Here is a 50,496-nt window from a genome sequence, read left to right on the forward strand (position 1 = left end):
ACAATTCAATAATAAAAAGACTTTTTTTTTTTTTTTTTTTTTTTAGATAGAGTCTCATTCCGTCACCCAGGCTGGAGTGCAGTGGCACAATCTCAGCTCACTGCAACCTCCGCCTCCCGGGTTCAAGCGATTCTCCTGCCTCAGCCTCCTGAGTAGCTGGGACTACAGGCACATGCCACCACCCCTGGCTAATATTTCTATTATTAGTAGAGACGGAGTTTCACCACGTTGGCCAGGCTGGTCTTGAATTCCTAACCTTGTGATCCATCCGCCTCGGCCTTCCCAAGTGCTGGGATTACAGGCGCAAGCCACCGAGTCCGGCCAAGACAACCACTTTTTAAAAAATGGACAAAGGCTCTGAATAGACATTTCCATAAAGAAAATATATACATGGTCAATAAGTACATGAAAAGATGCTCAACATTATTGATCATCAGAAAAATTCAAATCAAAACCACAAGCGACCATTTTGCACCCCCCAGGATGGGTATAATTAAAAAGACAGACAGTAACAAATGTTGGCAAGGATGTGGAGAAATTGGAACCTTCATCCACCGCCTGTGGGAATATAAAATGGTGCAGCTACTTTGGAAAACAGTCTGGCAGTTCCTCAGAGTTTTAACATCAAGTTATCATAGGACCAACAGTTTTACTCCTAGGTATATATCCAGGAGAAATGAGAACACGTGCCCACACAAAAACTTGTACATAAATATTTAGAGCAGCATTATTCATAATAGCCCAAAGGTGAACACGACCCAAATGTCCATGAGCTTATGAATGAAATAAGATGAATAAATGAGATGTAATATATTCACATAATGGGACATTATTTAGTAATAAAAAGTAATGAGGTACTGATACATACCACAACACAGATGAACCTTTAAGTTTTTTTAATGTTTACTTAATCCCAGGTGTGATAGTATACAGATAAACCTTGAAAACATGCTTAGTGAAATAAGCCAGTCTCAAAAGACCACATATTGTATTATTCCGTTTATGTCAAGCATCCAGAATAGGCATATCTGTAGAGAAAGAAAGATTAATGGTTGCCTGGGACTGGAGGGTGATGTTGAAAGAAAATTCAGGGATAGTTAATGGGCACAGAATTTCTTTCTGGGTTGATGAAAATATAAAATTTAGAGCGGTGATGGTTACACAGTCCTGTGACTATACTTACAGCCACTGAACAGTACACTTTAAATGGATGAATTGTATGGCATGTGAATTGTATCTCAATAAAGCAGTTATCAAAAAATGGCTTTTGGCTGGTGGCAGAGGTTCATTCCTATAGTCCCATTACTTTGGGAGGCCAAGAAGGAAGAATCTCTTGAGCCCAGGAGTTCAAGACCAGCCTGGGCAACATAGTGAGACCCATCTCATCTGTTTCCTCTTCTGTGGGATAAGAGAATTGAATTCACTGATAAAAGAAAGCAGCACTTAAACAGAATTTTTTTTTTTTTTTTTTTTGGCAGAGTCTTGCTCTGCTGCCAAGGCTGGAGTTCAGTGGTGTGATCCTGGCTCCCAGCAACCTCCACCTCCCAGGTTCAAGTGATTCTCCTGCCTCAGCCTCCTGAGTAGCTGGGATTACTGGTGTGTGCCACCATACTCAGCTAATTTTTTTGTATTTTTAGTAGAGATGGGATTTCTCTGTGTTGGCCAGGCTGGTCTCAAACTCCTGACCTCAGGTGATCTGCCCTCCCCAGCCTCCCAAAGTGTTGGGATTACAGGCGTGAGCCAACGCACGTGGCCTTAAATAGGGTTTTATGGTTGATAAAGTATGTTCTTTCTCTATTTCTTATTATCTCATTCATCTTAATTACACTCCTGTTACAACCCTGTCATTGTTATTCTCGTGTTACAAATAAGAAAGTTTTCACTGTCACATTGTTTCTATGTGGTGGAGATGCCCCAGAGGGCTTTGCTTTGCAACACTGTAACACTGCTGTCCCATCTGCTCCCTGTCATTCCATGAATATCATGGCAGATCTACTTTGAGCACCAGGCCACCTGCACATTGAGTCACACCTGAACACACAAAACTTCCTGCTTTCCTGTGATGATTTGTTCAGCAACCTGTTGCGACCTGCACCCTGATCGGCTGCCCCTCAGCACACCCTAGTTCCACCTAATAGGGATAATTGCTGGCTGGGTGCGGTGACTCACGCTTGTAATCCCAGCACTTTAGGGGGCCAAGGCAGGTGGATTGCTTGAGCTCAGGCATTTGAGACCAGCCTGGCCAGCATGGTGAAACCCTGTCTCTATTAAAAGCACAAAAAATCAGCCAGGTACGGTGGCACATACCTTGTAATCCAACTACCCCTTGGGACACTGACGCAGGAGAATTGCTTGAACGTGAGAGGCAGATGTTGTAGTGAGCCGAGATCGTGCCACTGCACCCGAGCCTGGGCGACAAAGCAAGACCCTGTCTCAAAAAAAAGAAAGAAAGAAAGAAAGAATAGAAGAAAAATTGTCGATTACTGACCTAGGGTCAGTAGCCAAAACAAGGAAAGTATGATTCCCAAAATGCACTCTTCTTCCTTGTGATTTCCAGAGACCACACAATGACTCAATTTGGATGACAAATCCTAAAAGACCGTGACCACGCTCACGCCTCTAACACTGTCCTCTTCATCCTCCAGAAGAAGAAAGAAAAAAGGGGAAGAAGAAGCAGGGAGGAGGAGAGGAGGACAAGGGGGAGGAGGAGAAGTGGGGGGAGGAGGAGAGGGAGTGGGAGGGAGAGGAAGAGGAGGGAAAGGGAGGGGTAGGGGGAGGGAGAGGAACAGGAGGGACAGGAAGGGGGAGGGGAGGGGAGGAGGAGGGACAGGGAGGTGGAGGAGAGGGGAGGAGGAGGAAGAAGATAAGGAGAGGAGGACAACAAGGAGGGCAAGGAGGAGGGGAGGGGAACACAACACGCTTTACTTCTAATAATTTCTTGATAGCAACAAATGAAACCTGAAATGACGTTTGTGTTTCTGGGGTGATGCTGGCCCTCAGCTTTATGTGACCTCTCAGCTTTGTCTTTGGTTCCTTGCTCAGGTCCTGCTCCTGAACTCACAGAAGGCCACCCCAAAATGGGCCAGTGGCAGACGGAGCCACAGAAAGCCAGAGCTACAGAAGTTGATGCCAAAGCCCAGAGACGTCAGATGTCATCTGATCTCACAACTAGTTAATGTCATGGCTAGACTAGGACCTCAGGATTAGGTCTGTTTATTCCTGATTTGGTCCTCCCTCAACCACCTTGTGACTTGACCGTTTCTCTCTTCAGCCCCTCCCAGCAACAGCAGAGAGCGCTGTGTACCAAAGCTATCATGCTCCAATCCTGCCTTGCTGCAGAGAATGTTATCCTGTCCCATACACGAAATTGTAGGGGTGAGCTCAGCAGAACTGAATTGTGTACCGCAGCAGCCGTGGGGTGTCAAAACCTGTAGAGAATCGGCCACACATCCGGGGAAGGTGTGTGGAAGGGCTGCACTGCCCTTTCTTCAAATAAGCCTCAGAGGACTGACTCCTACAAGCATTACAGAGCTACCTCCAGGAACAGGGAGCTATGTCACTAGTAAATTTATTTTAAGGCTGGGCACCAAAGCAAAGCCCTGCTCTACAAAAAATAATAATAATTTACAAAACAAAGAAATAAACTGGGTGCGATGGCATGCGCCTGTAGTCCCAGCTAGTCTCAGAAGGCTGAGGTGGGAGATGGTTTGAGCCCAGGAGGTGGAGGCTGTAGTGAGCCATGACTGCACCATTACACCCCAGTCTGGGTGACAGATCGAGACCCTGTCTCTAAAACTTTTTTTAAAAAATGATTTTAGGTAGCTTAGGCTTTATCTTGGAAAAATCAATTCCATATGTAAGACAACACAGTGGGGGGAAATATTTCCTAATATTCACCCTAGAGTTAGCCCTCTAGTGATTTCAGAGTTCCTCCGGTGGTGTTCTGAGACTGTGGCCATCACAATAGGCCTTCTTAAAGGTGTAAGCTACTTTAATAATATCCCCTTGAATTTGGTTCCCTCCCTATAAGAACTTTCCTGTCACTTGCCACACTGCTGTTTCTGCCACCCATTCATCATCCCATGCGCTCTCTGCATTTCTTCAGCCTCCGTAGTTACTGCTTAATTTAAGGTGCTATAGCTGCCACTTTAGTGTGGAACTGCCATACTTCTCCTGCTTTTGCACTTGGGAAAGGATGTGTCTTCTGATTTGTTTCTAATGCTCTGATAAACTCCAACATTTTCCTAGCTTATTGAGCACCATGGCTCATTAGTTGCACTGTCTTCTTTGCTACATGGTAATTGGTGGTAGAAAGCCCATCTTTCTATAAAGACTTTTATAGTCTCTGCACCTCCTCCCTCTCACGAGGGAAAAATGCATCTCTTCAACTGTCCCACAGCGGAATGGAGTGCTATTCTATGACACTTTCATAGAAAACTTCTTGTGGCTCATCCTTGCTGGGTGGCATTTTCATTGTTAGAAGAAATTCATCTGACCTGTGAATATGGGAAATTGACCATGCATTCTCTTCTTTATATTAGTGGCCTTCTTTATAAGGCCACTAATAAAGGCTAATTCCATTTCCTATTTTTGTGGAATTCTCCTTTTCATACTCTTCCATATATAGGCTACGTTTATGATCTTTAACCTACCTCTGGTCTATAATTGTAAAAAGTGTCCTGACTTACTTTATGGTGTTAGGTGGTGACTGCCTTTTTTTTTTTTTTTTTTTTTTTTTTTTTTTTTTTTTTTTTTTTTTTTTTTGAGACAGGATCCCGCTCTGTTGCCCAGGCTGGCATGCAGTCACATGATCATGGCCCAGTGCAGCCTCCACCTCCCAGGCTCAAGTGATTCTCCTGCCTCAGCCCTTTGAGAAGCTAGACTACAGGAACTCACCCCTATGCCTGGCTAATTTTTCAATTTTTGGTAGAGAAGGAGTTTCACCATGCTGCCCAGGCTGGTCTCGAATTCCTGGGCTCAAGTGATCCTCTTGCCTCGGCCTCCCAAAGTGCTGGGATTACAGGCATGAGCCACTGTGCCCGGCCTGGTGTTTACCCTTGTCAAGAATTGTTGTAAAAGTCTCAAATTTTATCCATTGGCTTCCCTTTATCCACATCTTTGCATATTGTTCAAACAACGTTAGCTGGCAAGCCAGGAATCAGTTTCTCCGAAAAAAAAAATTGTTCCCATTGTTTAAATGCATTCATTTCTGTAACAAGCCCAGTCTTTATTATAAACCCTGCCCCAAGTGAATGTCAGAGTCAGCAGGCTGTCATTGCCAGAGCTCCGCATCCCGCCCCACCCCACTCCCACCTGTGTAATGCATCCCAATGGTCCTTCACTCACTCTGCATGTGTACTTACAGTTTATATATTTTGACAAACAATTTTTTAATTTCACCTTTGGGTTCCTTCAAAATCTGAGAAAGATGTCATCCTGACCGAAGATGATTATAATGCATCTGGTTTTGGAAGTCAGGTGAGTCTAGTTAATGCTAGCCCCCTAAAAACATGTCTGTAAGTCAGGTATCTATCGTGTTCATGATAAAGATTCATTGAAAGGTTCAGCTTGAATGTGCTCTGGTGATTCAGGGTTTGTGCTGGAGCCAGCAGACTCCTACACAGCAGTGCAAAAATCAGAGCCAGGTGTCATTCCAGATAAAGTCTGAAAACCCCAATCTGATATCCAGGCATCCCAAAGCCTGTCTCTGTGGGTCTCTCCATCCTGCTTCTACCTCAATCTCTGCCATTATTTCCCACCCAGCCTGTGAACATCCCACCTCGTTGTACTTGAACACAAAATGTATACTAACTTGCAGCATTAATCATTTTTTATACTGTCATACCCTGTTTGTCCAAATAGATGGGGAACTACTTAGGTGGGTGCCATGTCCCCCACCTCTCTGAAATCCCATCACCCAATCAGTGTTTCAAAAAGGTAGCAAAGTGTGATAATATTTATAGAATTTGCTCTATTTGCCCACATACTCTTGTGCTATAAAATGACATCTAGTTTATCAGGTCTGAATTAGGCAATAATGTATTTGTTAGCAAGTATGAACAATGTCTCATTACACTCCTCCTATTAGGAAATCTACAATTGGGAGGGATTTCAAGGCAGTTTCTTTTCACTTCTTCCCATGAAATCATGGGTCTAATCAATTATTTTTTCTGTCTGTCTTCTACTTTTGTTTCTAAGAGTCTAAGAAGTTCAGAAAAGGTAGGAACACACAGGGAGGTCAGGAGAATGTCGATAACTCCAACAGAAGAGAAATGAGCTCTTCCTCTTTCCCAATGATAATGAAAATAGAAGATGCTTTTCACTGAGGGTAAAGCTCTTTTAGCAGCTGTAGGTTTAGCCACAGAAAAATCACTCACTTTATTAAAGAAAAATGCAAAAAAACAAACAAACAAACAAAAAAAAACCTCTTCAAGCTGGCACTTGGCAGCAGGACAACGCTGAGAACATTTTCTCAACTCAGCTGGGATACCCCGGGAAGGAACATGTTGAGGAACAGAGGGTAACACTCTTCCAATCCGTTGGGACTATGCCAGAGAAAATCAGGCAACAGATAAACGAGGCTTGTCAGTCGCCCCACTGGTTTCAGGGGCACATTGCTCACTACCGCCTCCACGCAATGAGTCACCCCTTGCAGAACTCGTCACAGCTCAAGTTTTATCACCCTCACAGGAGCGGGAAGGTGCATCACTCTGTCTTCCCATAAAAGTTGGGCCACTGCAGCACCAAGGCGTAGAGGGAGAGCTACGGGTTACACAGGTGAGAAGAGTATCAGGGACAGTGTCCATGGGAGGGGAGGAAAGAAGATTCCCAGGAAAAGGTATGTGAAGCCCACTGAGCCGTGTGCTCAGCCATAGTGATCTGGTCCCAGGGAAAGAGGTGGTAACTGAGGCGTCATGAATTCGGGGATCCCTTTCTGCAGCTACTCCTCATGGTCAGGCTCGTCATCACTGTCCTCCCCCAGGGGAAATTCCTTCGTGGGCTTCTGGGTTGCGTACGTTCGGGTCTCCATGGGGCAGTCCTGACTCAGAATAGCCTGCAGAGAGAGGCAAGAAGAGAAGACACTGCACATCTTTTTTTTTTTTTTTCCCCACCAGTCTCCCCATTCTGCTGTCCCACTAGTTCATACAAGTCTGGCATTGCTAAGTACTCAAGAAACATGCACAGGACCCCCTGCCTGTATATGCACCAGCCTCCCGAGATACCCAGTATATCAACCCTTGTCAGGACAAATATCTCATATGCTTTTAACTGAATATAACGATGGTAGTGGAAGTTACAGCAGGAAGACAAACGGAATCAGCACCATTCCCTATCACACCTTCCTGTCTTCTTTTGTTCCCTTGAGCAGCCTCTGTCGCCATCCCAAACCCATCAGGCCCTCATGATGTCTGTGCTGCAGTAAGAGGAAAGTGCTTTATTAAAGAAAATCCTATGGTATGGATCTCTTCCCTGGGATTTTTGTACTTTTAAAAAGGTGACCTGCTGACCAACATGGAGAAACTCCATCTCTACTAAAAATACAAAAAATTAGCCAGACATGGTGGTGCATGCCTGTAATCCCAGCTACTTGGGAGGCCGAGGCAGGAGAATTGCTTGAACCTGGGAGGCGGCCGTTGTGGTGAGCCGAGATCACGCCATTACACTCCAGCCTGGGCAACAAGCGTGAAACACCGTCCCAAAAAAAAAAAAAAAAAAAAAACCTGATAAGGATAATGGTGCACTAGAGTGAGTGAGTGGATGAATGGATGTGCCAATGGAATTCTGCCCACTTATGAGAGCGATAACTTGGTAATTCACATCTTGCTAGTAACTAGCGAGTTTGGAACAGTAGCTACAGGATGTCTTTGATGGTCTTCTGCCCCCATTTCCCTTCTCTACTGAAGACCCTTCCTGATAGCCCCAGAAAGAGAGGAAGTAGTTACTTAGAGAAGGGAAATTAAGGAAGTGCACAAAAGAAATATGAAGATGAAAGGGGGTTGGGAAACATGGCAAAGCAGAGAGAATATCAATAAAGCAATAGAGGGAGGAAATAACAGCCCAGGATGAAAGGGAATGAGAGAGATGATGGAAAGAAACAGAAGTGAATTTTTTTCTTTCTTTCTTTCTTTTTTTTTTTAGCAGTCGGCGCTCCTTACAAGCTTCTCCTCCTTGGCTGGGGGGCTCCGCAGGTAGTAGCAGAGTGGAGCATAGACGATGTTGACGACCCCAATGATGACCATGAGCCAGGGGAAACCGATGGCCTGTACAATGGCACCCCCGGTGGATGGACCTGGGAGGGATACATCAAAGTCACAAGTGTCTATGGAGCCTCCATATGGAGCGTCCTCCACGTAAGACGCTATGCTAGGGGCAGTGGGTGACCCAGAGGATGTCTCAGGGTCAAAGATCTCCAGAACCCTAGGAGAATAGCTTCCTGGCTGCACTTCCAGCTGGAAAACAGTAGATAGGGGAAAGTGAGACACCAGGTCCTGCCAACATACCTATAGCAAAGCCCATGCAAAAAGCCACATCAGCGATGGCGTAGACACTCCCATACACCGAGGTGTGGCGTAGATCCACCAGGTGCCCCATGATGGGCATCATAGAGGAATCCACCATACCTGCGGCCAGAGCAAACAGGACACAGTCAGCACCACCCACAGTCAGTACCATCCCTCCTCTGTTCCTCCATTTAGTCCACTCGCTTTGCCTGTTGTTTTCTCCCTCGGACCAACACCTGTTCCAGGTGGGAATTACGAGCTCATCTCTCCACACCCCTGCCAGCTGCACTCCTCCTCCTTCTGCCTCTCCACCTACCTCCTCTGATGAGAAAAGGGGGAAGAAAGGCAACAGACCCAAAGCCAACATTCAGGGGCTTCTCGTTTTCTTCGAGGGTACTTCTTACCTATAGCAAGGCCAAGCCCTGCATTGGGGCCAATGAGACCAAAAATATTGTGAGCCAGAGGAACCTGCAAGAGGAAGGAGGAAGAGTCATCAGGACTCCAGATGGGTCAGGTGGGAGCAAGGTTCAAAGAGTTTTCACATGAAATGCGTTTATTCAGAGTGCACTATTGGCCACATACATCATCCTCCTGCACTCTCATACTTCCTCACTGAGAAGAATCCATACCTCCATTTTAAGGATGTGAAAATTTGACCAGCGCCATTGTGTTTATTGCTCTATCCAAAGTTACAGATGTAATGAACGGCAAGATCAAGTTTAGACCTCAGACTTGACTCCATTATGCTCTAATGAGGGTCTTCCTCTGTGGCATGGATACTTTCTCCCCTTCCTCTACCCCCTCCACCTAAACATACACTCCTGGCCTCATTCTTCATAGAATAAAGTTGCCTCTGTTTTCCGTTATGGACATCACTGAAACGTTTTATTTAGACTTCTAACTTGGTAACTGTTGGAGAAAGAAGACAGAGAAGAGACCCCAAAAACCAGTTAGCTGTAAGCGAGAGAGGGCAGGTGGTGTGGCTTGAGTGCCGTGTCAGAAAGCTTGTGAGAATCATTCCTGTTGCCCTCCCAATCCCCCAACAAAAACCCTTTCTTCCCTCTTTTGCAGGTTCCTCCCCTCCCTTTCTGGGCACCTGTCATTCAAGCCTGCTACCCCTGGACACTCACCCCTCAAGGGTTTAGCATACTATTTAGATGCTACTGGCTGATAACAATTTTTCGGGTTCATGCCTCAAGAAATGTTTAAAATTTATTGATAGTATTGGCTGAGATTCACTATGGGCTCACCACGTGCCAGACACTGTGGTTTATGTGGATTACCTCGACAACCCTGTGGACATTATCAGAACCCTCTCTACACAGATGAGGATGCTGAGCACACAGAGATGAGGCAACCTGCTCAAAGTCACATGCATAGAAAGTGGCAAACCTGCCATGGAACCCGGATCTCATGCTCCTGCTCAGGACCTCCAGCTGGTCTTGAGCACAGTGTACAGTGCCTTGTAGCCCTGTTCTTCTCTCCCTCAAGCCTAGGAGATTTGTGCGTTTCTCATCTCCACTGCAGAGAGGAGGAAATGAAGGCTTAAAGAGCTTGAGGGGGACTCTTGGAAATGGAAAAGTCCTTCTTTCTTTCTTCTTCTATCAAGCCTCTGGTGCCAGAGACTGGAGCATAGCTGATGGTTCCCTGGGGACTTATGAGGATCTCTGAGGGTGGGATGAGTAAATGAAGTCACAAAATGCACCATTTTGTCCAGAAATGGACAGCAACATATATCACTTCATATGCCCACACATACAGCCCCAGACCTCTGGCTCCAGCTGCCCTGCAGCACTGTCCCTCTCCTTTCCCACTTCCTCTCAAAGGAAAGCCACTGCAGCTGGTGGCATCTCCCCCAGTGCTAAATTCCTGCCTACTCAGAAACACTCTTTCTGACACTCCTTGCCAAGTCAACTCTGCTCATTTTAAAGGAAAGTAGTCTTTAAATGTCTGGGTCGGTCTCTCTCTCTCTCTCTCTCTCTCTCTCTCTCTCTCTCTCTCTCTTTCCTTCCCCTCTCCCAGGTCTTCTTATACTTACACAGAGCAAGCTGGTACCTACTGCCAGCATCCCGATTAGGGAACATAGCCACCTGGAAGAAAAGGGCCATCATCAAACACCAATAGGGGAGAGCTCCCCTCCAGCTGTACCCCATCACCACCAAGCTGACCTGTTCCACCAGCCCTAATCCCAGCAACCCCTTAGGACATGAGGACGGCACCCCACATGACCAGTTTGTACCCAAATGAGCTCTCTCCCTGCCCTTTCCTTGTCCCCCCTGGCTCCACACCTTTTTCTATAGGCAGACGAGGTGCCATGGGACACACTCTTCCTTCCCTTACAGGACGAATCAGCTGACTCAGAAGGCACTCGCTCCTTAGAAAGAGCCCTCAAACTTCACTCTTGCTGTTGCCCAGCTCAGACCACCTCCTACCTGTCCATATTTTATTTGGTCCTGAGGTCCGTCTCAAAAACCACAGAAAGTACCAAACTTCTTTCCTTCTCTGATGTCCTATGGCAGTGCTTCTAAAATCTTGGTGCTGAACTCCAAAGATAAAATTAAAGCTATCCTTATTGTGGTGGAGGGACAGAATCTAGACTCATACCTCTTGGCCCCCAACCCTTCCTCCTCAGTGGCCTCTGGGGTGCCTCTGTAGAACTCCATAGGGTTCCCTGGAACATAATTTGAAAACCACTTTCCCAAAGTACTGCATTTTTAATAGCTGTTCTCTGATGTGGTTATTTTATCTCTTCAACTGGACAGCAAATGGATGGAAAGTAAGGGGTGCCCCTCATGTATCCACTGCCTCTTCTATACCAATCAGCTCAGAGCTCAGCACTATCCATTCTCCATACCACCCTCACCACCCACCACCCACCCATCCTCCCGGTGGGAAGTTTTTATCAGTGTGCACTTGTCCTAAACTTTTAACCGTGGGGAAGCTGTTCATCGCTCCAAGATCAGGGACAGGCACTCTCCCATCTTACATTTCTATTGTTCGTCCCAGATCCTCAGGCTACATACCGACCCATCTTGTTGGCCAACACACCAAAGAGGTTGGTGCCAATGAGGTAGGACACGCTGGCAGGCAGGAAAGCTAGACCTGTGGAAGGACACAGATCCTTACCTTAGGACATGCCCAATTTATTCTAAAATGCCTTGTCTCCTATGAGACAGTGAAGTCCAACCCTGTAACTTTCCAAGATCCCCAAACCACTTTGTTTTATGATGTGGGGATCTTTGTGCAAACCCACAGTAGTTGCCATAGGACCCCCACACCTCTCCTTTCTTCAGGAGCAGGGTTTTGTTTAGCCTCACTCTTTATTTATTTATTTATTTATTTATTTTATTTTATTTTATTTTTTTTTTTGAGACAGGGTCTCACTCTGTCACCCAGGCTGGAGTGCAGTGGTATAATTTCAGCCCACTGTAGCCTCGACCTCCTGGGCTCAAGTGATCCTCCCAGCTCAGCCTCCCAAGTGGCTGGGACTACAGGTGAACACCATTACACTTTTTTTTTTTTTACAGATGGAGTCTCATCATGTTTCCCAGGCTGGTCATGAACTCCTGCCTGCCTCGGCCTCCCGAAGTGCTGGGATTACAGATGTGAGCCATCGCACCTGGCCTAGCCTCAGTACACTTAATGTGCTTCCAGCTCCCCTCTTAGATTCCTAATGAATGGCCCTGATGAGCCATTCTCATGTATAAAATACCCTTGATTATCAGCATGAGAGTGTGAGCTTCAGAGGTGGTATGTTTGGGTGCCACATACCCATACATAATTCCTGGGAAGTTAATTTCCGCCTTGCTATTCACCTGCCCTTCTATTGCTCTGAGAGGGATCTTGGATTAATTACTAAACCTTCCTGAGCCTTGGTTTCCATACCTGGAAAAAGCAAAGCTACAATTATATCATACCAGGTTACAGTGTGGAGCAAATTAGGTAATGAGTGTAGAAATATTTTATAAATTGAAGTCCTGACCACATGGCTTTTTGTGACAGTAGAGGGAAGTGTTCTGGAAACGTGGGCTTTGGAGACACACAAAGCTCCAAATTTTGCATTCAAATCATGGCTTGTTGACTTGTTAGCTCTGTGACCTTGGACAATTTGCTCACCCTCTCTGAGTCTCATCCATCCATTCATTCATTCATTTTAACAAACTTTTACCATGTGTCAGGTACTCTGGGGTCTGGGAATACAGCAGTGAATAAGACAAACAAAATTCTAGCTCTCAGCTAGCTTATACTCCAGGGGAGGGAGACATACAATAAACAAGTAAACAAATATACATGAAAAAGAATTTTGAAAAGTGTTATGTGCAGGAAATTGAATTTGGTGATACGACAGAGCGACTCAGAAGGGCTACCTGGGTTTTCAGGGTTGGGGAAGGCTTCTCCGGGGAAGCGACATTCAAGCTGACACCTTAACAACCAAAAGAGAGTATTTCAAGCAGAAAATAAAAAGGACCTAATGCAAATTAAAAGGTCTTAAAGAAATCATTTAGTTTGCTCTATAAGTGGAAAGGATATCTCTGTGGCTGAAACATAAGCAGAAAGTGGAGGGTGAGAAAATGAAGGTCCTAGAAACGAATCCGGAATTTATTCCAAGGGCAATGGAAGCTTTGAAAGGAAATGACATAATTGGATTTATATTTTCTAAAGTCCCTTAGAAGAATGGGTTCATGGGACAAGAGTAGAGGGCAGACTATTTGCAGAATCTAAGAGAAAAGTTATAGTGCCTCAGATTAGAAGTCATGGAGGAGAGAAGTGAATAAAATGGGAGGTTTTGGAGGTAGAGTTGGTGACATTTTCTGTTGGATTGGGTACAGATGTAGCAGGAGTGATGAGGGGAAGTGAGAAATCAGGGATAACCTAGGTTTTTGTCTTAATCAATTGGGTAGCTGGAGATAGAGAAGACTGGTGGAAAAGCAAGAGCATGGGGGGAACATGAGAGGTTTGAAGTGACTGTTAGAGATCCAAGCGGAGCTGTCAGGCAGTAAGATACACAAATCTGGAGCTCCAAGGAGAGAGAACTTTGAGACATTGGTTTACACATGGTTCTTAAAGTCACGCGAATGGATGGGATTGCCTATGAAAGAATAAATAAAGAATAGAGATCCAAGGACTGAGCCTTGGGGGACTCCTATCTTTAAACGTTAGCAAAGAAGGCAGAGATAGCACAGGTGATGAGGAGTAGCCAATGAAGTAGGTGAGGGGAGATGGAATGGATAAGAGGAGTCTGGCCTTTGATCAGGGCTGGGATGCTCCAACCATAATTAGAGAGAAGGCTGTGAAAGCGTGAAGTACCTCCTAGGTACTAATGCTGCAGACTTTCACGTCCTCTCCCAAGTATTAGAGCAAGTTGTATCTCCAAAGAGGATCTCAGGAAGCTCTACACTGCATCCTTAGGCACCAAGGCTATGAACCCAGGGAGTCTTGCCCCTGGTTTCCCTCCCAATTTAGGTGTACAGCTCTCAACATGGGCAGTGACGTGGAACCCGTTCCCCACCACCCTTGCCAGGGCCGCACGTTTGTAAATGGCTAGGAGGATTGCTCTGCCATTGTGTAAGATGCTCTCCTCCCCCAATTTCTACCCAGCTTACCCACCCCATGCAATACAATCTCCAAGCCTTGGCTCCTTGGCCAGGGCCTTAGAACTGATGACCCAGTACTTTAACAACTGAACTGCAACAACATGAAAGCGAATTGAGTAAATATAAAGCGATGGCCCAAATGCATTCAATCTGTAGTGGCAACTGCTTTGCTAGCAGAAGAAAGCAGAAAAATAACTTTTAGAGGAAACCTCATTGTGAGCACACCTCACCAGTTCATAACTATCCTAAGTCCAAAAAAAAGAAAAAGGTAGCTTACTAACTCGAAAATCTTAAAGTATGGGGCTATATTCTGGTTTTTTTTTTTTTTTTTTTTTTTTGAGAGCCGGAGTCTCGCTCTGTCGCCCAGGCAGGTGCAGTGGGCCGATCGTCAGGCTCACCTGCAAGCTCTCGCCTTCCCAGTGTTTACCACCCATTCTGCCTGCCTCAGTCCGACGTAGGCTGGGAACTACAGGCGGCCCGCCACCTCGCAGCGGGCGCTAGTTGTTTGTATTTTTTTTTAGTAGAGATCCGGGGGTTATTCACCACATGTTTAGCCCAGGTATGGTCTCGATCCTCCTGACCCTAGTGATCCACCCGCCTCAGCCTCCCAAAGTGCTGGGTCTGTTTTTAAAAAGATGATTTAACATTAACCACTAAAAATTGCCTTAACCCAGCAGATTTCCTAACAGGGGATTTAAATCTTAATTACCATACAAAGGTCCGACCAGACCTAGGAGGTACTCCCTTCAGGATAGGAGGATAGATGGTTCCTCCCGGGCGATTGAGGGAAAAAACCATAACAGGTATTCCGTAATTGATAAGGAAACTCTTGTAGAAGCAGTTAGGAAAATTGCCTAATAATGGGTCTGCTCAAACGTTTGAACTGTTTGCACTCAGCCACGCCTTAAAGTACTTACAAAACCAGCAAGCTCGTTTTTTTCTCCTCGCTCTCCTTCTTGTAGGAAAAAGGCACATAGGATAAACAGGATCCATCTCTCGTATTTCATACCCAAAAGGACTTAATCCAGGGCAACAAAAAGTTTAAGATCGACAATTAGGGCATATTCCTACAAAGGAAAAGAAGGACAAAGGCCCTAGTGGGCAAAAACTATCTTAATCCTGACTCAAAAGGTTACCTACACCCTCTCTGAAATGAATTTACATAAGACCTGTTGTTTATGGGAATGCATCTTGATGGGGAACTGGGTTGCCCAGCCCAGTGCTAGAACTCATCCCTGAGCGCGAACCCAATGTTGGGCACGCTGGTAAAGGACCACTAGAATTCGGCAACCCGGACCCCTTTCTCTGTGTTCAAGAAAGGTTTGAAAACAGGTGCAGGACTGCTACATGGGTGAGAGTAACTAATCCGATAAGCAGAGGTCCATGGGTGGTTACGCACCCTGGAAAGGAATAAGCATTAGGACCATAGAGGATGCTCTAGTACTAAAGCTCATTGGAAAATGACTAGGGGTGCTGCCATCCCTGTGTTCTTTTCTCAGATGGGAAACGTTTCCCCCCAAGGCAAAAACACCCCTAAGATGTATTCTGGAGAGATATAGTTACTGCATGATCAGACACTAACCCCAAATGAGAGAAGTGCCACCATAATTGCAGCCTGAGAGTTTGGCAGTCTCTGGTATCTCAGTCAGGTCAACGATAAGATGACAACAGAGGAATGAGAACCATTCCCCACAGGCCAGCAGGCAGTTCCCAGTGTAGATCCTCACTGGGATGCAGAATTAGAACACGAAGATTGGTGCCGCGGACATTTGCTAACTTGCATGCTAGAAAGACTAAGTAAAACTAGGAAGAAGTCTATAAACTATTCAATGATGTCCACTATAACACAGGGAAAGGAAGAAAATCCTACTGCCTTTCTGGAGAGACTAAGGGAGGCAATGAGGAAGCATACCTCTCTGTCACCTGACTCTGTTGAAGGCCAACAAATCTTAAAGAATGAGTTTATCACTCAGTCAGCTGCAGACATTAGAAACAAACTTCAAAAGTCCACCTTAGGCCCGGAGCAAAACTTAGAAACCCTACTGTACTTGGCAACCTCGGTTTTTTATAATAGAGATCAGGAGGAGCAGGCGGAACGGGACAAACGGGATAAAAAGAAGGCCACCGCTTTAGTCATGGCCCTCAGGCAAGCGGACTTTGGAGGTTCTGGAAAAGGGAAAAGCTGGGCAAATCGCATGCCTAATAGGGCTTGCTTCCAGTGCGGTCTACAAGGACACTTTAAAAAAGATTATCCAAGTAGAAATAAGCCACACCCTCGTCCATGCCCCTTATGTCAAAGTAATCACTGGGAAGGCCCACTGCCCCAGGGGACAAAGGTCCTCTGAGTCAGAAGCCACTAGCCAGGTGATCCAGCAGCAGGACTGAGGGTGCCTGGGGCAAGCGCCAGCCCATGCCATCACCTCACAGAGCCCCAGGTATGCTTGACCATTGAGGGCCAGGAGGTTAACTGTCTCCTGGACACTGGTGAAGCCTTCTTAGTCTTACTTTCCTGTCCTGGACAACTGTCCTTCAGATCTGTCACTATCCAAGAGATCCTAGGACAGGCAGTCACTAGCTACTTGTCTCAGCCACTGAGTTAATGACTGGGGAACTTTACTCTTTTCACATGCCTTTCTAATCATGCCTGAAAGCCCCCCTCCTTTGTTAGGGAGAGACATTCTAGCACAAGCAGGGCCCATTATACACCTGAACATAGGAGAAGGAACACCCATTTGTTGTTCCCTGCTTGAGGAAGGAATTAATCCTGAAGTCTGGGCAACAGGACAATATGGACGAGTGAAGAATGCTAAAGTTAAACTAAAGGATTCCACCTCCTTTCCCTACGAAAGGCAGTACCCCCTTAGACCCGAGGCCCAACAAAGACTCCAAAAGATTGTTAAGGACCTAAAAGCCCAAGGCCTAGTAAAACCATGCAATAGCCCCTGCAATACTCCAGTCTTAGGAGTACAGAAACCCAACAGACAGTGGAGGTTAGTGCAAGATCTCAGGATTATCAGTGAGGCTGTTGTCCCTCTATACCCAGCTGTACCTAACCCTTATACTCTGCTTTCCCCAATACCAGAGGAAGCAGAGTGGTTAACAGTCCTGGACCTTAAGGAAGCCTTTTTCTACATCCCTGTACATCCTGACTCTCAATTCTTGTTTGCCTTTGAAGACCCTCCGTACCCATACTTGCCTGGTAAGCCTATTTAATACCACCCTCATTGGGCTTGATGAAACCTTGGTCAAAAGCCTACTAACTGTTGGATATGCCTCTCCCTGCACTTCACGCCATACATTTCAATCCCTGTATCTTTAACCTCCTTGTTAAGTTTGTCTCTTCCAGAATCGAAGCTGTGAAACTACAAATGGTTCTTCAAATGGAGCCCCAGACGCAGTCCGTGACTAAGATCTACCGAGGACCCCTGGACCAGCCTGCTAGCCCATGCTCCAATGCTGATGACATCAAAAGCATCCCTCCTGAGAAAATCTCAACTGCATGACCCCAATTCATCAGGAAGCAGTTAAAGCGGTCTTTGGTCAACCTCCCCAACAGCCCTTGGGTTTTTCCATTCAGATGGGAGACTGAGAGATAGGACTTGCTAGATATCCTAGGCTGGCTAAGAATTTCTAAGCCTAGCTGGGGAAGGTGACTGCACCCACCTTTAAACACGGGGCTTGTAACTCGGCTCACACCCGACCAATCAGATAGTAAAGAGAGCTCACTAAAATACCAATTAGGCTAAAAGCAGGAGATAAAGAAATAATCAAATCATCTATCACCTGAGAGTACAGGGGGAGGGACAATGATTGGGATATAAACCCAGGCATTCCAGCTATCAGTGGCAACCCCCTTTGGGTCCCCTCCCATTATACGGGAGCTCTGTTTTCACTCTATGAAATCTTACAACTGCTAAAAAAAGAAAAAAAGAAAAAAGAAAAGAAAAAAGAAATCTCTGAAATACGGGGATAATCATAATTTCTACTGGCCATAGCAGACAGGCCAGTTGTGAGGTTTAAATGAAATAGTGTATATCAAGCATTTTGCATAGTGCCTGTCGCAGAGTAAGGGCCCTACAAGCACTGGTCTTGGTTATTATCATCATAACTGGTGAGTGAGTGTCAGGACTTCAGTCCAGGCCTTCGCACTCTAACTCCAGGTGTTTCCACTACACCATCTCCCCAGTGTGGTAGCACAGATGGCTCTGGTATAAGGGACTGCTTGAGATCAGCAGAGTGAGTTTCTCTGGGTCTCACCAGCCCTTTTAATCCCTCTCTGTACCTAGCAAAAACAATGCAGCCTAACAAAAAATACCATGGCAATTGCAATTAAATTAAAAGTCAACAATCGACCAGTTATTGGCTGACAACTTGTTTGCTTTTAATATTCTCTTCTATGGAGTGGAAGTAAGCACACCTTAGTGTATTTGTGTAGGCTATCTGGACAGGTGGCAATCTGTTGCAAACTGTACCCATTCGTTTATATTTAATTGCTTAAAAAAATTAAAACTACTCAATTGTTTATCTAGTATGTGGAAGTAAGCACCACTAGGAAGCCTACAGCCTCCTGGATACAGCTCCTTGACATCATTTTAAATGGTGTAAAATTTCCTGAATTAGATTTTTCTCAATCCGTGTTGCTTGTTCTTTAGGATCTGAGTATAGCTTACATTTTAGCAGTATTTTGTGCAAAATAGGTACTCCAGAATATGTATCTATGGATACACATCTGTTTTTAACAGTGAATCTTTAAGGGATGAGGGATTACACATTTTGTGACTACCAAAATGGTTTAAACTAAAATAATTATTAAAATTGTAGAAATAAATTTTTATTTACTGATAGTATCCTGTATTCCACACACTGGGCTAATCCATTTAGGATCCCAGATCAAAATGACCCTAAAAAATATCTACATTTTTATAAATTAAAAAACTGGAGTTTACCTTAGTCTGTTTTATTTTTGCTGCCGTAACATATTACCACAGACTGGGTAATTCATAAAGAAAAAAGATGTATTTGGATCACAGTGCTGGAAGCTGGGAAGTGCCAGAGCATGGCACCAGCATCTGCTTGGCCATCTGGTGAGGGACCTCTTGTTGGGTCATCATATGGCCGAAGGGTATCACATGGAGAAAGGGCATTCGAGAGAGAAAGGAAAAGGGGGCCCAACTCCCCACTTTTGTAACTCACTCACTCCTATGATCATTGTTTTTATCTACTCATAAAGGTGGTGCCCCTAGGGCTTCATCGCCTACTAGAGGTTCCACCTCTCAACACTGTTGCATTGGGGATTAAGTTTCCAACACACAAATTTTGCAGGACATAGCATTCTACCCCTGGCCTCCAAAATTCGTGTCCTTCTCACAATGCAAAATGCATTCATTCCATCCCAATAGTTTAAGAAGTCCTAAGTGGTTCCAGTATAAACTCAAAAGTCCAAAATCTAGAGTCTTGCCTAAATTAGATATGGGTGAGATTCAAGGTACGATTAATCGTGAGGCAAATTCCCTCCAGCTGTGAGCCTGTGAAATCAAAACAAATTATACTTGGCCCTTTGTATTTGCAGGTTTCACATCCTTGGATTCAACCAACCGCAGATCAAAAATGTTGAGGAAAAAAATTAAAAATAACAATACAATGATAAGAATAATACAAACAAGAAAAAATACAGTATACCAACTATTTACATGGCATGATAGAGATGATTATAGTACATGGAAGGATGTGTGTAGATTATATGCAAATATGACGCCATTTTATGTAAGAGACTTGAACATCCTTGGAGTTTGGTAGCCATTAGGAGTCCTGGAACCAGTCTCTTATGGATACCAAGGGATAATTTATCTACTTTCAAAAACAATGGTGGGACAAGAATAGAACAGACATTTCCATTTCAAAAGCAAGCAACAGGGAGGAAGAAAGGGGTAACAGGTCCCATGAAAGTCCAAAACCCAAAATGGAAAACAGTATTAAGTCTTAAAGCTGGAGAATAATCACCTTTGACTCCATGTCCAAAATCCTGGGCACACTGGAGTGGAGGTTGGACCCCAAGGCATCAGGCAGCCCCACCCCTATGGTCTTTCTGGACTCAGTCCACCCAGCAGCAATCATGGGTTGGAGTCTTGTGCTTGCAGGCCACCATGCTGGTGCCCCTACCGTTCTGTGATCTTGGAAGTGGCTGTCCATGACATCTTTCGAAATTTAGGTGGAAGATGTCGTGCACCCATAGCTCTTGCATTCTGTGCAAGTGCAAAATTTGCACTACATAGACACCACCAAGGCTTACTACTTGCACCCTCCAGAGTGGGAGGCCAGGCCACTTCTGGGCCCACTTGAGCCATGGCTGGCACAGTTGAGGGGCACTGCACTGAAACGCAGAGAGCAGAGTCCCAAGGTGGTCCTGGGCAGTGAGCCCATGGAGGATGCCCCAGGCTTATTCCCAAACCATTCTGCCCTCCTAGATCTCTGGGCCAGTAATGGGAGGCACAGTTCCAAAGATCTCGAAAATGCCTTTGGGGTCTTTCTCCCACAGTCTTAATAAATGGTACCTGGCTCCCTTTTATCCATACTAATCGCTTTAGGTTGCCTGGCCACACTCTTGGTGTGCTCTCCTAAAGACGCCTTTTCCTTCTTTCCAAGGCCAGGCAGCAAATTTTCCAAGTCTTTCTGTTTTGCTTCTCTTTTAATCATAAATTTCACCTTTAAGTCATTTATTTGCTCTCATGTGTCACTATATATGCAGTTAAAACAGCCACACGCAGCCTGAAGCTTTGCTGCTTAGATATTCCTTCTGCCAGATATCCTAGTTTATTGTCTCTAAGTTCTTTGTTCCATAAAGTCCTAAGCTGTGGATATAAGTCCCCCAAGTTTTTTGTAACTGTATAACAAGGATGGCCTTTACTCTAGTGTCCGATACCTTGTTCCTCATTTCTATCTGAGACCTTGTCAGAGTGACCTTTACTGTCCACATTTCTGTCAACCTTCTGGTCACAACCTCTTAACCAATGTCTAAAAAGATTCAGTTTTTCTCTATAGCTCTCCTCTTCTTCTGAGCCCTCACCAGAATCACCCTTAATGCCTTAATCACAGCAGTACAGGCTCTTTCTAGCCTGCTCCTCCAAATTATTCCAGCCTCTACCAATTTCCCAGTTTCAAAGCTTCTTCCATATTTTCCAGTATTTGTTATAGCAACAGCCCTGTTTCTCAGTACCCATGTTCTGTCTTAGTCCATTTTATGCCTCTGTAATATAACAGAATACCAGAGTGTGTGATTTATAAAGAAAAGAGATTTATTTGGCTCAGGGTTCTGGAGGCTGAGACGTTCAAGGGCAAGCCTCCAGCATCTGTTTGGCCATCTGGGAAGTGCCTGGTTGCCGGATCACAACATGGCCAAAGAGGATCACATGTAGAGACAGCACCCACAAGAGAGAGGTGAAGGGGGCTGAACTCCCCTTTTATTATAACAAACTCACTGCCATGATAATGGCCTTCACCCATTCATGAGGATGCTCCCATGACCTCATCATCTCTCAAAGGTCCCACCTCTCAAGACTGTTGCATCGGGAATTCAGTTTCCAACATATAAATTTTGGGGGACACACTCAGACCACATCAGAGGTCAAAGAGGTTAAATAACTTATCCAAGGTCACAGTCAGGAAGTGACATGGTCAGGATTCAAACTCGGGTGGACCTGGGCTCTTTCCTCCCCTTAGTGAAGCTACCTAGCATACGGTGGGCCACACAGCAAGCACTCAGAGGCAGACTACACATTACTTTCAAAAGCATGGACTCCTTTGCTCCTCCCAACACCCTCGAGGGGTGCTCTTCATGTACAGCAGCAATTTTCTAGGTGTGATCACTGACCTGGAAACTTACTAGGGATGAAAACTTGTTTTGACTGAATTGCTCACTGTCTCCCAGCAATCAGAGTTTTAACAAGCTCTCTAGGTGATTCTGATGTAGTAGTTGGATAACCTTTGATGTCAGACTTTACAGACCACGTAGCATTGAGGAAGCTGTAAAAGATGGTGGTAACTGAGTGACTGGTAAATAAGTAATTGGTAACTGGCAACTGAGGCTGGTGCCTAGGCTGCTGGGGAGGAGCTACTCTGTGTTGCAGCTGCTCACCAGTATCGAAAGCCTGAGAGGCCAGAGCCTTAGGACAGGGGATGCATTATCTGCACTGAACACCGACTAACTCAATTAATCGTCATGGTCAAAAGCACTTGCAACCCATAAAAATTCAATTTGGCACTAGGAGTGCAGCTGGGAGTCTTGCTTAGAATTGTCCCCCTCAAAATTAGATTTAATGCTTTTTATTGCATGCTGAACTATATCAGGTTCTTATCAGCTTCCCTTCTGGCCCCGTAAGCCTCTCCTCCTGGCAGTGATGGAGCAGTTTGCACGTAGCCTTCCCCATCCTCTTTCCTCAGGGTTCCTAGGAAGGGCTAGAGCCTCCTCCCCAAGCTCCTCTCTAAATCTCTGCATGAACGAAGGAAGCTGGAACCCTCTCTCCTGGGCCCATAGCTTTTCCTAAGTGAGTGCTACATAAGCACCTTTTTACAGATAAAAAAAAAAAAAAAAAAAGATAACCAAATGATAGTCTTGAGGATGAGGAGCTAAAGGGAGAAAAATATGGATGGTAACGGTGCACATGAATATTGTACATGGAACAAAGCATTTTCACTTCGTATGTCATTGATTCATCCTATTTCCCTTGAACTAGAGAGTATTTTGATGCTCATTCTAGCAATGAGAAAAGTGATGCTCAGAGAGTTTAAAGTATTTGCACAAGTTTTCATAGAAAATCAAAGGAGCTGAAACCAAAACCTGAATCTTTGGACTGGAAATCATTAATCATTTTACTGCACAGCTAGGTATGTGACCTCTCCATGGCCGCTTTCATCCTCTCCCACCCTCCCCTTTCTCAGACTGCTTCTCTGAGGGACTGTACACCCGCTTGGGCTTGATTCATGGGTGTGGACATGGGAGGTCATTCTACAAAGGAAGCACGTTGTCCCCGTGTCACACTGAGCAAAAGGACTCATGGCACCTACCTCCTCCTGCCAGGCCCTGAGTGGGGGCTGAGGGCACTTACCCAACTGCCACTTAGGGGAGCACATGGTCTGCATCATCCAGATGGGCAGTGTGGGCTCCAGGATAGCCACTCCCATGTTGGCAAAGCAGATGGACCCTGGGGAGACCGTTCTGTGAGCAGCCGTGGCTGCCTGAAGCCCAGACACTCCCCGCCCAATGGGAGGTCATCGCCAGCTTACCTGCAGCCACCAGGATGTAAGGGTCTTTGAGAAGCATAAAGAGTGGAGTCCCCTTGGCACTCTGAGAACATGGATGACAAAAAATATCCATTTGTACAGTGCATACATCTCTCCTATTTTCACAGAATCTGAGAAGATGCAATTAGGGGCTTAGAGACCATCTACAGCAGCTCCTTTACTGCAGAGACCAGGAATCCCAGTGCAGGGAGAGAAAGTGACTTGTCTGATGCCACAGAGGAGCTGGAGGCAGGGCCCCTCCTGTGTGCAAGGTAGGCACTGTAGTAGTCACAGATAGAGAAGCAATATATTCCAGCTGTGATTCCTGCCTTCACATGACCATCAACAAGGTCAGACTGAATTGGTAGCAAGGTCAGGGTTGGACATAGGTGTCCGGACTCCTGGTTTCCACTAGATCTCCCTGGTACTAATGTTTGTCCTGGGAGAACCACAGGCAGAGCACCGAACCCCAAAAGCAAGCACAGAAGCCATAACTCAGAAAGCCTCTCAAGCTTTCTGAATTCATTCTGATCATTTTGAGCCACACTGGAGTAAGGTAGAAGAAGCAGAGTTAAAATGCAGCCTAAACATGCAGGACCCACTCTCATCAGGACGCACTCTCATCTAAACTTGGTCACCCCACCCTCCTTCCATGCATCCCAGCAGTCCCTCAGCCATCGTTACTGCCTTTGCCTGAATTACATGTCCTTCGCTTCTCCATAGTTCCAAGTTCTACTCACTCTTTAAAGTCAAGCTTAAATGGCTCCTTCTTTTCCAGAGTGCTCCCTGACTCAGTAGCTGGGGCTTCTCTCTCTTTCAAACATCCTGAACACTGTCTCCTAATCCTTCATGGTGTTTACTACATTCTGTCTTGTAACAGATTTGATCATTTTGGTATGATAACCCTCTCTGCACACACACAATAGTGGATTGAGAAATTTAGAGATTCTAAAACTAAAAAGATCATTCTCTCACCCCATTATTATTCAAAGTAAAGAAATTGATGTAAATCATTACAATATACATTTAAAAGTCCAATAAACCCTTTGACCCAACAGTCCCACTTCTAGGAATTGACTCTAAAGATTAATGCTAACATTATAAAAATGCACACATGTAAATTACAGAACTATTTGTAACTACAAAATACTGAAAACTACTTAAACACAGGAGATGGAATAAAATATGGTGCACACACAATTGTGTACCATTGAGTACACATACACAATCGTGCGTGTGTGTGTATCACACAGGTATAAAATAATGAGGAAAGATTCTATGAATTAGTAGAGTAATTTTCAGGACATATTATTGAGAAAAAAAGGAGAATGCAAAAAAGAATACACAGTGTGCTGCCTTTCATGTAAGAGAAAAGGGAAGAATAAGAAAACATATAAGCTATTCATTTTGAGGAAAAACACAAAGACACAAGAAAGACAAACCGGAAAGCATTAAGATTGGTTACCTACATGTGGTAGGGGTGGGGAAGGGGAAGGGTTAGACAGACTGGAGGGATTGACATGTTCTGAGTATACCTTTTTGAATAATTTTGACTTTTAGGTGGTAATGTTTTATATACTCAAAAATTAAAACTATTTTAGTGTTTTGGGATGAATTGCGCCCCACCTTGGTCAAATTGGTATGTTGAAGTCCTAACCCCTAATATGACTGTGTTTGGAGAGAGCATCTGTAGGGAGGTAATTAAGGTTAAATGAGGTCATAAGAGTGGGGCTCTAATCTGAAAAACTGTTGTCCTCATAAAAAGAGGAAGGGACATCAAGGCTGTCTTTCTCTGTGCATACACACTGAGTAAGGGTTATGTGAAGACACCTGAGAAGGTGGCTGTCTGCAGGCCAGGAAGAGAGGCCTCACCAGAAACCAACCCTCAATACTACCTTGACCGCGGACATTCAGCCTCCAGAGTCATGAGAAAATAAATATGTGTTGTTTAAGTTACCCAATCTGTGGTATTTTGTTCTGGCAGCTTGAACAGATTAATATAATTAGCCAGAATGGAGAAAAAAAACTAAAACTAAATGCCAAAAAAACCCCACAAATGGATGCAAATGAATTTCAAATGCATTACGCATTATATAATCACACTAAAGGTGGAAAAAAGAACCAATGCAAGTACGATAATTTCTAGATGTAGCATTTAGCTGTATTCACTAAGTCTAAGGGAGAAAGAACTGAGAAAATCTTGAATATTTCTTGGTAGGTTTGTTTTTTGTAATAGCATGGGTAAGTATACAATTATACAAATGGGTAAATGTTTTTGTCTATTTGTATAATAGGTATTTACCTATTTGTATAATAGAGGGAGACAAATTTCTTACTTTGAAAGAAGGAGAATACTTGTATGGAATGGGGCAAGTAGGGAAGAATCCCGCGGAGTTAGGCTGCAAGTGGAGGTCTCAGTACGAACTTGTGTGTGTGTATTAGCTCTGTCATTAAGACGGCAGGGAAACAAAGTGACCCCAATGGCAAAGAGCACATCGAGTGCCCGTAGTTTGGTTTCTCCTTTTTTCTTTTTTTTTTTTTTGAGACAGAGTCTTGCTGTGTCACCCAGGCTGGAGTGCAGTGGCGTGATCTTGGCTCACTGCAACCTCCTCCTCCTGGGTTCTCACCATTCTCCTGCCTCAGCCTCCCGAGTAGCAGGGACTACAGGCGCCCGCCACCACGCCTGGCTCATTTTAAAAATATTTTTAGTAGAGACGGTGTTTCACTGTGTTAGCCGGGATGGTCTCGATCTCCCGACCTCATGATACGCCTGCCTCGGCCTCCCAAAGTGCTGGGATTACAGGCGTGAGCCACTGTGCCCAGCCGCATAGTTTGGTTTCTAAACACCATCCATACTAATAAGAACCTGGGCTCCTTGGCGAAATGATTTCAGGGCTGAGGCAGGGAAAGTACAAGATGAATGTAGGACATATTTTTGTATCAAAAAGTAAAACATGACTCAAAAAACAATGAAGGTATGTTAAAATGACACAGCAACCGGTTAATGGGCTTTGACTTGTCAAATCTAAGAGAATTTGAGCATCAAAACGATTAAGGACTGGAGGCCAGGAGTTCAAGGCCAGTCTGGGCAACACAGGGAGACTCCATCTCTGTAAAAAGTTAAAAATAAGCTAGGTGTGGTGGCATGCCTAGCTAATCAGGAGGCTGAGGCAAGAGGGTCACTTGAACCCAAGAGTTGGAGGCTATAGTGAGCCATGATCACACCTCTACACTTTCAGTCACAGAAAGAGGCCCTCTTTCCAAAAAAAAAAAAATTAAATAAGTAAATAAATAAGGAGAGTGATGAGCTACAAAAATAGGACTCCATGATTCTACACGGATAATAATCAGATAAATTATTTTTTAAAGTTTTTTCTGAACATAATCACATGTACATAAAATTATCATATGCCTATTTAGGTATTAATATTTATAAATATATATGTATAAAGGCAATAAGAAGGGAATGTCTATTCTTTTTTTGTTTTTTAGGGGTTTTTTTGAGACAGAGTCTTACTTTGTCACCCAGGCTGGAGTGTAGTGGCTCACTGCAACCTCCGCCTCCCAGGTTCAAGGGATTCTCCTGCCTTAGCCTCCTGAGTTGCTGGGATTACAGGTGCGCACCACCATGCCCAGCTAATTTTTTTGTGAGATAGGGTTTTGCCATGTTGGCCGGGCTGGTCTCAAACTCCTGGTCTCAAGTGATCCGCCTGCCTTGGAGGAATGGCTATTCCTTACAGCAAAGTGCCACCTGATGATTTGGACGAATTGGTAAACTAGAAAAACCAGTATTTTATAAACATTATAGTAAAGGCTGGGTCAGTCAAGAATCATTAATGGATAACAAATATAGGCAGAAAGGAAATTTAAGGAGGAGTAGGAGATTTATATGACTTAACAATGTCTCCCACAAGTTATTTATTAGTTACATGGTGAAGAAGTAATAACTACACAAGACACCCAGACGACACCTTGACCCAGTGATCGGAATGGACATCATCACTGAGAGGTGATGGGCATTAAATACCTCCAGCCATGACTCTCAGAAGGCCACGGTATCATGAAGAAACATCAGACAAACCAAATTTAGGAATACCCTATAGATAACTGTAGTCTTCACAAATGTCAATGTCATGAAAGATAAAGGCTGAGCACTTTTCCAGATTAAAAGAGGCTAGAGAGGTGTGATGCACAAATGTCTTATGCAATCCTGGACTGGACCGTGAACTAGAGAAAAAAAAACTTCCATGGAATACATTATCGGGATAATTGACACAATCAGAGTAGGCACTGCAAATCAGACTCAAGTATTACATCAAAGTTAAATTTCCTGAATTTGATAGCTCTATTGTCATTACATAAGCAAATAATCCTTTTCTTAGGGAAAATGCTCTAAAGTATCCAGGGGTAAGGGAACGATACAATCAATCTACTGTCAACTGGCTCAAAAAATTAGTAGTAATAATAATAATGTGTATTTGTTAGAAAGAGAGAGAATGGGCCGGGTGCAGTGGCTCATGCCTATCATCTCAGCCCTTTGGGAGGCCGAGGTGGGTGGATCACTTGAGGTCAGGAATTCAAGACCAATCTAGCCAACATGGTGAAACCCCGCCTCTACTAAAAATACAAAAATTAGCTGGGTGTGGTGGCGCATGCTTGTAATCCCAGCTACTTGGGAGGCTGAGGCAGGAGAATCACTTGAACCCAGGAGGCGGAGGTTGCAGTGAGCCCAGATTGTGCCACTGTACTACAGTCTGGGTGACACAGCAAGACTCTGTCTCAGAAAAGTAGATATTTGTGGGTGCCTCACTTTCCTGGAATCTCAAGCTGGATTTACTTGCTGAGTAATTCACCATGGCTGCACAGCGAATCACCTGGATGAGAGTCCCTGTGCTTTGGCCAGGGCTGGAGGGGTGCTGGGCCCACGCATATTCCAGGACTGGGAGCCTGTGCAGAGGGTATTTGCTGCTCCTTGCCCTGAGGAGTCCTGGATAGGTGGTGGTTATGACCTCCCTCCCATGGACCCAGACACCCTACTCCTAAAGCCGGTTTGTAAAGAGCAGCAGCATCTCAGCAGACTGCGGGAGGCTCCTAGTCGAATTGGCACTCTAAAAGTATTGATTATGTCATAGTTTCAAATTCTTTCAGATGTTTCTCTGTTTACCCTCGATTTCATTATCTGTAGAGTGAGGCTAAAAATTGTACTTATTTCATGGAATGTGTAAGATGCAGCATAGATGGCGCACTAAGCAGAGCTCCTGGTGCATGAAAAGCCCTGAAGAATGATGAGATGTTAGTGTCACGACTTCTGGAATACCCTGACGAATTATGAAATGCAAAGTCAAGGCCTTTAGATCAAACCTTTTTACACTTGACGCACTTTCTTACTTTTTTTCCTTCGTAGTGGGATATGGATGTTCCAGAGCCATTTCTGGCTTAGAGTCAAACAAGTACCAACTCTGATACTTATTGACTGTGACAGAATGACAGTTAGGGATGTTCATAGAGGATATCTTTTATTGGAGAAGAGGCTGTCTAGGTGGCCCCCACAGCCTTCATCTCTGAGATGATGCTACAGCTCCAGATATTCAGTCCCCAATGTCATTATCTCCTAGCTATAATTATGTGTGTGTGTGTGTGTGTGTGTGCATATATGGAAATCTCCAGATATACATGAATATATATGTATACACACTTCATATATGTGTGGAGTGTGTATACATATAAATATACTCCTTATCTATATTCATATATATCTGAAGATCTCCATATATAATACATATAACATACATAATATATACATATGTTATATATTATATATACATTATAAAAGCTTTGTGAAGAATCATAGAAGCCATACAGAATATATATAATATATATAATGTATAATATATATATATATATATATAATAATATAATATTAATAATAATAAATATTACTATAATATATAATATATAATATTTAAGTATATCATGTATAATATATAAATATAATTATATATAAATTATAATATAGATACATGTAATATATAAAATATATAAATTATATATATATACAATATATAATATATATTATAATATAATATATACATATATTATATATATATATTCTGTATGGCTTCTTTGATTCTTCACAAGGCTTTTCAACCATCTTTGTCCAACATCAAGCCAAATACCTCACTATCCCCCACACTACCTGAAATGTAGCCCTATCCTGGAATCCAAACACAGTTCTCACTTTCTCTGACTCTATTCCTCTTTATTTTTCTTCTGATGACTTGACAGGCATGCCTGGGTTTCTGCATTCAGCCATCCCGTGTATCCATGAGCAATGGAGCTTTGTGTCTGCTTACCTCAGGAGAGACTTTGGAAGGCTGTAGGATGCAAAGCTGGAGTGCTAAGAAAGAAAGAAGGCGAGACAGTTCAGAGTGTCTACTGATTAGCTGGGGGTTCCAATAGCAGCTGTAGTGTTACCACCCTATTATGTACAAATTTAACTCCCTGAGTTTCTTCTCTCTTTTCTACAATGGGGCAGTCCTTGATTCATCAAAACATGTCCACACCACCCATTCTTAGTCAAGACTGACACCACAACATAACACATTTCCAACCTGACCTGGGCTGTCTCCTGCTGGAGGCTCTGATGGTGACTTACCTCCATCCAGTAGTGCCAGGAAGGCCAGGATGAGGAAAGGTGCAGACTTCCCAACAAACTCATACATTACACTTCCAAAGGGAGCTCCCACTGGAGAGGCAAAGCACACACAGATTCCAGAGGTGAGGTTGAGTCCTATCCAGTGAGAATTGTCCACATTTACCCTGTGAGCACTTGCAGAAGGGCTGCTAGGGGCCAAGCTCCACCTGAGGCTCTGGGAATTCAGATGGAGACATGATCCCTGTCCCCAACAAGCCCACTTTCTAGTGGAGGAAATGTATGTGTGTGGGGGTGTGTGTGGGTGTGTGTGTGTAGGGAGGGACCCAAATAATTAAAGCATGGTGAAAGTTTGACAGAAAATGTTACATACAATGAAAGCACAGTTGATGTCTCAGGAAGTCCAGGCAGCCACGAGGGCTTTGCCAAGTGCAGAGTATCTGGAGGGAAGAAGCGTGTGTGAAAAACACAGAGGTGTCAGAAAAGAGTGTGTAGTTGGAGAAAGAAAGGAGAAAGTGGGTGTTAGCAGAGGATGAATATTTGAGAGGAGAAAAGTAAAGTCTTGCATATGCAGGAACCTTGTATACACAGATGAGTCATCTACTTGGCCTTGCAGCCTATGGAGAAACATCAGGGGAGGAACACCACCTACTCTGGGCTCAGGAAGGTTCTTCAGGCGGCATCGTGGTGGAAGGAGGGAGTACACAAGAGGGGGGCTGCTGCCAAATTCTAACCCAGAGGTGACAAGGAGCCAGGAGTGGCTGTTGAGGATCTAACAAGTTTGTTCATTTGGGAGTTCACTTGGGACATGATAAAGGACTTCAAGATGCACAGGTTTTAGAATTGGGCATTTGGTTTGATGGATACTAACAAATAACAGGGATTCTGTTTCCTCTGCTTCCCATGGGGCTAGAGGGTGGGGCGTAGGCCGAGGAAGAAATTTCAGGTGTTTTCTTTTCGATGCACTTGTGAGCTCCTAGAAGGCAGGAACTATGCCTGGGGCTTCCCACCCTACAGTACTGGCACTGTACTTGGCATGTAATAAGTGAAAGTATGTAAGTTGTCAGTAAAGTAGTATGAGGGATGAGCCTCAAAGAAAGGGTAATTTTATCATTTGGAGCTTGGGTTTCCAAGCCCAGAAAATTGGAGTCTGTATCCTGGCTCCAGCATTTCCTGGCTGTGTGATCTTGGATGGCTATTTCGCCATTCTTATTTTCATCTCTATAATGGGGAAAATCAGTCCTCCTTTTATTCCTGGTGGTGAGGAATAGAAGAGATTATGACTGTAACGGATTTAGCAGAGCATCTGGCAACAGCCATGCTCTGGTGGTGTCTGCATGGGTACCTAGGCGAGGCAGAGGCCTCTAATGTGGGGAGGCTCACTTCCTCCAACAGGCTGGGCTTCCAGATCTTTCCCTGACCCTTATGTGTTTCCCAGCTTCTTAAGGAGAAGGGAATTTTACATTTTCTCAGTGATATTTCTGAAGGAGTTGAAATAGGATGAGGCCAACGAGGGAAGGAAAATACTCGTCTTCCACACCTCCAGAACACCTGCTTCCTGGAGTCCCACCCTCAGGAACCCAGAGCTCCAGCTGGTACCACTTACCCAGCAGCCCCAGGGCCAGGCCCCCCAGAGCAATTCCCATGGCTCGTCCTCTCTCATGGTCATCTGTGTAGACACTGGCCAGCATCCCAAGACCTGTGCAGAGAGTGACAGATGCAACTGGCCCCCAGGGGCTTCTGTCCACCTCTCAGAGCCCTTGGTCCCACCCTGTTATCTCTTCAGTGACAATCTTAGCTAGAGTTTCGGTTTGAGGGGTTTTACAAAACTTAACCCATAGTATTTTCCAAGTACTGCCCTCCCTAGTCCCCCAGGCCCCCACATTGTCCACTCCTGTTCAGAATATTGTTGAAAGCGCAAGGCCTCAGGGAAGGATAACACAGAAAATCCATTGTCTGATTATACCATGTTTCATAGCATTTTCTTGTTTCTGAGCACGTTTCCCTAAATGAGGGATTACAGAGCAGGTCAGGGAAAGGAAAACCTAGGCACACAGAGATCATTCTATTTAACAGGGATGCCCAGGGAAGAGCAGGAAAGCACTGGGGACCTGGAAGAGAGTGTGGGCTAGTGCTGTATGGCAGCTGGACTCTCAGGCCTTCATAGTCATGGGTGAAATGACATAAATCCAAATTCACAGGATTGCATTAGATAGTGTATTCACCAGTACTGTGAAAACTATGCTGATATTACCCATAGTATTAACATGATTATTCCTATAAAGTACTAAGAGGGGAACAGACAAAGGACCATTGAGTGGCACTAAATAAAAGCCTGCCCTTCTTCATGATTTCACTGGAGGCTTGTTCTGACCTGAGCTAGCTGCATCTGAATATTAGCAGAGGAAGTTACGTCAGGCTCAGGGATCTATGGACCCTGTCAGAAATTCTATAATACCTTTTTTTTTTTTTTTTTTTTTGAGTGAGGGTCTAGCTCTGTCACCCAGGCTGAAGTGCAGAGGCACAATCATGGTTCACTGCAGCCTTGACCACCCAGGTTCAAGCCATCCTCCCACTTTAGCCTCCCAAGTAAGTGGGACCACAGGTGCACACCACCATGCCTGGCTAACTTATTCTCTCTTTTTTAATAGAGGTAGGGCTCTCACTATGTTGCCCAGGTTGCACAGGTTGGTCTCAAACTCCTAGAATCAAGCTATCCTCCTGCCTTGGCCTCCCAAAGTGCAGGGGTTACAGGTGTGAACCGCTGTGCCCAGCCCAATTCCCTTATTTCTGAATCACAATTTCTATCTATCCAGATGATATTTTCCTTAATTTCTCCATATAAATATAGGATCTGAGGTAGTAAGAGATGTGTGTGTGTGTGTGTGTGTGCATGCGTGCATGTGTGTGTGCATGATGAAGTTGCCAGTGTTACCTGCAACAGATGAAAATGAAGATCCAATGCCTTGAAGGGTTCGGGCCACAAAGAGTAGAGTATAGGTCCCAGAGAAAGCAAACACTGGGCAAAGAGAATAGTAAGATAACTGCATTAGCAAATTGCCTTTGCTTCCCTAGCTGCCAGAGAACATGCCCATGATACTGCAGATATGAGTCATGATGCATATGTTTTTAATAAAGCATGATGACTGTTCCCTGGTTTTGAGTTGTCTTTTCAATCTCCTACTCCTCCATCAGAACCACTTTTTAAATGCAAGAAAACTGAGAAACCACAGAAGTATAAACCAAGTCACCACACAGCAGATGGAAGGCTGAGTCTCTACATCTCTTGCCAAGAACCCAACATTCTGTCCACTGAAATGAGGGATGTCCATGAAGCTCAGTGTCCTGGGCTGGAAACTGGTTCTTAGACCATACTGCTGGATCCTCCACGTGCAACACCCAGATCCGGTCTTTACCATTGCTGGGTCTTACAGGGTCATCTGGAGTACAGTGACAGTAAGGAGGTGCTTCGAGGATTATAGGAATTGGGTAGAAAATACTATATTGTGATACAATCAGATCCTTCTTTATATCTTATATTGAATGATCTTTTAACCAGACAAAATCAGCATTTATTAAATTATACTGAATACGCAGCTTTCCTAGACTCTGTAGCAAATGCAAAATTAAAATAACGTCTAGTTACTGCCCTTGAAGAGGGTCAGTCTGTTGAGGATGAACATCCATGAAACTGAGAACCAACAGGAATATGTTACCAACACGAAATCAGAGGGTGCTGCTGGTCAGGGTAGTTAAGTCCAGACATGTCTCACCTCCAATTCCAGAATAATGTCTCCTAGAGTAAGAATAATCTCCTCAAAGTGTCTGAATCAGAAGAATTGTAATCCCTTTGCCTGTTCATTACAGATGTCTTTGGTTGTGTTTTTAATCTTCTCCCATTACTTCCCGACAGACATGATCACACTGAACTTCTCCTTGTTTCCCAAAGATGCACATTCTTGGTCTCTCCTTTCCTGGCCACCAGCATCTTTTCTCAGGCTTTGTTATCTCCAATCTTTTCTGTGTACCCTTCCAATGTCCTTTGAGAACAGAGTGGCCCACTCATCTTGGTCTGCCCGGAACTTCCTTGTTTTTAAAACTGAAACTCAAAATACCGCCACAAAAACAGAAAGTCTGACATCCTGGGAAGCCCCTCGCTATAGTGTGGATATGGGTTGTTTGTCCTCACCGATTCTCATGTTGAACTTTGATCCCCAGTGTTGGAGATGGGGCCCAGGGGGAAGATGTTTGAGTTATGGGGGCGGATCCCTCATGAATAGTTTAATGTCCTTCATTAGGTGGTGAGTGAGTTCTCACTCTACAGTTCTCTCAAGAGCTGGTGGTTTAAAAAAGGCTTCTTTTGCTTCCTCTCTCATCTCTGCACAGCCAGCTCCCCTTCACCTTCCACCATGAGTGAAAGCTTCCTGTAGCCCACACCAGAAGCAGATGCTGGTGCCATGCTTCTTTTCTTTTCTTGTTTTTTTTTTTTTTGAGACAGAGTCTTGCTCTGTCGCCCAGGCTGGAGTGCAGTGGCCAGATCTCAGCTTACTGCAAGCTCTGCCTCCCGGGTTCACGCCATTCTCCTGCCTCAGCCTCCTGAGTAGCTGGGACTACAGGAACCCGCCACCTCGCCAGGCTAGTTTTTTTGTATTTCTTTTACAGACGGGGTTTCACCGTGTTAGCAAGGATGGTCTCAATCTCCTGACCTCGTGATCCGCCCGTCTTGGCCTCCCAAAGTGCTGGGATTACAGGCTTGAGCCACTGCGCCCGGCCGGCATCATGCTTCTTGTAGAGTCTGCAGAACCATGAGCCCACAGACCTCTTTCTAATATAAATGACCCAGCCTCAGGTATTCCTTTATAGCAATGCTAAATGGACTAAGACACCCCTCAATTCCAGGCAAACCAAGAGAGTAGGTCATTCTATTTAGGAAGACCAAAGCAGTTTTTTTTTTCACTTTGGACCCTTTACATGGGCCACCAGTTCACTCTTGATTACATTAGGCATGGCTCCTAGTTGGCAGATGGAGAGGTTAAGGGTAGTAATGGGCATCAACATTCTCTTTTAAGTATTTTTTTGAAACGTTGGACAATACTACAAGGATACCCTAAACATCAAAATTATTTTCTTTTGGTTAGAATTAGGCCAACTCCATATAGTCACACAGCTATCCTATGGAAATAATAATTATTTAACATATATAGTTTACTTTAAAAGTAAAACTTTTAAAACATGAGTTCTTGGCAGAGAATCAGGCAAGGATAGCCCGTTAAAACATCTCAGATCCACTAGCACATCACATTGTCTTACTTCTCAGTGTGTGTCTTATATCTCCCCAGGCAACCATCATACACTTCTGATACCTGGAATCATGTCTTTTCATTCTTTATGTGACTATGGCCTTCTGGGCATTATACATGCGCTGTATAAAATTGTATGGAATAAATCTTAAGTCTCATTTGATGAAATAGGGCATCTTATTTTTAAATTTGCTGCCTAGCATAGGCTGAGCTTCTAGAAGTTCCATGAACAGTGCTAACTTGAATTTCTGCATTTTTTTAAGTCCGCTAAAATTTCACAAACAAGATGCAGTTCTCAGAGAGAACCTCACACCTCAAGTTCTTGCACTTTGCAGCCTTCCAGCCCAGAATGCAACACATTCTTGTTAAATATTGGGTTGATAGGAATCAAGTCCTGTGCTGGGAAAGAAGAGAAGTTGAGGAAGAGGAAGAGAGAAAGTAGATAAGAAACAGAAAGGTAATAAGAAAAACTTGAGGGAGAAGGAGGTATGTTGTTGGAGAGCAGAGGATCAGCAGGGCCATTGGGAACCAAGGCTGGATCCACAGGCTGCCTTAAACTGCAAACGCTAACCCCTTTTCATTCCTTCTTCCTTTACTTCTCAGCATCAATTTCCAGACTTGCTTTTCTCATGTACTGTGTTTATTCCATCTCCATTTTATTAGAAACATTTAGCTGATCCTGGATAGACTATTTGTCTTTCTCTTTCTTATTTCTTTAGAAAATTTACTTTTCTAAGCTTAACCTTTAAAGTCCTTAACTGAAAAGGAGTAGGCTTTTTGGAATTTTCCAGATGTTATTGTCCAATTTCCACTTTTTTTGTTAGTTGTCCTTTACCATGGCATATCGAAATAATATCATTGCTTCTTGTAGATGGAAAGTTTGTATTAAACTTGCTCAAGGGATTACTGATACATACATAACACACACACACACACACACCATAGCATACATATTCAAACAGCTTTCATTATGTCCAGCTGAAGGGAATAAAATATCTGCTCTTGTATAGCAGAAGAGACCAATTCCAACTAGACTGAATTGTCACTACTGTTATAGTCCGCATACCAAAAAGAGCAGAGCATTTAAATCAATATCCCAGTCTGCTTAGTCAGATGCCTAATTACTTTCTAGGCTACCCTGCTATCTACACCACACTCACTTGATTAAATCAAAGGTAATCAGTGAAGGGAAGAAAAGAGGAAGCAAATTACTTACTAACTGTGGAGAGAAACATGATAATAAAGCCAGCAAACATGGGGATATGATATCCAATCCTAAAAGGGAATTGAAAAAAAAAGATGCAATTCCAACAGGCACTCATATACTTGGACTACATTTTTAAATGTAAGTGGGAGCAGAAATGCGGCTATTTGGGTGTATGGTAAAACATGCCTCTGAATGTAGCGTGGAGACGAAACAGTGGATGAGTACGAGCAAATAAACCAGCATGCAAATATGACCATATGTTAGGGCCAAAATTCTCATTTCCAGAAAGGATAGCCTAGGTAGAGTGTATAGGTAGAGTGTATATCTCTTAAAAATATCAGAATAATCCTAAATACAACTCCTGGGAAGCCCATGCTCTAGATTACAACAGGACTGTCCCGTTCATACCCTTTTCCCATTCAAGCCATGCTCCAGGTCACTGATACAACATCACAGCACACTGCTGTTCATGGTTCTCTTCTCGGTACTCAATACTCAATATATCACTAAGAAAATCTGATCCCATGACATTTCATCAGTAACATGTTATTCTTTGCATAACGAGCTTTCCAAATAGCTGACTCCCCTGGTGAACCAGACAAGTGAGTATTTCTTCTTTTTCCCTTCCAACCCCCTTTCTATACTTTTCTAGTCCTCTACTCCTGTGTACCCTGCAGGGCCCTACACCCAGCGAGATACCTGTTGGTGAGAGGGCCCACGAAAGGGTTGACCAGAAGTTGCATCACAGCCTTTGAAGCAAACAGAACCCCAACCCGGGTATTCTCTTCCTCCAAGAATTCTGTGCCTTGCAAGCAGTTGTTTTTAGGAGCTGAGACGGCTTCAGTGGCTGGAGGTGGGATGGTGCTGGCGGTGTCATTCATCCATGCTATGCCACTGGGCACGCTTTCTTCAACAGCCATGGTGGTGTTGTCGAAGAAGGAGAAGATGGTGGAAAAGGCAGGAGAGGCGAGGGCATGTGGGGAACTTCCGGCATGGCCGAGGTGCAGAGAAGAGTTGACTTCTTTGAACTCCATGTCATACAGGAAGGTGGGCACAATTGGTACTGAAAGTCAGAGGACAGGTTATGGGGGCTAAGGACAGATGTCATCTTACCACTGAAAGCCAAGGGGCTAAGGACAGATGTCAATTCTACTGAAAGTCAAGGAAGACAGGTGATGGGAACTAAGGGCAAATGTCATCTTGCCACTGCAGGGTTCAGGGGCACTATGACGAGGTTCAGCCTTATGCCTAAGGCTGGTGTCTGGAGTGGCATGGTTTAAAATCTACTAAAAGACTGTCCCTACTCAAGTTATCCTGTTAGCTAAAGTAGCTAAATTCTGACCTTATATAATTAGTTCTCATTCTTCATGGTTTCCACATTGGCTAACTCTCCTACTCACTTAGATTGACATGGAACCCTCCAAACCAACACGCACTGAGCTACCACAACATTTCACAGACATGTCCAGCTCTCACACAAACCTGGCCAGAGGAGGGGATAGGAGGAGGCAGGGCAGGCTGGTCAGAGGAGCCTCAGCTCTGGGACCCCTGGACAGGGCTTGAATCCCAACTCTGGCACCTGCTAGTGGAGAGGCCTTGGGCAAGTCACTTAACACTTTTGAACTTGTTTTTCTCTTCTACAAAGAAAATAGGATTTACCATGATGTTTAAGATTTAAGATTATAATTGTGTGTGTGTGTGTGTGTGTGTGTGTGTGTGTGTGTGTGTGTGTTTCCCCTGGGAGCAATGATTCAGTATTCACTAATTCAGTGTTTGCAGTGACTTTACAGAATATAACTGTAACTACAGAACTATGAATAATGAGAAGTGATTGTATTGGATTAGCAACTTGTCTCAGAAAGATCCTTATTTAAAAACATATATTTTACCCAAGAGGAGAAACCTTTTAGTACCCATTTATACACGGGTATAACTTAATGTAATGATCAAGAGAGTATCAACTAAAAAAAGGAGGATTCTGAAGGAAAGAACCACATGGAAGGTAAGGTCTTGATAAGAAATTGGATATCCAAATAAAATATGCTGTTTTTATAGAGCAGAGGCCAGAAAGGCACCACTGTGAGAAGATACTCACTGGCCCAGAGGCACTTGGAGTCATCAGCACCTTGAGAAGACAGTCTGGGGAGGAAGAAAAGTACAGCCAGTTCTGGCTCCAGGCCATCCTCTTCTCCAGTCAGACCCTCTCTGGACCTCCTTCTTTTTGAACCTCCTGAGTCTTTTAGCTATGTTTGACAAGTTTCAGACTCCATTTTCTGTAGGTTTTTTTTTTCCCCATACCCAACAACCTCTGTGTGTTTTTGAGCATAAAAAGGAAAATTCTCAGATGGATTCGCTGTTGAACTCAAGCAGGGTGTATGCTGCCTGCTGGGGCCCAAAGCAAATTAACCCTCAGCACAAAGACCCCCCCCAAACGTACCCACCACAGTAAGCAGCATGTTGTCCAGGAGCAGAGCGACGAATACCACCACCAGTACCAGCTGCCGGGACGCTCTCCCCTCCTTCAGCAACCGCTGGGGAGCGACCAGAACAGTCCGGAGCATGGCGAGGGCCAAGCTGGGGCAGTCTTCCCCTGCAGGCTCTTAGGGAAGGTCCTGTGACAGCTACAGGTCTCCTGCAGCCTTTACAGAAGAGGGGAGGGAGGCTGCCCGGATGAATGAAACTCACTACTAAAACGAAAAGTGCAAAGGGTTGCAAGTAGTATGATATTTGGAAACATCTCCACGTCTGTGTCACTGTTCACTTCTTACACAACTCAATAACTCCACCTGGTTCCCAGAATGCCTTCCAAGTAAGCATTGCTTACTAGCTATTTATGTCTGGATTTATATCTAGCCATTAAATTCAAGGGAAATTAATGCCTAGATATAAATCCAGAAAAAAATAGATGCTCTACAGATCACTTAACCCTGTGTTTTTCAAACATCCAACATTTATTTGCCTATCACATTGATGGTTTATGTCATATCTGAGGACTACCTGTACTATCATTTACTTCATCTTTTCCTCTAAATCCACTCTTTTAAAATACTGAGATACTGCCAGGTATGGTGGCATGTGCCTGAAGTCGCTGTTACTTGGGAGGCTGAGGTGGGAGGATATCTTGAGCCCAGGAGTTTGAGTCCAGCCTGGACAGCATAGCAAGACCCCTATCTCTCAAAAAAATTTTAAAACCAACATAGATATTGATATCATGTTTCAAAAAGTAATTTTATGTGGCAAGCAAAAAAAAAAAAACAGTATGGTCTATGTTTTAGGTGTTACCCCAAAATACTTCACATGGCACAGTGTCACTTGGGCTGCCCCCTGAGAAACACTGGTATAGACCAACCTTCATCTCATAGACAAGAAACCTGAGCCTCTGGAGGTTAGGAGACTTGTTTGGGGTTGCACAATTAGTGTCAAACTGGGATGAAACCCCAGGCTTTTCAATTTGCAGGCTTATCCTCTACCATTTTCCCTTGCTCTGTGGTTCTAGAAGCACTCTCATGCTTTTGTTTGAGCAGAAACCCCTGCTCAGAAAGATGCCTTCATCTGTGAAAGTAAAATACTGACTTTCCTGATTAGTTTTCTATTTAGGATTTCATATCATTAGTCAGCATTAAGTCACAGTACCTTGTCAAACTTCAAGTAAAAAGAATTTCTGGGAAGAATTTCGTTTTCTTTGATGTGGCTTCTGTTGTGGTATCAACAATACCAGTCATTTAAATTTTAAAATAGATTACCATCATGAAATCTATCGGGTCCTAAAAATTGTATACTCTTTGACTTAGTAACTCTAAGGAAGCCATCCTAAAAAAAAAGATCAGAGAGATCAGAGATGTAGCCAAAGACTTCTACTCAAAATGACCCATTGCAGAATGATTTTTATTACTGAAGAAAAGTCAAACATGTTAATGGTGGATTATTAAGCAGCTCTTAAAAATTATATTTTCAAATAATTTTAGTGACGTAGAAAATACTATTACTATAATGTTAAGTAAAAAAGGGAAATTCAACTGTAGTTTCAGCTTGATCTCTAACGTCTAAAAATAAATATATGGGCACGTTTTTGAGAGAGCGGAAGGATACTCAAACGCCAGTTATTCATAATCAACGACTTCAGTCATTTTCTGTGTATTTCTAAATATTCAATAATGAGCTACTTTCTTAATTAAGGAAGTAAATAATTTTAAACGATTATCACTGGAGTTCAATAGTCAGCCTCAGATGTTGGGAGTATCCCAAGCATTGAGCTACTCTGTTGTAAGCCCAGGGCTGGAAGAACCTTCTCACTACTACAGATTAATGTGACGAAGGTCCTAAGTGAACCAAACTCTCAGTTAAGTTTTAACCAGTAAATGCATGCAATTACTTAAGATCCTTCATTTCTCTGTATAAATGAGGTATATCTGAATACAAATGGACTTAGGATATGTATGGATAAGAATAAAAGACAAGCCAGAGAAAACTAAAAGACATAGCGAATGAAGGAAGTACTAGAAAGAGAGAGAAACGCACACACCAAAATCCCAAAACGAAACCAAACAAAACCAGGAATTTGCCAACAAATCAAGAGTAAACTTTACTTAACAGTCAAAATCCTCTGCGAGAGACATGAATCACAAGGAAAGATTAAATTTGTCTGGAGAGAGAAAAATCTTACCTTGGAGCCCATCTTGGTGTGAGGCGCTCAGTGAGGTATTGGCAGCTGTTAGCAAGACAGCAGGAACACTGTTCTCTGAACGTGGATGTGTTGATAGATTTACTGCCTCCTGTTATCTGAGGATGCTGTGTATGTGTGCGTGTGTGTGCCCTTTGTCCACAAAGATTTAACTGCAACCTCCAACAGGGTTCATTCAGACCCTCAGCTCCCTGCGTCAAAGGCAGGAAGGCAGGGCTGGAGAGGATAAAGAGAGGGGAGATATTATCCTAAGCAAAGAGGCACTGGACTGCACTGCTTTGCATCTGTACTTGTCTATCATCGAACTCTTTAACTCTTGCCTGAGTCTGAATACAAATTGGAAGCCAAGATGGAACCAGCGTGCAGTTTGCATTCCTTGCTATTTAGTCAAAGAGGCTCCATGTACTAGAGTTAGCTTCCTGAAAAGAAACGATGCATGTTGTTCTCAAGCCATAGAACCCCAACATCTACTGCCTCGGTAAAGACTTAGATTGTGCACTGTGTCTTCACATCGCATTACTGGCTCAGTGCCTGATACATGGTAGCATCCAATAAATATTTCTTGCATGAACGACTGGACGGCTAATTACAGGAGAAAGTGCCGCTCATTGTGGGATCTTGAGAGGCTCTATTGATCTATATTATTCTGACATTAAACCATGGGTGGCTCAAAGAACATAAACAATTTATGAAAAAGCAAATACAATTTATGAGCAAGAGCAGCGCAGAGGTTTCCTATTGTGGAACTAGTGGGCCCCTCCTAATTGTGGGAATTAACTAGGGAACTTTCGATTTGACGCTAAAAAAAGGACAGCGCTTTTTTAATTTTTTTTTTTTTTTTTTTTTTTTTTTTTTTTTTTTTTTTTTTTGAGACAGAGTCTCGCTCTGTCACCCAGGCTGGAGTGCAGTGGCACGATCTTGGCTCACTGCAACCTCCACCACCTGGGTTCAAGCAATCCTCTAATCTCAGCCTCCTGAGTAGCTGGGATTACAGGTGCGTGCCAACATGCTCAGCAAATTTTTGTATTTTTAGTAGAGACAGGATTTTACCATGTTGGCCAGGGTGGTCTCGAACTCCTGATCTCAAGTGATCCTCCTGCCTTGGCCTCTCAAAGTGCTACGATTACAGACGTGAGCCACAGCACCCGGCCTAGATGGAAAGAGTTTTAAAATGTAAACCTAGAGAGAGAAATAGGAAGCAGAAACAAATACATCAGCAGAGTGTATTTATTCCTATAGTTTGCTGCTATCACAAATTACTACAAACTGGTGGCTTTAAAACAGCATGTATTTAGTATATTGCAGTTCTGGAGGTCAGAAGTCCAAAATATGTCATACTGGGTTAAAATGAAGGTGTCGGCAGGGCTGTATTCCTTCTGGAGATACTGCGGGAGGGTTGTTTCCTTGCCTTTTCCAGCTTCCAGTGGCCTCCTGCATTTCTTGGCTCCTGGTCACGTTTACCTTCAAAGCTAGTAGCAATGCATGTTCAACTCTCCCTCTGACTCTGAGCCTTCCTCCCTCTTTCATTCTAAGGACTCACGGGATGACCCTGGGCCCAGCCAGATAGATATTCCAAGATCACCTCCCCATCTCAAGATCCTTAATCATGTCTGCAAAGTCCCTTTTACCATGTAAGGCAACATACTCACAACTTCCAGGATTAGGAGATGGTCATCTCTGGGGTGCCACTGTCCCACTCTCTACAGGGAGCATGGCATACAGTCCCCCACTTACATGCAGGGCCTGTGGCCTGAGCCTCTAGGGAATGAGGGGGTTAGGGCCAAAAGATGGAGGAGCTGTATAATAATTAATATAATAATAAAGCTGTATTGATAATAATAAAGATATTTGCAAGACTCTGGGCATAAGGCAGCATCCTTTATGGAGTCCAGGTGACAATTCTGCCACCATGCCCTCCACCCCTTTAAGAACAGTGTTACAACTCTGAGGGTTGACAGCTTCCAGCATAGTACAGCTGTGTCCAATAGAGGGCGCTAGAGGCAGAGGGCTTGGGTAGAGCAGCCTCACAGGGATGTTCCGAGACCCCACCTAAGTGGGGATGCCTCCCAAAAATTGGGAAATCAAGGTTTTGGCAAACTGAGGGCCTGGGAAAGCAGGTAAAGACTAAGAATCATCATATGTTGGGCAATAATAAGAATAAGAGCAACAATAACAGTAGCTATCATTTCTGGATTACCTACATTTGGCCATGTTTTTAATACATACTCATACATTATATGGATAATACATATTAGTTCAAATAGATATATTTTTTCAGTTTATTGTAACCATGCTAGCATTCACAGGCTGGCCAAGTCTGGGGTCTCCTCACAAACGCCCATCACTATTAATAATCAAAGTGTCGTCTATTAAAAATGAATGAGCACTCATCTTCCTCCCTTTAATCATATAATGTAAAAAATAAATAAATAAGCTGTGAGTACGGTGGAATGGAAATTCACATGCACTATTGGCAGCTAGGCAAATACCGTTCTTTTAGAAAGCAGCGTGGTTTTCTATCCTTTGTCTTTGAAGTTATAAAATGTATGTTGCTTTTGATCCAGTAATTTCACCTCTTAGGAATCTATCTAAAAAGGTATGCTAAAATATGGAGGAAGAGAGGGAAATCATAGGCACAAAATTTTATCATAGGATTTAGAGAAAACTAGAAACATCTCATATGTCCAACTGTAGAAATTATTTAAGTGCATGAGCTTGAAGGACTGTCATGTTGCCCTTAAAACAGATTTTAAAAGGGTTATAATGAAGACTATATATCAAGTTGGAAAAAAATTATATATATATACATAATTTATATTTATAGATTACATATATAACATGTAATTTATATTCTATAATATGTTATACATAATATGTCATTTATATTATATGTATATACACACAGATATTACGACAGAAAGTAAAAAAGTAGAATATAAAACTTTATGTAAATTGGAGCTGGGTTTGGTGGCTCATGCCTGTAATCCCACCACTTTGGGAGGCTGAGGCAGGTAGATTACTTGAGGTAAGGAGTTCAAGACCAGCCTGGCCAACATGACAAAACCTTGTCTCTACTAAAAATACAAAAGTTAGCCAGGCGTGGTGGTGCACACCTGTAGTCCCAACTACTTGAGGGGCTGAGGCACAAGAATCACTTAAACCCGGGAGGCAGAGGTTGCGGTAAACCAAGATCGCGCCACTGCACTCCAGCTTGGGCAATAGAGTGAGACTCTGTTTAAAAAAAAAAAAAAAAAAAAAACTTTATGTAAATTCACAGTAGCATTATGCACAATAGCTAAAAGATGAAAGCAACCCACATGTCCCTCAATGGATGAATAAAGGAAATTCTGATCCTTGCTGTAACATAGATGAATCTTGAGGACATTATGCTAAGTGAAATAAGTCAGTCACCACAGGACAAATACTATGTAATTCCATTTATATGAGGTAAGTATTATAGTCAATTTCAAAGACATAGAAAATACGATGGTGGTTTCCAGGGTCAGAGGGAAGAGGGAAATGGGAAGTGATTGTTTAATGGGTATACAGTTTCAGTTTTGCAAGACGAAAACTTCTGGAGATTGGTCAGTTGCACAATAATGCGGGTATACTCAACACTACTGAACCACACACTTAAAAATGGTTAAAACGGCAAATTTTATGTCATGTATATTTTGCCACAATTAAAAACGTAAAAACAATACTTTATGTACATTGTGATTATAGAAGTGGTTAGGCCCAATGGCAAAATTATGGAAGATTTTAAATTTATTATTTAAATAATAGTGAACAAAACTTAAAAATGAAGCACTGCCAGTAAAAAGGAACAGCTCAGTCTATACTGGTGGACTCTGAGCCCTTGCAAATAAATAATAATTTCTAGCCAGAGCATCCTGTTGAGAACTCTCTGAGACTGAAATTGAAGTTCGAGGCTCTTTGATAGCTGCTCTGTTATCTTCCTAAAGTGGTTGGCATACAACATCCTCAGACAGACGGCTTTTTCTCCGGGCCAAATAATATCTATAACCCAATTACATGTACCCTGGGCTGTGGTTGACATGGCCTGCCAGAGGAGCCGGTCCTGTGACTCAGACCTGGAGGGCGCTTTTGTTTCTCATTGCTTCCTGTTTCCTGTGCTGTTCAAATATTTAACAATCAGTTCCAACTTCTTCCATTCAGCACATGTCATTGTCCCAGCCTCGGATTGGAGGCTGACTTTGGTTCAGGAGTCACAGGCTTCTGAAAACAAAGCCTAAGAGGAATCAGGGCGGATACTTTACAGCCATGATATGCAGGGCACTGTGGACCCTGTAGGAGTGGATATGTGTCCAAAAGACAGGGAATTGCTATGTCTGTAAAGCAAGGGAAGTGCTGGTTTCAGATCCAAGGGAAAAGGAGGTTCTAAAAAAGTAAAATCAGCAACAACTGGAACCCCATTGAACAGTTCTATTGTAGGGACAGTGGTAGCAAACTCAGCAATAAATAAGTGATAGGGAAATTCAGTTAGGAAGATGCAGGACCTACCCCCAACCCACCACCAAAACTGGCATCCCTTCACAACATCAAAAATATTGGAAAATAAAACAATAAAAAATAACAATACAGACTGGGTGTGGTGGCTGACATCTATAATCCTAGTGCTTTGGGAAGCCAAAGCAGCAGGACTGCTTGAGCTCAGGAGGTCGAGGCTGCAGTGAGCCACGATTGCGCCACTGCACTCCTGGGTGACAGAGCGAGACCTGTGTCTCAAAACAACAACAACAACAACAACAACAAAATCCAATCAACCAACCAACAAAACAAAACAAAAAAAAAACCAAAAACCAATACAACCATAAAAAATAACACAAGTAAAAAACCAGTAAAGTACAATAACTACTTCCATAGCATTTACCTTGTGTCAGGTATTAACAGTAACCCAGAGTTGATTTAAAGTATACAGGAGGATGTGCATAGGTTATGTGCAAATACCACACCATTTTATATCAGAGACTTGAGCTTTCATGGATTTTGGTTTCTGCAGGAGGTCCTGGAACCAATCCCCCATGGATACTGAGAGATGATTATATACCATTTCAAAAACCCTCTCTAACTATCCAGTGTCAGCCTGGCCACTTTCCCTGATTGTCAGGATGGATTAACTCTGCCTAGTTTGACTCAAACCTGCTTTGCATGGAAAATGCAGGCACAGTTACATCGACTGGCCAGAACTTCTGCCTCCTTCCCTTTGTTTCATCTTAGAACTATGCAGGAGATGGTTAAGAAGCAGACTGGCCAGATCCAGAATCAGAGATATCAAGTTCTATGACATGTGGGAGACGTTGCCCTGGATTACGGTTATCAGTCTCTGGAGCCTAAACTTTAAGGACGGGAGTTTTTATCCTACCCGTCTCGGTATTCCACCCAGCACCAGGCATCTGGCCTGATAGAGATGATCAATAACTATTGATGGTTTTTGTTGGTAATGATGAGGTTGGGTCATTCTTGCCTCTCTGAGTATCGCATAAGACTGGCAAGGTATTGGAAGCTTTGAAGTAGACATGCACCTCCCAGAGCCCCCCGCGCTTCAGAATGGGAATAAGCACATTCCAGCTTTTACTTGGAATTCAGCTCTCAGACCCACCCATCCTTGATTGTGTGAGCAGGATTCCACAGGCAGAGCTGATGGGTTTAAAACCCACCATAGATTCTTGAGATCTTAGCCTTGGCAATGGCTCCTTGTTAACTTTAATTTATATGAAAGATATAGAAAAATCTACCATCCCCAAAATCATTGTGGGTGACCAGGGAGTCTGTGGAAATATCCGTATTTTCAATGGAGCAGGAAGGGCCAGTGTTAATGTCTCTTAGAAAGAAACGTCATGTTTTCTACAAGTATCTTTTTAGAAATACTAGGACACAGAAAAGAAGCATCTGAATGATCAGTTTCAGTCCTGGGTCTGCCATTCACTTAGCTGTGAGACTTTGGACAAACTGCCTGATTGCTCGGTACTTCCATTTGCTGACTTAGAGCATTCTTGTGAAGATTCAAAAAAAAAAAATAAACAGTAAACACTTAGAAGAGTGCCTGGCACACAGTGGGCACATAATGTTTATCCTATGCACTCTCTTATCAGAAAAACAGTAAACTACTAACTCTGCTCTCACTGAACTCCCATTTGTGTTGAGGGAATTTCTAAACACTAAGTTCCCTAAAATAAATTCCTCTTCTAAGTGCAGCATTCACCGTGAAATGCTTCAGAACTCTTATCTCATGCTGACCATGAGAATGCATAAACCTTGCTCAAGACTTACTTCCACCCAATATTGTTCCTCGAATCCAAATCCTTCCCAAGTTATGTCTAACTGAAAAAACCCACCTCCCCTCCCCAGCCCCCCGTGGAGAACCACCTGACCTAAGCCAATCCTCTTTGACCTTTCTCTTACCAGGTAGACAACCCAGCATGCTCTTCCATACTGTTTTGGATGAAAAATCATGTGTGTTCATCTTCTCTCTACAATTCAGCCTTTAGCTGCTTTGAAATAATGTATTATATAGTAATGTCGCCTTTGCTTTAAAGATGTAACCCAAGCCCAGAGGCACAGAGCTAGTTAGGCGCAAACCTGAGGCTGCTCCTCCAACTCTCAGTCCAATGTACTCACCACTGAGAGCAGAAACATGTCCTGTGGTCCTTCTGCAGTTCTGCAGTTTTTAGCATGACGTTGAGTTCATGAGCAGTGCTCACTCGGTATGTACTTGTTGATAGAAAATGTCATTCAATTGCTTTGACTTCTCTAATGAACACATCATAAATAAGCCAGGAATTAAGGCCCTTTCTGGCAATGGTCAGATTCAGACTTTGAGACAGTGTTGCCACATTGCCATGACAACAGGTGGAAATGATCCAAATTAGAATACGTCCCTAGAATTTTTCCAGATACTGTCCAATGTTATCAGTCCAGTTGGTCCCCAGGTCATCTTTGACACAGAAAAGAGGCTTCAGGCAGATGCCAGGTCAGAGACTGGGCCTTAGATTTTTTTATTTCAGAGGATCAGACACCTGCAACCATCTTAGAAATAATTTGACCTTCCAAAGTTCCCTTAGATGGGGTTAGAATAGACCCTCTATAATTACTCTGCATCAGAAAGGATCTCCCAGACTTACCCAGATTTGTACACAAGCAACAGGGCCAGAACTAGGTGACTTCAGAGGCCAGGGAGTGAAAAAGGAATGGTCTATGGTGTAGAAAGCTTAGATGGCTGGTGTCTCACTTCCAGAACTTAGGAAAATCACTTTACTTCCCTAAGATTCAGTTTCCTCATCTGTAAATTAGGGAGTTAAGTCTAGTTGAGTGCTAAGATCTATTCTAGGTTTTACAATCACTCTGGTCTTAGAGGTAAAACAATGAGCTCTCATCTAATGTTGACTCTGTCATCTGTTACTAACCCCTTTGACCTGATTTTTATCAGGCCTCTGTAATACAGAACGTTTTTTCTTTTTTTGAGACAGAATCTCACTCTGTCACCCAGGCTGGAGTGCAGTGGTGCAGTCTGGGCTCACTGCAAGCTCCGCCTCCCGGGTTCACACCATTCTCCTGCCTCAGTCTCCCAAGGAGCTGGGACTACAGGCACCCGCCACCATGCCCGGCTAATTTTTTGTAGAGTCGGGGTTCCACCGCGTTAGCCAGGATGGTCTCGATATCCTGACCTCGTGATCTGCCCGCCTCAGCCTCCCAAAGTGCTGGGATTACAGGGGTGAGCCACCGCGCCCGGCCTGTAATATAGAACTTTTAACTTACGGGATTGCATGCTTATTTTACCACCAGCCATAAAACCTGCTCCCTGTTAAAGCGAAAATGACACCATTTTAAACAGAAGCACCTTATTATTTCTCGTTGTACTTTTGATTCAAAAGCATAATGAATGTTCATGCCAAAATGTGACAAATTAAAAAGGAAAGCAAAACATCTCATAATTCAGAGTAGTCACTGTTAATATCAGTATCTACTCCTTTACAATATGTTCCAAGTGTATGTGTACGCAAATAGATAATACAAATCATATTGTGTATGCCACTTCATATAGAATGCTCTACTCAGTACTGCATTACGAAAATTTTCCCACACTTAAACTTTTTTTGTCCATCTTAATGTCTGAATACTTTTTCCATCAAATCAAAGCATCTGATTCCTTTTTGTTGGAACACTTGTGATGTGAAAATGCTGTCATGATCTGGCAACAAAAGAGGGTCTTCGACAAAGGACATTTGGAGTTTCAAGGACAAGTATCCCCATTTCAGACAGCCAGACAACAGGAAAGCAGCACTCGGTAAGAGACCTTCCATCCATCAGCTACTTCTTGGTTTTTATGTTTAAACATTTGCATCACTCTCTTAAGTAGCCATCGTTCTGATCATAGGGGGCCCTCTGCTCTCTCCTCTCTATTCTACTGCACATCTGTGACCCCAGTGACAAGGAAAGTAATATGAGATATGGAAGAGAACCAGAGATCTCAGTTTTAGGAGGTCAATGTGTAGTTTCCAGCCTATATACCTCACTCTGCATCTGATGGTCAGAATTTGAAAATAACCAACACGGCCAGGCGCGAAGGCTCACATCTGTATTCCCAGCACTTTGGGAGGCCGAGGTGGGTGGATCACCTAAGATCAGCATGTGCAGACCAACCTGGACAACAGGGAGAAACCCTGTCTCTACTAAAAACACAAAAACTAGCTGCGTATGGGTGTGGGCACCTGCCATCCCAGCTATTCAGGAGCCTGAGGCATGCGAATCGCTTGAACCTGGTAGTCAGAGGTTGCAGTGAGCCGAGATCATGCTACTGCACTCCAGCCTGGGCAACAGAGCACGACTCTGACTCAAAAAAAAAAAAAAAAAAAAAAAACAAAAAAAAAAAAAGCCAACAACAAAGTATATAAAAAATGAATTAGCTTCCTCTATCATATTATGCTGAAAATTTTGTATTGATGATTTTATGTTGTCATATGCCTTGTTACATAGAAACACCTGGGTCTATTTATTTAATCTGTTGTGGTTTGTCTTCATAATATTTTCCTTGATTAGAATTTTCCAGCAAATAAAGAGAGATACACATTATATGGGAAAATTTCAGTCACTGGCATGAGATTTCCTTACCCCCTCTTCTCTATTTTTCTTCCCCAATAATCATTTGTGATAAGAGAATAAGAGTTTGCATTTCTGTCTAAGGTGTTGACTTCTGGAAGCTTCTTTTTAAATTCTTGAGAAGCAGGCATGACATGAAATCTTCCCAACTCACAGATGGAGATT

At 43.5% G+C, this 50,496-nt stretch overlaps 1 protein-coding gene across 3 annotated transcripts; it reads right to left on the reverse strand.

Annotated features, from left to right (window-relative positions):
• Positions 1–6,023: 6,023 nt before the first annotated feature.
• SLC18A1 (solute carrier family 18 member A1) lies at positions 6,024–41,432 on the reverse strand. 3 transcript variants are annotated; one of them, XM_017876773.1, is made up of 16 exons: positions 41,194–41,432; positions 38,968–39,214; positions 37,230–37,593; positions 36,540–36,598; positions 32,959–33,042; positions 31,630–31,722; positions 30,027–30,116; positions 29,725–29,768; positions 23,375–23,435; positions 23,197–23,292; positions 11,525–11,603; positions 10,540–10,591; positions 8,906–8,969; positions 8,502–8,621; positions 8,157–8,290; positions 6,024–7,054 (listed from the first exon to the last, which is right to left on the reverse strand). In XM_017876773.1, the coding sequence occupies exons 2-16, from the start codon at positions 39,089–39,091 to the stop codon at positions 6,941–6,943; spliced, it is 1,578 nt and encodes a 525-aa protein (XP_017732262.1). In that variant the 5' UTR covers positions 39,092–39,214; positions 41,194–41,432; the 3' UTR covers positions 6,024–6,940. The 3 variants fall into 3 exon arrangements, with proteins under 3 accessions (XP_017732262.1, XP_017732263.1, XP_017732264.1); XM_017876774.1 differs by having other exon boundaries at positions 38,968–39,217; XM_017876775.1 differs by having other exon boundaries at positions 6,655–7,054; positions 38,968–39,169.
• Positions 41,433–50,496: the final 9,064 nt, after the last annotated feature.

This window comes from Rhinopithecus bieti, unplaced genomic scaffold (genome assembly GCF_001698545.2).
Source record: "Rhinopithecus bieti isolate Rb0 unplaced genomic scaffold, ASM169854v2 scaffold_9383, whole genome shotgun sequence".
NCBI classification, from domain to species: Eukaryota; Metazoa; Chordata; class Mammalia; order Primates; family Cercopithecidae; genus Rhinopithecus; species Rhinopithecus bieti.

Coding starts and splice junctions, on each gene's coding strand:
- SLC18A1 (XM_017876773.1), bottom strand. CDS start 39,091: ATGCTCCGGACTGTTCTGGTCGCTCCCCAGCGGTTGCTGAAGGAGGGG. Junction 29,769..30,026: donor CCTGGCACTACTGGATGGAG/GTAAGTCACCAT, acceptor TTTCTTTCTTAG/CACTCCAGCTTTGCATCCTA. Junction 10,592..11,524: donor TTGGCCAACAAGATGGGTCG/GTATGTAGCCTG, acceptor CTTTTCTTCCAG/GTGGCTATGTTCCCTAATCG.